We start from the raw sequence: 72,089 nt of genomic DNA, 5'->3' as shown, positions 1-72,089 counted from the left end.
TATATCACAGCAGAAGACTACTCCATATACACCTCAGCAAAATGGAGTTGCAGAAAGAATGAACAAGACGTTAATGCAAAGGGCAAGAAGCATGCTCAGTGGTGCCGGGCTAGGACAGGAATTCTAGGCAGAGGCGTTGGATACTGCATGTTACCTGGTCAACAAGTCACCTTCATCAGCGTTGGAGGATAAGACTCCACAGGAGGTATGGACTGGTAAGAAACCCTCTCTTTCACATCTAAGGGTATTTGGATGTGATGCATATGTACATGTTCCAAAGGAGAAACGAACCAAGTTGGATAGTAAATCTGAAAAGTGCATCTTTATTGGGTATAAGGATGGTTTAAAGGGTTATAAGCTTTGGAACCCAGTAACAAGGAAGGTTGTGTATAGCCGAGATGTGGTGTTCAGAGAGGTGAAATATGTTATTAAACATGAATTCCAACCAAAGGAACCTAAGAAGATAGAGTTTGAGCTAAAGGAGGAAGAATCAGACTCTACAGCAGGGGAGGAATCAGAAGATGAAGAGCCGCAAACTCTGGCTGTGAGAAGATCAGTTCGAGAAAGAAGGCAGCCAGAAAGGTATAGTCCATCTGCTTTCTGTTCAAATTTTGCTTTGTTTGTTACTGATGATGATCCCAGAACTGTGAAGGAAGCAGTGGATTCAGAGGATGGAAAACTCTGGAAAGAGGCCATGGTTGATTAAATGGCATCTTTGCACAAAAATGAGGCCTGGGATCTGGTGGTGGAGTTGCCAGCTGGAAGAAAACCCATTGGCAGCAAATTGGTGTTCAAAAAGAAGAAAAATGCAGAAGGAAAAGTGGAGAAATACAAAGCTCGGTTGGTAGCAAAAGGTTATTCCCAGGTGCCGGGAATTGATTTTGGCGATATTTTTTCTCCTGCTGCCAAGGTAACTTCTATTAGATTACTTTTATCTATTGTTGTTGATTTTGATTTTGAGGTAGAACATATGGATGTAAAGACAAAATTTCTTCATGGGGATCTGGAAGAGGAAATCTACATGAAGCAACCTGAAGGATTTGTGGTAAAGGGTAAGAAAGAACTGGTATGCAAGTTAAAGAAGTCTCTGTATGGGTTAAAACAGTCACCAAGGATGTGGTATCAGAAATTTGATACATTTATACAGGGACTTGGCTTCACCAGAAGCAAAGCAGATCACTGTGTGTATTTTAAATTAATTGGTGACCATGTTATTTATCTGGTCTTGTATTTGGATGATATGTTGCTGGTTGGAAATGAGAAAGAAATTATCCAGAATTTGAAGACCCAATTGTCCTCCAAATTCGACATGAAAGATCTTGGTGTTGCAAACTATATTTTGGGCATGGAAATTAAAAGAGATCGAGCAAAGAGGAAGCTTTGGTTAAACCAGAGGAAGTATGTCGAGACAATGTTGCAGAGGTTTAATATGCAATATAGTAAACCGGTGAAGGTTTCTATTCATGTAGGTGTGAGGTTATCTGCTGAAAAATGTCCCAAGACACAAGAAGAGGAAGAGGGCATGTCCCGTGTTCCATATGCAAGTGCAGTCAGTAGCCTAATGTATGCAATGGTCTGTACTAGACCAGACATTGCACATGCAGTGGGAGTATTGAGCAGGTTTATGTCAAAACCAGGAAAGGAGCATTAGACAGAAGTGAAGCGGGTTTTCAAGTATTTGCATGGCACTAGTGATTATGCTATGTGCTACCAAGGAAGACCAGGATTGGATAGAGTGTTGGATATTCATGGCTTTGCTGATGCAGACTGGGCTGGAGATCTAGATCAGAGAAGATCTACAAGTGGGTATGTGTTTAACCTATTTCTAGGTGCAGTCAGTTGGTTGAGTAAGAAACAATATGTAGTGGCACTATCAACTACAGAGGCAGAATACATGGTAGCCACTCATGCAAGCAAGGAAGCAGTTTGGTTGCAGAGATTGTGTTCAAGTATGGGGTTAGTACAGGAAGCTATAAGGATAGACTATGACAGCCAAAGTGCAATTTTCTTGGCAAAGAACCCTGCATATCATTCAAAGACAAAGAACATTGATGTTCAGTATCACTTTATGAGGGATATGATAGAAGACAAAAAGGTGTTGCTGGTAAAGGTGGACATTATGAAGAATACTGCAGATGCATTGACAAAATCTGTGAGATCTGAGAAGTTCTCTTGGTGTAGAGAGATAATGGGTGTTTCAGGGCTGGAAAAATTACTAAGCTCTCTTAGGGCTCCCTGTGGAAAGAAAACAACAAGTGGGAGAATGTTGGGTCCTATTATATTCTTTCCACAACTAGCCCACATAGTTAACCGGGGGGTTAGAGGGGGATTAGAGCCCCCCTTCGTTGCACCGATTGTGTAGCGGGGGGCGGGGTCACAGGGGTTTGAGGTATACCCGTAACCCCGCTTTATGGGGTCATATCAAAGAGGAGGAATCGCCCAACCTACAATGAAAATGATAGTTACCAGGTTTTACGACGCTAGAACACGTCTCTAGCCTAGACTTCTAGATGTGTTGCGTTAGGTTCCAAAGCGTTTTTATGTTCATTGACGTTTATTTTAGAGTTGATCTTGCTTAGAAGTTTGTCTTTCAAGGTTCACCGTGTGATGTAGATGTGAAATTCCTAAATATGCAATCTAAAATGATAAACAGTCGTTTATGTTCTTTTTGTTGGGTTGTGTTATATTCTTTCCATGACTAGCCCAAATAGTTAACTAAGGGCTTAGAGGGGGTTTGGAGCCCCCATTCATTACATCGATTGTGTAGCGAGGGGGGGTGTCACAAGGGGTTTGAGGTGTACCCATAACCCCACTTTACGGGGTCCGAGGCTACGCCCCGGAAAATTTTGGTTCTGGACCCCATGTTAGGATGGGCAGACCCACCTATGGTTTTGTGCATGATTTTCGCACATGGTATTGGACGTGATGGTTTTCGGTCCATGGTATTGGACACGATGGTTTTTCAATCCATGGTATTGGATGCTTCGGCATGTATAAATATGTATTATAACATTTAAAGGAACATAATGAAAAATCAAGCTGGTAGTCTCGGTTTTGGGATCCAGGGGAAAATCTCTGTGTATATGTGTTTTATGTGTTATGCTCTCGCATTGTTTATTTTTTGTACGGGGTTAAAACCTTATCTTTTAGCAATGAAAATCCTAGCTACAAAGGAAAGAAGATAACGATTTTTTCTTTCAACAGAGAGCATAGAGCACACACTAAATGCACTTTCCTAAATCAAATTTAGCAATCAGTCAAAATGCAGATGCACATGCGTGTATTTGTTTTCCGCTTTCTTAATGTGTGAATGGCAAAAAAGAAAGCTAAGTACAGATCTGAACTATTTCCTTTCAAAGCGACAGTACTAACAATTTTCTTTTCAAAATGAAAGGAAGACTAAGACGACACTTTTCGATTTTCGAATTGAAAACTGTTTTCAACACTTCAAATACTAATAATTTCAAATCAAATACAATGACAAAAGTACAATCAAATATCTAGAAGAGGAAGACTTTACGACATTCTTCTTTTGATTCAGAATGACAATTACGACACTTGCATCAAAAACGATAGTTTGATTAGGCTACTTTTGACAAAGGAAGACTGTAAATGATTGAAAAATACAAAAAAACATTTACAATTCCTAACTGATGGAGGCTAAAATAACGTGAAGGAAGATGGTTTCAGCAAGAAGGTACTGATCATGAACAGCAAAACTACTGAATAAAGCTAAAAACAAGGAGGAAAAACCAAATTTCAGAGAAGAAAAACAGTTCACTCAATCATCGCACCTGCAACACAGAGAAACAGGGATGCATCTCACCTGCAACACATGGGAGGTGCAATGCATCTAGTTTGCACAGTTACAGACAGTGCGATGGGCTAGGGGGCGAAACTAATATTGGTTTTTGCTCAAAATTTGCAGTTAAGTTCAGTGATTTAGGCTGAGTAATGATGGACAGTAAAAACAAAGCATAAGGGTAAGATCTGATGAGGTTCTGAGCTACCACAAGGGCACTTAGAATGCTTTGTAAGTTAGATGTTCAATTCATAAACCAACCCGGAGATTGACTGAAGCAACATTTATCTACTTCGCAATTGCATAGCAAAGGCGTTTCGAAGGCTCCTTCTATAGCTTATAAAGCAAATGATAAACAAACAAAACAAACTATTTGTTCCCTAACTCATATGTCCATAAACTAAGATCAAAGTAAGGGAAAACATTCATATGGAGCTATTGGCTCCATATGGTTACTCAAGACTTTTTTTATGCTGGGGGCATGCAAACCTTTTTATACAAGCAAAAACGACCAATTTCATTTTTTAGCATTTTCAACGTTTTTAGCTTTTTTGGTTGGCTAACTTCAGGCTCCTTTTGTAGCTTATAAAGCAAAAAATAAACAAACAAAACAAACTATTCGTTCCCTAACTCATATGTCCATAAACTAAGATCAAAGTAAGGGAAAAAATTTATATGGAGCTATTGGCTCCATATGGTTACTGAAGACTTTTTTTATGCTGGGGGCATGCAAACCTTTTTATACAAGAAAAAACAACCAATTTCATTTTTTATCTTTTTAGCGTTTTTAGCTTTTTAGCTTTATAAGTTTGGTCGTTCCTAGCTTACATAAAAAGGAAAAAGAGCAATGTTCCCGCAAGGTTCAAGCTCGTTAAAAAATCAACCTGCACTGAGCACATGTTGGCACAAGGTTGGAGTCGCCATTTTGTTTCAGGGAAAACTAGTGTTGATTCGAACTACTAGTCCCACTAAGACAGGTAGCTATCTTAGAAACAAACAATGAAAGCTTTTCAAGAGTTCCTTTAAGTGTGATAGATGGAAGAGAAGAAAAGAGGACCAACCTGGATCTTCTGTTTTGATCCTAGCTTGATTTCTCCTTTTGTTGATAGAATTTTGCACTCCTCTCCTACTTATCCCGCTTCAAAGAGTACCTGTAGAGTCAAAGTAACAACAAACTATCAAAGCATCTCTATCTAAAACATCATAAACAATGCAGAATCAGAAACACATTAACAATACAATTGCATTCATAAACAGTAAGATTCACAAATACAAGATTATATGGAGGAAAACTCAAAGAACTTTATTATTAGTAATGTAAGAGAGGATTACAACCCAGTTGTCTGATCCAGCATCATCCTCCCATTTGTACAAGCCCTCTTCACCTCATGAACAAGCAAATCACCCAACTGTTAGAGTCGGTCTAGTCATCCCTCCGTCAAAGATCATTTCTCTTATGCATTTCATTTTTAGGTGTCTCATTCAGCTCAATCTGCATTCCACTAGGAGCATGCCATAATCTGACGGAAGGGCCTTGTCACTCATTCCCCTCATGTTATCTGCCTGCTGGCTCTTCATTTAACAGTCTTTTCATCAAAGTTGCAAAAGTTGTCTTTAGGGTTTTAGTGTCAAGTAGGTCTAGGGTTTCATTAGGGTTTTGTCAACAAATGCTTCAGAGTGTCCGATGATCACCAGCAGGCCATGAGGATGTTCTATCGCCAATCAATTTTGTTAAAAAGTGTTCGAAATGTGTTTTTCCTAAAAACTCTGTTTTGAGGAAAAAACAGAGTATTCAGCATTTGTACAAACTCATGTAAATTTTGTTCTCTTCATTGTAAATTTCTTCACCTGCACCCTGGTTCTTTTCCTTAGCCTAAGAAGCTCCCTAACCTGCAAAATCAAGCCAAGCTCGGGTCATTTCGCTCATTACAAAGTGAAAAGAAGTGAAAAAGTCCAAAACAGAGGTTGAAATAAAGGTCATCTACAAAACATTATAAAAATGGGTTTTTGACAAAATTAATTTGAAAAGCCAATATATAAAGCATGTCTCCAAGTTTTAAAACATTCATTTGCATGCCAAGAACAAATAGGAGGCATCTCAAAGTGATTTTTGTGAAAGAGTGAGAAATTAGACAAAAAATCGTTGCAACTTGCCGGCGCGGCGAACTTGGCAGAAGGCACGGCGCACCGGGGAGGCACGGCGCACTGAGAGAAATCGCGAAGTGTATTTTTGAACGGGCGCGGTGCACTGGGAAGGCACAGCGCATTGGGCGAGCTGTCGCGACGCATACAGCTCAAAGGCCCGAAATTGCTAATCTTTGCTCCAAATCGCCTTGAAAACGCACGGAATTGCTAGGTAGGATCTTTATCACTACATTGCATTCAAATTTGTGCTATGATACGGTGATTGATGAATGGTGATGGTCTAAACTCATAATTAAAATCCACCATGTCAAAACCCTCACATAAGAATGGCTGCCTAGGGTTTTAAAAGCTATTTGCACCAAGTTCATCCTTTTCCCTCATTCTCTTTTCTCCTTTATTTCATTCTTTTTCCTTAATTTCAGTCTTCCCTATGCCCTAAAATCATCAACCCCTATCCCAAATTCTCTGTACCAAATTCTCAACTCCAAGAACTTCAAACCCTAACCCTACAAAAAATCTCCTAACCCTATACATAAACCCCTCAAAACCCTCCTACTTTCCCTAATTAAAATTTGTCCCAATAATCCCTAACCCCTTATTTCTTCCCCCTTCCTAACAGTCCCTTGTTTCATTTGTTTTCCCCTTGGTGGCAGAAATTAAACACTCACAAGAGCAGTCCTACACAGTTTTCCAACATAGCAGCATATTTTTCTCCAAGGTATTTTGTATAGCAGTCATGGCATCTGAGCATTCATCTGATTATGGAATGGAAACCCACAGTGACTCACCCATGGAGGAACATGCACCCCGGAGGGCTCGTAGAGGAGGCAGACATATCAGATAAGAACCAATCACCCTCACTGAATTATAGGCCTGCCCTCTAGCCATCTTCTATTTTTAGCATCAGTCATGCTATGAGTTTTGTGAGAAGGTGGCTAATGTTCAATTTCATCATGAGTTGACTCGTCTATTTGTACTGCATTTACATGGAGATTAGGTTACTTTGGTTGGTGTCACTTTCGCACTTACACCAAAATCTATCTCACTGGAAACCGGCATACCCAACATTGGAGAACCATGGAACAAGAGGAAGAAGATTTACTGGCAGCATTATGAACCATATATTAAAACGGTTTCTTGAGGCAGCTTAAGGGAGTGTTTCCATTCAAATATCTTAAAGATGAATATGCTCCACTAATGAAATTAATCATGAAGTATTTCAGCTATGAGGCACGGTTCTCTCGTTTATATGCTTATCACATCAGATTGCTCATGCATTTCACCAGGGTACGGATGATGAACATTCCATATTTCATTTGCCAGAACATAGAGAGGATGACCACCCTTGTGCAGCACAAAACCCCTCAGCAGCAACTTAACAGTGTTTATCATTTTGCTCTTATTAAGATTTTGGTGGTTCATCAGCTTGGATTACAGGGCATCACTTGGGATGATTTCATCTCCCGTGATTTCTTCAGAGCTTCACAGGGGCTTTCAGAGGTTGGGCATGACACAGGTGGACCTTCTCATCAGTATGAGTGCCATGAGACTGTTAGTGTGCCGGTGTTCATCACATATCAGAGGGGCACTAGACATTTGTTTGCAGCAGCGAAGCGAGTGTTATCTCCACCCGGTGTGGAAGGGGCCTCGCTTCCGACATCAGCACCATAGGTACAGGACAAAGGAAAGAGGCCAATGCAGGATGAGGGGCCTTCAGGTGAACAAGAGACCGACTTCATTCTCATTCATGATGATGATACAGATATGGGCCCGGAAAGTGCCAAACTTAGAGAGATCATCCAAGAGCAGCAGACAGAGATCAAAGCCTTATCCCTTAACTTGGAGAGGGCTAAGTGGACTATGAAATACTTGGAGCAGAGGAACAAATAGCTTGAGGATCAGCAAGCAATCATGGAGTTACAAAACATCCGTGAGAATTGCCAAGCTGCACAAAGGAGAAGGGTTGAGCTCACTTCATTGGAGCAAGAGATTAATGATGATCAGGAGTCTTGGCTCAAAAGAGTCAACATCCACTTAGAGGGACTACTGGACAAGGCTGATAGAGACAAAGCATTGTTGAGACACATGGCTTTCCACTACATGGCGCGGAATAAGGTTTGTAAAGCACGAATAAGGAATCTAAAGGCAAAATTAAAGAAGGCAATAAAGAAGCAAAAGAGGCAAAAGGAGCTTGATCGTCTTCAGATATTGGCCAAAGCATTTTTAGCCCAGCATGACACTTGATGGAGAAGCTCTAGCCCAAATTTCAAGAATTTTGGGGAATTTTTGGCATTTTGACAAATTTTGGCACAAAAAACAGGGTTTTTCTCCCTATGCGCCACGCCACGTGGCGCGCGCTTTTGCTAGGGAGCTCCAAATCACAAAAAGTTTACATTTCTGGATTTTTCATGATAAATTATGGTTTCTGGTGCATGGCCAAGAAATTTGGGCAAGTTTTGAGTCCTCAGGAGGCCAAAAACACTCAAACAATGACCTCACTGCCCCTATTTTGACACACAGGAAGCAGTCTTGGGAGATTGAAGTTTTGGAGGGAAACTGACATCCAAATTTAGAAATTCCACTTGGGTTGGAAAGTAGATAGGCAGACCTTTCCAACAAGCACACTTGGGCTCAATTTGGACTTCAGGAAGTGCCTCAAAATCAGCTCCAAAGTGGCGCGACGCATAGAGAATCAGGTGCGGCGCATAGAGGATTTTTGCCCATTTTTCACTGTTCAGCTCATAAATTCACCCAGTTTTGACCAGTTTTGCTTTTTGATGTTACTCTTGACCTTTCATGATGTAATTTGATAACCATGATGTAATATTGGCACATTTTTACTTGTTCTAGAGGATTCATTCACTAAAAGGTGAAAATTAAATGAATGAATCAGTTTCCTAGCATATAGGGGTAAGTTGTTTGACTACCTAGATTTCAGTTCCTTGTTTAGAATTAGTTCAAACAGCTCCTAGAATGATGAGCTCGACCCCTAGAGGCAAGGGAATAGGTTTGGATTGTCTATATTATGTAATTTCTAAGTCATTTTCAGGGTTGGACACTTGGGATTGCTTGGCACTTCATTGTACATTTCATTTCTGCAATTTTGGCAAAGGAAAGACCAGGGTTTTGCAGCACTTGTTGGGATCCATGTGGCTCTATGTTTTGATGGTGTGTTTCTCTATGTATTTTTAAGTTCACTGATTTTTATGTGTATCATTTTCCCTTCTCTTGTCTTCTGCAATTAAACAAATGAGTGATTAAGGTAGAATTCATTGGACTGTTATGCTCTGCCTTGATATATTGTTTAATTCTACATGTTTTCATCTGTTTGAGGAGGACTCTTGAGACCTTCTTGCCCTCCTTGGCTCCTCACCAGTATGGGCTTGTGCTTTCTCTAATTTCTTCTGCTCATCTTCAAAGCTGGAAAAATTATCATCTTTTGTTGCAGTAATTTCATCAAATTTCTTCTGCAACTCTTGATGTACCTGTGACGTTACTACTTCTTTCTTGCGTTGAGCCAACTCCTACTGGGCCTTTGTTAATTCATTCTGCAATTTAGGATAACAGTTTCTCTTACCAGAGGAACATAGTGAGGTTTCTCCTCTGTATTTCATTATCATGTGTTGTCATTGAACTAGTTTTAACAGCAACTTCGGTTGTTTCTTGGGACATACAGCAATCTGCCTGGGCATTCTCCTCAAAATCGATTTGAACAACAACTTCGGTTGTTTCTTGAGGCATACAACAATCTACCTGGGCATTATCCTCTGAATTTGTTTGGACAACAACATCTATGGTAGGAAAGTCCGTTTGGGTCTCCATTGAACAAACATAAGGACTTTCAGTCTGAGTCTCAATATCCTCCAAAGAACATTGTTCTGTTTGGGTCCCTATAGTTTCTAGTTCCACTTTTGGTTTTCGAGCCTTATCTACTTCTTTTAACCACTCTCTCAATTGTTTGATTGTTTTCTTCTCTTTCATGTATTTCTTAATCATATTCCTTAATCTGGCCTTGTACAATTTCTTCTTCATGGGGGTTTCCGATTGGAGATGGCACAGTTGTGTTTATTTTAGGTTCATGAGGAGCTGTGCCAATATCAGGGTTATGTTCCAATGGAACAGTATCTCCTGATTGATTTTCGTCTTCAAGGCCTTCTTCTACATGGGCTTCTTTCTCAGGGGATTCCAATGGAACAGTATCTCCTAATTGATTCTCATCCTCGAGGTCTTCTTCTACATGGGCTTCTTTCTCAGGGGATTCCAATGGAACAGTATCTCCTGATTGATTCTCGTCCTCAAGGGTTTCTTCTGCATGGGCTTCTTTCTCAGGGGACTCCATTGGAATAGTATCTCCTGGTTGATTTTTGTCCTCTAGGGTTTCTTCTGCATAGGCTTCCTTCTCAGGGGACTCCAACATAACAGTATCTCCTGGTTGATTTTTATCCTCAAGGGTTTCTTCTACATGGGCTTCCTTCTCAGGGGACTCATTCATAGAGGGAATTGATTCCCTTTGATCCTCCAAATTATCAATAGATGGAAAAGTTTCAATATCACCAGAATTGTCGGTAGAGGCAGAATGGTTAAGGGAATATTTGGTTCTACAGAGTTTCCATATGGATCCTGTTAGTGTCGGTCATGATGCCCTCCATCAGTGATCAAAAAACTCTTTGCATATGCATAAGTAGGTGTCTCATCGATGTCAGTTTTGCATTCCATTAGGCATGCCATAAAACTGATGGAGGAGCTGGTCCTTGTTCCCTTCTTGGCTTTGCTGGATCAGGTCATATCAGTTAATGAACTTGTGTCACGCTTGTTTTGTTTTGTCTTGAAGTCCAAAGTCTTAGGTCTAGGGTTTCGGTCAAATGTCATTGCAAGATCATGAGTCAGAGATCCATGGGTCCCCAGCAAGCCGGAAGGAGGTATGTAAATATGTTTCATTGATATTTTCATCAGGTACAGCTCATTTATACCTTGGATTTAAAAACCATGTTTTTAAAGCCAAGGTCATGTCAATTTTGTAAAAAATAAGGAAATTTCAAAAATTCTTCAAAATGCCGGAAATAACCCTGGTCTCCTCGCCAGAGTCCATCAGATGGTCAACCTACAAAAAGAACGGAGTTAAAGCACCCAAAATGTCAAATTCAGGACAAAGCAAACTCAAAACAGTGTTAAAGAGAATGTCAAAACAAAACATTAGAAAGTGGGTTTGGTAAGTAAATTTTTTCAAATTGGGCTTATAAAGAGTCAAATTCCCTCTAAAACACCCTCATTGTGCATCTAAGAGCTTGCAAAGAAGAGTGAGAGGGCGAAGAAGGCGAAAGGAGGCGAATTGCAGAGAATTTGGGTCATTTTCAGGTGCGCGACCACTCAGGAGCTGTGCGCGACCAATTGGGCAGTGCGCGACCAGTCAGCAGCTCCTCCGCAGTGTTAATTCCTAACGGGTGCGACCAGTCAGGCTGTGCGCGACCACTCAGGAGCTGTGCGCGACCAGTCAGAGCCCGTGCGCGACCAGTCAAACTGTCTTCCACAAAACCACTTCAAATTTGCTCAAACGCCCTCTTGCTTGCTAAATTGATCGAGGTCACTCTTGCAGGGGTGAATTTTGTGCTATCTCCGGAGGTGATTTCAGAGGCTACCGGGATACCAAATGTGGGTGAGGTGTGGCCCAAGCGCAAAATGCTGGATTATGTTTATTTTGAGCCATATGTCAGGCCAGCATTCATGAGCCACTTGTCGGGGTTCTTTCCTTTCAAATTCCTCCGAGGGGAGTATGCTCCGATTATGCGGCTTATCATGCATTACTTCACATGTGAGGGGAGATTTTCACAGGTCTTCTCTTATCACATTCGCCTGTTGATGCACTTTACCCGAGTGAGGATGATGAACATCCCGGTTTTCTTCTTCCAGGACATTCAGAGGATGGTGTCCGTGTTTCAGAGGCGGTCCCCAGCTCAGCAGTATAGGAGTTTGTGCCATCATGGTCTCATCCAGCTCATTGTTTCCCATCAGTTGAGTCAGTAGGGCATTCCATGGGCAGACTTCATTTCTCATGAGTTCTTTACAGTGCCACCACAGCCACACCCAGAGCCAGAGGTCATTTATGAGGAGGGAGGTCCATCTCACCAGCCCGAGATCATTGTTCCGAGACAGGTTGCTTCCTCACCTCAGGTCACCTAGCAGAGAGGTCACAGGACCTTGTTTGCAGCAGCTCGACGAGTACTTTCTCCACAGCAAGTGGAAGGGGTCTCGCCATCATCATCTACAGGTCAGCGAGTGTTATCTCCACACCAGGTGGAAGGGGCCTCGCGTTTTCCATCAGCAGTACGGGAGGGCAAACAGCCCATGACAGAGGAGGAGAGAGCCGGTGACACACAGGTTGACATCATTAATCTTGATGCTCGCTCCCCCACTTCAGATTTGCATGAGATCATCCGACAAAGAGAGGCGGAAAACCGCTTGTTACAGCAGAAGCTTGACATGGCCCAATGGACAATAAACTATCTTGAGCAGCGCAACAAGCAACTTGAGGATGAGAAAGAGTTGGATGAGCTGTGGAGGATTCGAAGTGACCGAGTCATCAACCGTAGGAGCCCCGGTGACTTGCTGCCCAAGGAGAGGGAATCCATGCTTATCCGTGTGAATGCACACTTGCAGAGGCTGTTAGAGAAGGCAAACGAGGACAAGAGGTTGCTACGGAACATGAAGAATCACTATTGGGCGAGGATGCATGTTTGCAAGGCGAAAATGAAGATGTTCCAAAGGAGGTTGTCCGAGGCCCGTAAGAGGAAGAAGAAGACCAACCCGCTCCGTATCTTGGCTGAGGCCTCTCTCACTCACCATGATACTCATTAGCATCCTCCTAGAAGCAAACCCAAGAAATTTTGAGAGTTTTGAAACATTTTTGGCATTTTTGGGAATTTTACAGGTTTTGGCCATTTGACTGGTCTCACCCCGCGCGCGACCATACATGGGGGCAACTCAGAACGGGGAAAACTTTGCATTTTTGGAATTTTCATGCAAAAATACACTTGCCTATGGATGGGTTTCAGATTTTATGGAGATTTGGGTTTCTAAAAGCTCAAAACACATGCAAATTTTGACTTTCTGCCCCTATTTTGAGTTGCAGAAATCTGTCTTGGGAGAAATGACTTTTGAGGGGTCAAATCAACTCCAAATTCAGAAATTCTAGTGGAGTTGGAAAGTAGACTCGCAGACCTTTCCAACGAGCTATCGTGCACCTGATTTGGACACCGGGAAGGCCCTCAAACAGAGCTGTGAATGTGTGCGACCAGTCAGAGTGATGTGCGCGACCAGTCAGGGAAATTTGCCTGTTTTGACCAGTTCGGCCAGCAAAACACTGTTTTCATCTTGGTTGACTTTTGAGGCATGTAAATGATGGATTTTTGTGTAATTTTCATGGCACTTAGATACTTTTACTCTCCTTGAACACTTCTAGAAGATTCTTTGATGTAAATGGTAAATATTTAATGCATGGATAGGTTTCCTAAGTTTTAGAGGCAAGTTGTTTTGACTGCCTATTATCTAGTGCTCAGTTTAGAATTAGTTGAAAAAGCTCCTAGGAAGCTGAGCTCGACCCCTAGAGGTGGGGAAAGGAGTTAGATCATCTATATTATGCCTTCTCTTGCTCATTTTCATGGTTGGACTCTTGAGGGAGAAGCTCCTATTGTATATTTTACTTGTATCTCTGCAATTTGAGGAAAAGGAAGACCAGGGTTTTGCAGACATCATTGGGATTCTTGTGGACTCTTGTGTTGATGGTGTGTTCTCTTATTGTAATTGTAAGTGTGTTTATGTGTTCCATCTCCTTCTTTACTGCAGCTTATTAAACAAATGAAGTGATAAAGTTTGAATTCATGCTTGCCATGCTCAGCTTTCAAATTTGTTTAATGTTTATGTTTTCCACTGTCTAGAGAGGATTCAAAGTCATTGTTTGCCCTCTTTAGCCTTCTTATCATTCTTCCTTGATCATCCATCTCAGCTAAAGGCATCAGCACAAACTCCTACCTTGCCCCAAAGACCCACCTGCAGAAACTGTGTCAAATCCCCGCACCCTAAAATTGCAGATCCTCAATTTGCCACCCAAAAACCCCAAAAACCCCCAAATCAACCTTTTAATCAGTTTACTAGCCTAATATCAGTGTTACCTTTGATTGGTCATCTCGCCCCATTGAAAATTTGCCGAGATAGACCGAGAGAGCCTTCTCCTGCCTCGTAGGGCTAGCTACGAGGCTGAATGGTTTGATGTAGCTTTGAGATTTGCCTTCTCAGCCTGAGGTGAAATTTCAAGTGCTAACAGATCCCTTTCTTCAAAGTATGTACCCATATTCTCCAATACTCGAGCCATTTCTTCCTCGTATTCCTGCAGAAAATCATCTTGCGGACTTAAAGAGGGCATATGAGATGGCCCTACTTTTTCTATTGGAATTCGGGTGCGCTATTATGAACTTATCCTTGTAGAATGCCTATGTTTCATTGGACCAGAGGCCGAAGAAGGATTCCTTCTTTTTCTTGCCCTTTTTGGATCTGTTACCTTTACGCTCTGTTGTTCAGTATCTGTGTTATCAATGCTTCTATCGTTTATCTCCGTCTGTGCATCTGGGTTTCCTTCTAGTGGGGTTAAGGCAAGATTTACAAGGTTATCCCAAGTTAATTGTTGTTGGGCCAGTCCATGAATAATAATTAACTTAATCAGACCATGATGGTTTATGACAAAATGTGGATCTTTAGCCTTCCTAACTCGACTAACAATGTCATGCAATAAGGAAATAAAAAAGAATGGAAAATTAACTGTAATTTTTTGCTTAAGAATGGCTAACAATTTGAGTTGTCAAGGTTTTACCACATCTTGATGTCTATCATAAGTGATGTACCTCTGAACAGAGGTTGCCAATTCCTGCCATGGTTCCTTTAAAGATGTGGGATGACTCCCTTTGCCTTTTCATACCAATTGTTCATATGGGTCTTGGAATACCGTAACTGCATCATGCAAGAGAACATGCTTATCAGTCCATTTTGTGCCTTTTGCTGGAATTCCAAAGACTTTAGCTATCACTACTTTAGAAACTATTATATTTTTTCCTTTCACTGTCGTGTGTCCATCCTGTAGATTTTGCAAGAATTCAATTGTTATTTCCTTATGGAATCCTTATAATTTGGCCAGGTACTGGAGCCAGCTGACACGCTCAAGAATTTTGTGAGCATGTTCTATTACTCGGAGTACTATGGGTTCAATGCAGATAGATTTTCCTCCCATGGTTGTTGTGTCTCAATATCCCAACTTCACACTTTTGCATGTGCTTTCTCACAATTTCTCAGTTTGGAATAGCACAATAAACTGTATTCAAATATTTAAAGTTGTTATTAAAAGAGCAATGATGTTTTTTTTAAGTTGTTATTAAAAGGAAATTATGTATGACGTTGTTTTAAAGTTGTTACTAAAAGGAAATTATGTTGTTTGTCACATTAGCAGTTTTTGGCGCAACTTGATAATTAGTATGCATGCTATCCGTAATGCATACCTTCCCCCCTACAATCAGAAAACGGCTTGATAATTATTACGCATGCTATCTATAATGCATACTTTCCCCCTCCAATCAAAAAAGGGAATCCATGACCATAAAGCATGGGAAAAATGGAAAGGACATTGGGAATTCATAAATGCGGAAGGACCATAGTCAGAGCGGCGTAAATACGACAAAAAATGGTCAGAGCAGTACAGGTCACAAAGATGGGAAATGACACAAAAGGAATAAAACAGAGAAGTGATCATTATGTGAAGAGATATTTCCTTAGGTGGAAAAATATGACGAAAGCATGATCAGCGATAGATGATGACGACTATTGGTATCAATTGATCGGACAGTATTGATATAATTCATATAAAAGTATAGTTTACATGCATATTGGTTAATATAGGCATAAATGTTGTTCAAATGTAAATTCACCTTTAGAAATGAATCAATAGGAAATAATGGGATAAAGAATAATTGGCAATGTAATATAGAACTTTAATACCACAAGAAGAGCCACTGTTATCATCGGGCATTCATAGCCTCAACGGGGTTGCATTTTAACCCAAAAATGATCTAGAATCCTCCATTTAGTATTTAGATGGTCATCTATTTTTTCTTTTTTTATATAAGGATATCACTATGCTGGGGTGGTAACCAGATAATCATAGTGCCATTCACCAGGATATAACAAAGTGATTAGGTCGACTCGTGATGAGACCTCTTGTCCTTTTGACAGTTTTGACTATCTAGAAGGCCATTACCCTGGTGTGGTGGCCATAATGGAATGTCACTTGTTACATCCTTATGATCATGGTAGGTTGGCTCGTAATGAGACCCCCTATCCTCTTTAAGAAGATTTGTATTGTATTTTCATATTTCCATATTTTTATTGTAAAGGGAGGGAGGCTCATTTACTCCTTAAGAGTTAGGGATGGCGTGAGAAGTAAAAAAATGCAATGAAAGTTAATGCTTTCATCCCTATATCATCATATCAAAGGGAATTATCAATTGAAAGTGTGAAAGATAAACCAGCATGGTATTAATATAGTGAATCATTTTATGATATGTCTAAAGAGAAGATATTGAGCCAGTCATTATATAGATGAACCAGGTCAGTTTCGGAATAAAGATAACCATCAAAAGGCTTTACAAGTCATAATGGTATTAATATTATTGTTTTTTCTTTATCTTAGATACAAATTCCCAATCCAAAAAGATTGTTTTGATAGGAAAGCATGGCAGAGAAAAAAATGGTTGCTTAATTAAAATTGAATAGCAATTGTTGATCACAAAAAAAGAAATCACAGTTGTTCGTTCTACTAAACATCAGCTCTTCAATTGATTGAACAGTAGTTGTTTAGTTGATTGAACAACAACACACCAAAAGGAAATCAGAGTTGTTCGTTATACCAAACAACAATGGCTCAATTAACTGAACAACAGATGTTCAATTGATTGAACAAAAAACATACCAAAAGGAAATCGGAGCTATTTGTTCTACCAAACAAACGCTGTTCAATTGATTGAACAACAGTTGTTCAATTGATTGAACAACAAACATACCAAAGGAAATCAGAGTTGTTCATTCCACCGAACACCAGTTGTTTAATTGACTAAATAGCAATTATTCAATTAATTGAACAGCAAACACACCAAAAAGAAATCAGAGTTGTTCGTTCTACCGAATAGTAGTTGTTTAATTGACGGAATAGCAGTTGTTCAATTGATTGAACAACAATTATTAAACACACCAAAAAATAAGAGAAATACCCGTATTTACATAGTGATGCCTATCTAAAATAAATTACAACCAACTATAAGAAAAATATATACATTATTTACTGCTGAAGAGAGATAAGTTTTCATGAGAGTAAACTTGTCGGGTCATTACTCCCTACAGCTAAAATTTGCATGGTGGGATCATCACGCACCTGTTGGAAAAAGACTCTTTGGTGAGTGGTTTATGATAAATTCATACCCTATGTCCATTCACCTAGAAAGAATGGCCAAACTCATCAATGTTGGTCAGAGTGAGAGTGTCATTGTTGTGCACCTCCTAAATTTCATATGGGCTAAGCCACCTTGACTCTAACCTACCCGGAAAGTCTTGAAATCTGAAATCATAGAGGAGCACCCAGTCTCCTTTCTGAAACGTCTTCTTTTTAATAAGATTGTCGTGCCACTTAGCCCTTTGCTGCTGAATAATTGCGGTGCATTGTAGAGCAAGTAGTCGAGCTTCATCCAATTCATTTATTTGTTGAAGTCGTTTAGTTTATGCCTCCGTCAAATCCAATCCCACTTCCTGGGCTATTCTGAGAGTCTTTGTTTCAAATTCAATAGGAAATATGGGTTCTTTTCCAAATACAAGTTGGCACAGAGAATATCCAGTAGTATTTTTCCAAGTTGTGCGATAAGCCCACAAGGCCTCTAGAATTCTAGCAGCCCAGTCCCGTCGATGTGTCAAAACTGTCTTGGTCAAAATTGCTTTTCAATGAACTTATTGGTGCTTTCAACCTGCCTGTTTGCCTGCAGGTGATACGGGGAAGTGACTTTGTGTGTGATGTGGTATTTCCGTAGAGTGCCTGTAATCTTATGTCCTACGAATTGTCCCCCTCCATCTGTTATCACTTCCCTCAGTAAACCATACCGCACAAATAACTTAAAAAGGAAATTAATTACAGCTTCTTACGTAACTCTTAGCAAAGCTACTATTTCTGCCCACTTTGTTACATATTCTATAGTACCTAGTATGTAGGCCTTTTGGTTTGATGGTGGATGAAATGGGCCAACAAAATCCAATCCCCATCATTCGAAAGGTTCTACTACCAATTGGGTCTGCAGTGACATTTCATCATATTGACTAGGATGGCCCATCCTATGGTAGTTATCACAAGCCTGGACATATTTCTTAGCGTCTTTAAAAATTGTGGGCCAATAATAGCCCATCTATAGTGCCTTGTGCCCATTTCTGCAATCTCCAAAGTGTCCTCTACAGGGCTTGTCATGGTAGGCCTTAAGGATGTCATAGATTTCATCTTCATGAATGCATCTGCATATGCACATATTAGACCCTATATGAAAAAGGTATCCACCAATCCAAGAAAATCGGGCATTGTGCTCGACAATCTGTTTCCTTTCCCTTGCTATCAAGTTCTGGGCAGCTTTCCTACTGTCAAATAGCTTGTTATGCATACCATGGAATTTTAACTATTATGGCAAACAAATGTTCATCTGGAAACCAATCATCCACTGCTAGCAGATCATTTATCTTTGGAACCCGAGATAGAAAATCTGTGACTGGGTTTTCCTTCCCTGGATGGTCTTTAATGGTGATATCAAACTCCTACAAAAGTAACAACCAACGAGTCACTCGTCCATTTGTAATTGGTTTGTTAGCTAAGTATCTAATGGCAGAATGATCAGTATACATAAAAACTTGATAGTCAGTTATATAATGTCTAAATTTATTTATGGCATAAACAACAGTTAAAAATTCCTTTTCTGTTACTGTATAATTAAGTTCAACAGCAATAAGATTTTTGCTGATATAGGAAATAGCATACGGATTTTTGTCCTTCTCTTGGTCGAGGATAGCACCTATTGTTGCATCTAACGTGTCCATAAAGATATGAAAGGATATCTCCCAATTGGGTCCACGCAATACTGGTGTCATCGAAACTAATTTCTTCAAATCTATAAAAACAGTGTCACATTTATCAGACCATTTAAATTCAACATTTCCTATTAAAGCATACAAAGGTGCAGCAATTTGTGAAAAAAAAAAATTATGAACCTGCGATAGTAACCTTCATATCCGAGGAAGCTACGTACCTCCGTCTGAGTACATGGTGTAGGTAGTAGGAGAATTCCCTCTATCTTTGTTGGATCTACATGTATCCCAGCCGCAAAAATGTAGTGTCCTAGGATTACGCCTTCTATCATCAACATGTGACACTTGATGTTACTTAAACACAGCCTGGTGGCAATGCATCGTTCCAACACCTTCTCTAATGTCTCTAGAACTTGGTCAAAGTCGTCTCCATACGGGGTAAATTCATCGATGTAAACTTCAAGTCTTTCATTTATCAGATCAGCAAAAACACTGAGTATGTCCCTCTGAAATGTAGTTGGGGCATTGCATAAACCAAATGGTAACACTTTATAAGCAAACGTACCCCATGGGCAGGTAAAGTTGGTTTTGTCTTGGTCTTAAGGGGTGATTTGGATTTGATTATAGCTATTGAAGCCATCAAGAAAGGAGAAGAATTGCATCCCTACCAGTGTATCAAGGACTTGATCAATAAATGGAAGAGGGAAGTGATATTTCTACATGCCTTTATTCAATTCCCTATAATCCACACGGATGTGCAACTTCCCATTTTTCTTGGGAACAACTACCAGCGAGAGACCCATTTACTATCCAAAATGGGATAAATAAAATTAACGTCCAACAACTTTTGTAGTTCTTCTTTTACAATATCTTGGAGATGTAGATTTAGTCTTCGTTGAGGTTGTTGGATAGGACGAGCATCCTTTTCGGTGTAGATATGATGTGTACATAATTGTGGGTCTATTCCCTTCATGTATGGGTAGTCCCAAGCAAAAGCCCATTTATATTTTTGCAGAACTTGAATGAGCTTTTGCTGTCGGTCACTGTCCACACTATCATTGATGTTTAAAATCTTTCCTATTTCAATTTCAATAGGTTTGATGTTAGGAACAACATTTGTTGGGATATTTTGATCATTAGTATCTTTCAAAGGGTCCTACAAGGCTTCATTGTCAAGAATTTCTTTTAACATTTGACATTTTACATTATTCACAGTGGTTGGCTGGTTAATAAATTTATTAATTACATTGTCTTCAATCTAATTCTTGAACTCAATCATCTCTGCTACTATAAGTGGTGAACGAATACTTTCTTCCAGGTATGTGGGTGGTTGTTTATGTATTTTCAAAATGGGTGAACTTGAATTGGCAGGAGGATATTAAATGAGATTCTTTACAGCGTCTCCCTTAGCAATGGTCATGCTACCCTCACGAAAACCTATATCGACTTTTTGGGTTTATAACTAGAAAATCCACTGGGTACTTCCATGAATCAACGAAACCCGTAATGTCCTCTAAAGTTCCCTCTGGTTTTACCACCGAACAATTAGCGAGTTCTAGCAGGGTGGTGGTTGGTTCCAAAGCTGTGATACCAAGTGTCTCACAAGTTTCTGCAGTTAAAATGTTAATGGTTGTGCCCAAGTCAACTAGTGTGTTTGGAAAGGAGCGGCCATGTATTTGGACTGTAACTATGGGATTCCCTGGATCTTCATATTTTATCGGTGTTTCCCTGCCCAAAAGTAAATCAGACAAGGTCCCTATGACATGGATAGTTGGTGAAGCTTTTATTTTCCTCACAGGATTTTTCACACATAGTTCTTTAGTCATTTTAGCATAAATAGGAATATCCTAGATGGCCTAGAGGAGATGAATTTTAATGCATAGGATTTTAAGTTCCCCTAAGAGATCAAAATCTGGATAAACAACTAGTTTAGGTATTGTTAATCTTTCAGGGAACAGGGGAGAAGTAATTATGTGATTTTCAGGATCTTTTTGTTCGCTGTGTCTTCTCCCTATTTTATTTATGTGTCAGTCACAGTCGAAGGTGTAGTTACAAGTGATGTTTCTAACTCATTTGGTGGGTGGTATTTGTCTTCCTCAAGAGTGATAATGTGTCCTAACCTCTGCCTATTTTCACTTCATTCTTTTTATTCGGCCTCAAGGTCTGAGTTTTCAACAATTTGTATTAGCTGAACTAGTCTGTTATTGGGCTTTCGATTTGGTTGAGCTAGTAGTTGTAGAGGCAGAAGGGGCTAAGGATTTTGTTGTAATGGATATGGGGCTGATAATGTAGGTTGAGGTTGAGGACTTGTCCCCAAAGAAGTATTGGTTATCCCTAGAGGTTGCTGCCAATTCAGAGACCAGTTCGAATTTTGTGAAGTAGAAGCAGGCCACTGGGATGGATATGGATTATTTTTCCAAAAAGGAGTAAAAGGAGAATCGGTCAACCATTACCTAGAAAGGACTGAGTTGGCCAAGGTGACATAGGAAATGGTTGGGACTACCAAGTCGAGAAAGGTGATTGACCTTGCCACGTTGTTCTGAAATTTTGTTGATTATTAAATGACGAAGAAGGAAAGAACTGAGATGGGTTTGGTGACATACCTGTAGGTCGGCCTTGCCACTGTGGACATTGGTTCATTAACTGGTTCTGTCTCTTCTTCTGCTTATTTAAAAACTTGTTTCAGCCCTAGAATTGATGGAGACTACTCAGTGGCATGGTCCTTATTGTAGATAACGCATGTTTGTACCATGTCCAATGGACACTCCCATTGATTGTTCTTCTTTTGGCAGCATGGGAAAAAAACGACCAAATTTGTTTTGCTAAGGCTTGTTTCTATTTGTCCTGTAGGACATCTAACTGTGTAGTCAACATGCCTAAGATGTCTGTCTTGAAGTCCTCCAGGAGGTTACCAATTTCCATTCTTGTCACGCCTCCACTAGGTGCTTTTTTTCCTCTAGTCATAGAATCTCGGCTCCCTGACCCGGTGCATGTGCTACCTCACGAACACCTGATACACAATCGAAAAATTTCATCATAATCCTCTTGAGAAATGTCTCCCTTCCCCATCAAATTTAAAGTTTCTATCCATTCTTCTTTCATTCCTTTTTTTAAGATGGCTCTCAGAACTACTTTTGGTAATGTGGAGTGAGGCGATATCTGCAAATTGTACTAAAATCATTCGACATATTCCTCTAGAGTTTCATTATCCTTCGCAGACATTTTAAATATTTCATCTTTTAATTCCCTAGTCCTACATTATTCTAATATTTCATGAGAAAAGAAGTTTTCATGTCATCCAAAGAGTTAATAGTGTGTCTACCCAAACCCACAAACCACCGCAAAGCTACTCCTTTAAGGGTAGAAGGGAACAACTTCAGTTTTTGAGGATCGCTAGTGTAATCATATCCTCTACACATAACATCAAATTCAAATAAGAAGGCATCCAGATCCTCTCTGGTCATCCCATGAAAGGTTGGGATGTTTTGCAAGGGAATAGCTTTCAGCGGGGTGTTGGCCACTAGGTTGACTATGGGATATTCCAAAGTCGAGGTCTGACCTTGAGGTCGTTGATTCTCCATTTGGTTGAAAATGTGCCAATATTTTTCAGGGACTTCAAGGGATGCTATCTGAGTAATTGGAGTATTTTCAATCCAAAGTGGTTTTGCGGCACTGACCGGATCTAGGATCACATGAGATCCTAGTTCAGACAATTGTGGCTCTACCTTAGTAGCTCCACTAGTTTCTCCCTCTCCTTCTCTTAAATTGCACGATTTCCATCTTGTGAAGGATCAAAATGTAAATTTTCGGTAACTTGAAAGCTCTGTTCAGATCCTCCGATTTGGCTATGAATCTCAGTGTAGGTTGCAGGTGGTGAGCCTGTTGCCTGAGGGATTACGGTAGGGTTTTTTCCAAATATAGTTTGGGGTCCTACTTATGCCTGAGATTCTACTTTTCTTGTGATCTCGTCTATAAAAGTTGATCATCCAAGGTTCACCGATCCCTTGGGTTATATGGATTTGGGTGGCCCAGGGTTTTGATCTTTTTCTACCTTTTTATTCTTAGTCATTCATAAAAACCCCTACTCCCATTTAACCTCTATATATTTGCTGAAAAGCGAGTTGTTGAGAAAGAACTTTATTTTTTGGTTACACAGGTTCTTACCTCCTGTTTTTAATACCCAATTCTTTTACCACAAGAAAAATAAAAAGAAATCACTTTGAACACTCTCCCCAACAACAGTGCCAAAATGTTGGTGCACTAAGATGACTATTAAAAGCAACCTTAATACCTACATTAATTATCAAACTAGGGTAATTCTGTTTATTTCAAGAGTATTCAACATTGTCTATGCAAGTGAATTCAGAGGCTAATTCAGAATGAAATGATTTCATATCGTTGCAATAATTAATATCTAATTCTCGAAGTTCAATCCAAAACAAATTTGAAGGCAAACCTTAAAAAAATTTTAAATTTGTTTTAATCTATTGTGCATAGAAATAAATCTGAATACAAGTATGCTAAAGAAATCAATCTTAGCATATTTACTAACTAGTATTAACAATAATTCATTCAGTAAAAAGGAAAGCTAAAACAAATAAACAATAAGCAACTATTCAAGCTTTTAACTAAATACAATCAACTATGAACTCAAGATCTCTGATAACACCACTTCAGAAGGAACAGCAATCAAATACTTAAATCAATATGATAAATTCATCAAAGACTAACACGCAGATGTAAACATAGCAAGACCTAGAATATACTTTGAATGGTAAAGGTAAATCATAAAGATCAATATTCACACAATCAGAATAATTCCAGTTTCATGAGATAACAGTAATAAACAATTACAAAAGTAAAAAGAAATAAGTATGACACAAGAAAAGCAATAAATCTCCTATTGACCAGGCCCAGAGTCTCTAGAAGTCACTGCCGAGAGACACTCAAAATGCGATTACAAGTAAAACGCGGTCTTTCTCATTAAATTCAATAATAAAGATATAGCATCATCGTAGTGAGAATACTCTATGTCAAAATGAGAGTTACAATCTCCAAATTCCTAGTTAGTTGTTCTATTTCACCTATCGGCTTTATATAACCTATGAGAGACAAACAGATAGGAGTGAATCCTCAAGATCAGGAGATCCTGAGGATTTCACAACCGACAATCAAATTTTATTACAAAATAAACTTGATTCCCCTAGTCTTCCGCTAGCCTTCGTGAGCGAAACATTGTCCTTTTCCTTTTCTTGGTCGTTGTTGTTCCATCATTTGAACAACAATCGTTCAATTCATATTCCTGCATATAAAAATAGTGAAAGTTAGCTTTCATGCCCAAAATTACACAATTCGTTAATGATTGATTTTATCCAGCTTCTACAATCGTTTCTTCTAAATTCTTTTCTAAAATGAAGATAAACATATAAAGATGAATGATTAATTAAGCTAATATGAGGATAAAACATACCTTTTCTATGGCCCAACAGCAGGTTTTTGGAGATAATGCTCAGATTGAAAACTTTTTGCAATCTAAAGACGAATTTGAAGATACTAATATAGATGTAGAATTTGATATAGAAGATATTGTACATACTAGTATAAATAAATTAGAATTGCGTGAAATATATGAAGAAAAACAAGAAACAAATATTTTACAACTGAAAGACAACATCCTACCTAGAGGGCTTGTTCCTTTAGAATATCTGTTTGATTTCAATGATGTAGCTAAGAAACCCAAAATTGAACCCACTGGAGCTGGTGTTGAGGAACATAACATTAGGACTGAACTTCAACCCAAAATCATCAAACTGTTTAAATCCTTACCCTTAGATGAAATATTGAAGTACATTAAATTGTTTAAAGAATACATTGACATTTTTGCTTGGAGTTATGAGGACCTAAAATCCTATGACACCAGTATCATACAACACAAAATTCCATTGAAATAAGATCATAAACCCTTTAAACAAAAATTAAGGAGAATTAATCCAATGCTTATGCCTCTGGTTTAAAAATAGGTAAAGAGAATGTATGATGCAAAAATTATAGTACCTACGAGATATTCCAAATGGGTGGCCAATTTGGTTCCCACTCAAAAGAAGACTGGTGAAATCAGACTCTGCATTGATTTCCAAAATTTAAATAAAGCCTCTCTAAAAGACAATTACCCTCTTCCTAAGATGGACCACATCCTGCAAAAGGTAGTTGGATCCATTAGGATTTCCTTATTGGATGTATTTCTGGTTATAACCAGGTCTTAGTACACCCAGACAAGCAAGAGAAAACAATGTTTACTACACCTTGGGGCACTTTCATTTATGTTAAAATGCATTTTGGTCTAATGAATGCTGGAGAAACATTTCGGAGAGCCATGGATTTCACTTTTGCTGATGAAATGGGTCATTTCATTGTTATATATCTGGATGATATCACTATTTTTTCGAAAACATATGAGGAACACTTAAATCACCTAAGAAGAGTTTTTGAAAAATATTGAAAATTTGGCATTTCCATCAACCCCAAGAAAACATTATTTGTCTTGCAAGAAGGAAAATTGTTGGGACACATAATTTCAAAAGAAGGAATCAATATGGATCTCAGTAGAATCGAAGCTATACTCAAAATTAATCCCCCTAGGAATATAAAGGAAGTTCAATCTTTTATTGGACAGATAAATTTTCTAAGGAGATTCATTCTGAATTTAGCTGAACTTTTAAAGAATATTACCAATATGCTAAAAAAGGATATTGAGGTGAAATGGAACATGGAAGCTAGACAATCATTTAACAATGTAAAACAAGCTTTAACTCAGGCACCTGTGTTAATTAGTCCAGATTTTACTAAAGATTTTCTAATTTTTTCATTTGCTTCAAAACACACCATTGTTGTAGTTCTCCTACAAAAGAATGATGAGGGCCATGAACAGCCCATTGCTTTTTTCAGCAAATCTTTGAGAGATGCAACATTGAAATATGACATTATGGAAAAACAAGATTTTTCCCTGGTAAAGGCAATAAAAGACTTTAGAGTGTATATTCTTCATTCACACATCATTGCTTTTGTTCCAAGTGCAATAGTTAAAGATTTAATGACTCAAAATTATTCAGATGGGAAAAGGAGTAAGTGGATTGTTGTTATATTAGAGTATGATATTGAAATATGACCCACTAAACTCATCAAAGGTCAAGGGTTAGCAAAATTAATGGCAGAATCTAACTTGCATGCTTTAAATATAATTTTTCTGGAAATATTTAATGAACTAGATGAGATGGCAACTCCAATGGTAGCAGAAGATTTTTCTACCTCTCCCTCGTATGCAAACATTATTTATGAGCTACACAATTTACAAGCTCCTCCTGGTTTAACTAAAACAAAGGATAGATTTATCAAGCTTAAAGTTGTTAAGTTTTGTATTTTGAATGAAAATTTGTACTGGAAAGATGATGATGGTATTTTACTAAACTGTTTATTGGAAAATGAAGCAGATAAAGTCATGCAAGGGTTTCATGAAGGATATTGTGGTGGACACCTGTATTGTATGACTACTGAAAATAAGATTTCGAGGGCAAGTTTTTACTGGCCCACCCTATTCACTTGTATCCAAAAGAAGGTTACTTCATGCCACAAGTGCCAAATATTCAAAGGTAAAATGAAGCTTTTTCCCTTACCCTTGAGGCCTATATCTACTGAAACCCCTTTCCAACAATGGGGTCTTAACTTCATAGGAGAAATCCACCCTACCTCATCTGCCCAACATAAGTGGATTCTGACAGCCATTGATTACTTTACAAAATAGATAGAAGCCATACCTACCAAACAAGCTTCTAATGCAATCATCATAAAGTTCCTAGAGAACAATATCCTTTCTAGTTTTTGTTTCCTTATGAAGATTATTACTGACAACGTTGCAGCTTTTAGGTCAAAAATGATGATAGATTTTTGCAACAAATATCAGATAAAATTGGGATATTCTACAGCCTATTACCCTCAGGGAAATGGATTGGTAGAATCCTCCAATAAAATCTTGGTTAACATTATCAAAAAGTTGTTGCATGACAATAAAAAAATCATGGCACATCAAGTTGGTTAATGCATTATGTGTAGACAAGCTTACTACCAAAAATTCAATAGGCATGTCTCCATATCAGCTAGTTTATGGGATAGATGTTGTTTTTCCAACCTCGTTGGGAATTCCTGTTTTAAAGATGATGCAAGAGTTGGAGGTGGAACCAAATGATTTACAAAGGAGAATAAACCAGACCATCCATTTGCATCAGACCAAAGAAGTAGTTCATAACAAAACTCAGTTGATCCAAGATAGCATCAAGAAAACATTTGATCGAAGGACAAAAGCTGATGACTTTCAGATTGGTAATCATGTTCTGAAATGGGATTCCAGAAGGGAAGAAAAAGGAAAGCATGGTAAGTTCGACAACTTGTGGATGGGACCTTACATTATTGATTCTTACTGAGGTAACAATGCCTTTTTTCTAAAGAACATAGATGGAATAGAAATACCTGGAGGACTTGTCAATGGCAGGATGCTCAAACATTATGTTTTTCAGGACTAACAAAGTGTTTTATCACAATCATTGTTGATACCATTTACTTTTGTACTATCATGAGTGGGTAGCTTATATCTCAAAGTTGAAGCCCGTGGAGAAGGCCCTAAGCTTTGAGACATTTTGCCACCATAACTATAGAAAATAGAAAAATCAAATGTAGTAAATACTAAAGATGAGGACTCAAGGCTACTGGTCTATGGTGTTCTTGACACTTCACCAGGAAGTGCCATCCCCAGCTAGAGCCACTGTTAGGGTCATATAATTTATAGGATCAATGATCATTGAGTATTTTCTTTCATTACTTTAGATTGTAAATAATATATCTTTCTACAAATGATTTCCAAAAAAATATAGGAATATGAGAAAAGGGTATAAATACCAAAAATACAAAAAAAGAGAAAAAGAAAAGAAACGATAAATGAACCCCACAAAAAATGAATAAACATGAAATTGATGCTAGCTTAAGTGCCACTACTATCCTTCTAGCTTTGTAAAAGAATAAATTTGTGAAATTGTGTGCAACTTGTTTAAAATGCCACAATCCTTTTCAGCTTAAGACATATAGTTTAATCATGCTCAATTTGTTTTCAGGTTAGAATGAAGAACTTAACCAAATAGTTTAATCTTGGTTAAGATTAGATAGGTATAAATAGGTGAATAATGTTAATCCAACTATTTAATATGGATTAATTTGGTTGATTAGATTAGTCTAGTGTTTGAAATAAATAGCTTTTATCTCTTAGAATAAAAATTGAAGGGGTTTGCATACTCAAGTGCACCCACATTTGTTTTCAGATAGCATTAGAATAGGAAAACGAAGATTTTTATGTAATAAGTCTGAAGTATTCCCTTATCCAAAGTTTTGGACCTTGGGTTATGTTTTATGCACCTAGAACATTTGGCGGGGCCCTCCGGTTTTAACATCCCCACATTTCACGACCACCCAAAACTTATCTATTTCGAACCCCCCCCCCCCCCCGAAGCAACAACATTTAACGATGGGGGGGGGGGGGGGGGGGTGTTCGAAAATCTGTTTACACCTCCAGATGTGTTGCCACCAGGTGATCTTAGACCCCCCTTCCACAAACCAAATACCTCCGCACCCCCCCTTCACAAATTGAATATCGCTACACCCCCCTACGAAAGTGGTATTCCCATTCTGTCTACCTCGATTTCCCACCATACGTCGTCTCCACGTCTTGTCGCAGCTGCCACTCCCGTTGCTCCACCTCACCCTACCCCTATCACTCCTGCCAATTGTCCCGCTCCACTCATCTGCCAACCCCCAACTGCCATGTCTGAGACCGTTGTAACCTACATAAATCTCCTATCTGTTTTCCCATGCCATTACAAGAGTTAATGCCCTAAAAAGACCGTTAATACAATAGTTAAAGCCAATTCATAGAAAATAAATATGAAATTCACCACTACGATTATACTTTTATTTCCTCACTCATTCAATAGTGCTCATGCCCCTTTGTGCTCTGATCTTTTGTTATAGACATTTTTGTGCCTTACAACATTGAGCATGAAATGTCCATAATCTAAGGGATCCAAAGTCCCTAAACATGTTGTTCCTACCCCTAGAGGAACAAGGCTAACAAACCACAGCAATTCACAGAAGTTCTCCACCAGAAACTGCTCAAAAATAAGTCAATTCAGGATCATTTCAGTGGCTACACTAGCTGTTTGCGCTGAATGTCAAAGCCAACACTGGCTACCTGTGTTGAATGTCAAATGGAACACTGGCTACCTACGCTGAACGACAGTGGACATGTGGCAGGCTCATTTCTCAAGGTGTCAAAACCCAGGAAGCTTCCAAAATGACACTTGCCTCAGGGAATTCGACTGGTGATGAGTAAGAGGTTCCAAATCTCCAAGTGGAAGCAAGAACCTCCAAGTGGACTCAAGAACTGACAGAGGGAGAGGAAACTAGTCAGATCTCAAGCTGACTCATCCTCTCTCCAAACATCTATATATGGATCTCTCCTCCATGAGATCTGGGGGCTGGAATTTTGTTATTGCAAAGAATTGTTGTTGGTTTGAGATTGGAATCATTGGGTGCTTAATGCTTTGAAGGGGGTGAAGATAGGAATTCCATTTGCTAGGAAGGAGATGCTGGATTGGAGCCCTCTGGGTTGTATCTCTTCCTGAACCTTGTTATTCATCAATAAAGCTATCTTGGTTTCTCCTATATGCTGATGTATTTTTTGATGTATGAATGCATTAGTATGTTTAGTTTATTTCTAGTCCTAAACTAGTTATGAAAGTGAATATCTGTCTTTGTGTAGTGTTCTTCTCTTGTCGCAAGTAGTTGTTCTCTTGTGATCTTGTAGGAACTCGTTGAAACTGGGCGAGTGAGAAGGCAAGTAGCTGTGAACTCCCAAAGAGAAGAGAGACCGGATCGAGGGACAAACGGAAGACACCGGTAAGTCTATTGATCTCTCTTCTTTCACTTTTCATAAAGGAAGAAACCAGAATAGCTATCTCTGTTTGTTGCTAAGGCACTGTCACATCTTAGGTGGATAGGATCGTCCTGCATAGGCATTTTTCCCCACAACAAATTGGTGACTCCGCTGGGGAGATCTGTTTAGTCATTTTATTTGTGTTTCTATCATTGTTTGTTTCATAGACTTGACAGCAACAATCGAACTGCATCCGCTTTTCCCGGATGCAAAGTAGACAGTTGCTGCTTTGATCCAATTGCTGGACTTGTCTATGATCTGAACAATGGACTCAAAAATGATTTGATGATCCTTTGTGATAGATCTTAGTACCCCCTCAAAGCATCCCTTTGATTGCACCTTGCTTGTTGCTTTTATTTGGCCTAAAACAGTGAATTAAATAGCAATCTGTGACCCAGAACCTGTGGGAAACGAGAGTTTCTCCTTCAGCGCAGACCCAGTGAAGGGATTCTGCATTTCAACGCAGTTCCCGTGAAGGCTACCTGCGCTGAATGTCAAAACCCCTGTGTTGAGGTTGCGCTGAACCAGTTTGTCCTTGTGCAGCTGGGGTTCTCTGCTCTGTTTTGCCTTGTTTTGATCTCTGATTTTTGCAGCCTGTAACCAGCATAGGTACCAGTCTGATAACTCCTTTTCTCTGCTTAGATTCCGCCTCCTTTTGTACAAAAAGACTGTGAGTGTTTTTATGTGTTTGTGGCGTCATTTACAGTTTTCCTTTGCATGAGTGAAATAGTCATCCTATAGCCCTTGACACAGATCTGTTGATTGTGATCTTAGAAGAGAGTTCATTGGCTGTTTGCAGATTGATTATACATTTACTTTTGCATTTGGTTTGAGTTTGTCTCTTTTAAGTGTCGAAACAAGTCTTCATTTCGAAAATCGTTAAGTGTTGTAATCTCTTCTACCCTCTCTGATTTCGAAAAAGTAAACTTGTTTGTATTGATAATTTAAAAGCAAATTCAAAGTTGTACAAAAAGCTTTCTTTGTAGGCATCAATACTAAGAAAGCGGAAAACAAACACCTGCATTGTGCATTTGCATCTTGATAGTTTGCATGTTGGATTTAGGAAAAGTGCATTAGAGTGTGCTGATTGCTCTTTGAGAAAAGATGGTGTCTTTCTTTTCCCTTAGTAGCTAGGATTTTCAAAGTTGAAAAGATATAAAGCTTGCTTATCATCTTTAGACTGCATTTAGGAATTGTATCATACATCTCGTGGTGAACCTTGAAAGGCAAACTTCTAAAAAGATCAACCTAAAATAAATTGAATGAGCTTAACAACGCTTTGCAACATAATGCACAACATAGAGGTCTAGGCTAGAGACGTGTTCCGGCGTCGTTAAGCCTGGTGACTGTCGATCTCGTGGATGGTGGGTGATTCCTCCTGAGGGACGATAGCGCCAGTACGGATTGTGCTCCCACGTACCGTCGCGTATATATTGGGAGACCCCTATAGGCATAAAACCTTTATCCTTAGGAAGCCGTGTCGGCCGCCCTACTGATCGCAATGCACTGAACACAGCATTCAGGAAGATCGACCGCCCGTACCCTAAAAAGTATTCTGCGGTTTTGCAAAAAGTTTGGCACACCCTCTGCCTAGAACTCCAGAGCAGTTCCTTTTGGCCTTTTTCAGACTCTATAACGGAAAAATTCCATCCGAGCATTCGTTAAAACATCGAAGGAGACTAGAGTCATCTTTAGCTTTTTCTCGACTCTTTAAAACTGAAAAAGAAAGTTGTGTCTAAGCGTCGTTAAAATTTATTTTAAACGGAACAATCACCCTTTATTCCTGCGTTGATCTTTAGGTTGAAAAAATGGAGCACACCAACTAAGGAATTCCCCTTGGTGGAAATCCTAGTCCCTTCTCCTCTTGGGGAGATGTTGGTGCGCCCCATAGGGCCACATTGTCGCTTCCAGGACTGACAATTGGCCTGCCGGTCTGGCTCTTTTCAACCAATGTCGTTCAGAACACCACCATTCCTGAACAGTCGAGTCAACAGTTAGACCAGACCAGAGTTTCCAACCAGCCTTCTACCTCATCTAACTCTTCCTCTCCTCCTTCCTCTTCGCTTGACGGAACTGGTAAAACAAAAAACCAAGTTCCTAAGGAGAAGAAGGAAAAGAAGAAGAAAGAGAAGAAGAAGAAGGAGCCAAAGGCGACTAGGGGTAAACAAGTGTCGTCTGACAAAAATCCACACACAGCACTGACCAGGCCTAAATCGCCATGTGTCATATGCAAGGGAGACCATTTCCACAGAGATTGTCCCTACATCCCTCGGATACTAAGGGACTGGTCTCCCCGTTTGCACAATTCGGTAGCATCAACCTCTGATAGCCATGTTGACTGCTCACCGTCAACTAGTGAAAGTGAAGTCCCAGGACAGAGAGGGAAATCTAGATTTCCCTGCAAACTGTGTGAAGGCGATCATGCCATCCACCGTTGTCCCTTCTTAGACGAGGCTAAAAGAGTTCTGGAAGATCGCCCGATTTTACGAGCGCAACTTCCTCCTGGATATCAAAAACTCCTGCCAAGTCCTTCACTAGTTGAGAACCCGGCTGGCCCGCCCAGGTGGTTAGCCGAAGCACCTATCATTGAAGATGAACCGTCTGGATCCATGCCTGACGAAAGTCAAAAGGTTGAGACGGAAGTTGACCCGGTTTTGCCTTCAGAGGCTCTATCTTCGAATGATACCATCACAGAGGAGAATAAAGACGACACCGTCCAAATTCTCTTCATCAACACTGACTCTGATGAACAAGGGGGCAATGCCCCCATTCCTTTATCGCAGGAAGGAAGTTCGTCAGAGCGATATCCGGCCGTTTATTCGGTCCCACCACCAAGCAACCTGGTTGTGTCCTTCGACTGGAACCAACTAGGCAGACCCCGGTTGCCAGCAAGCATACCATTCAGAATTATCGTTCAAATATACAGAATGGTAATGGCTGGCACTATTATTGATGAAGGGGCATCTGTGAGTATCCTTTCCTCTATTGCTTGGAAAGCGCTTGGTTCGCCAGCGCTTTTGCCTGAAATGAGAAATCTATCAGGCTTTGATAAAGGAACCAGTCGACCTTTAGGGATCCTCCCCAATGTGCCCATAACATTGAAAGGGAAGACCGTTCAAATGAACGTGATGGTCGTTCAAGGACCCTTGGATTATAACCTACTCCTTGGACGAGACTATATATATGGCATGGGAGCTATAGTCTCCTCACTCTTTAGAGTAATGTGTTTTCCGCATGAAGGAAGAATGGTCAAGCTTGTAGACCAACTTTCGTTTCCCGGATCACGCATCGCAAATAGTCATTTACCATCCCTAAATGGTCTATTCACGCAAGAAGTGTCTCAACCCACGGTCCGTCCTCCTGATGAGCGCGAGTAATCCGGGAGGATATGACTGGAACCCAGGGGGCATGCGTCCTGGTCTGCTTCGGCAGGAAAACTTTGGGTATAGGGTAGGTTTCCGCGGGAGAATATGACTAGTCTGTACCCCGTCCGTAGAAGAAGAGGGGTTGTTCTAGAATAAGATTCTCTTGTCAAAGTTATGTGTTTGGCACTCGTTGTCACTCACCTTTGTCTATTTCGGTAGACATTTCCGAGGAAGTGTTTTGTTTGAAAGATTAACGAGACAATCTTTGGGTAACCTGAAAGAGGTAAGCCTCTCTCGTTAAAACAATTGTTTTGACGGAAAAGAAGTAGAGGTAACCTTGAAATCGTACTTTATACCTGGGGGCATGCAAGCCTTTTGGAGCGCAAGCAAGGGGCGGCTATTTATTTTTTAAATGTTTAGGTCCTCCCTTTAAACCTGTAGGTCTAACCCTTTAAACTCGTAGGATTAGTCGTTTCCGAACTTGCATAACGAAAGGATGCGGGGCAAAGCTTCGTGAGATGAACCTCCATAAAAAATAGAATCTCAATGAGACACTCTTATCATATGACTGGGTAATCGAGCAGTTTTAGCACACAGTTCATGCTCGTTAAAAAAAAATAAACGCAAGATCCAAGCAGTTTTAGCACATAGTTCATGCTCGTTAAAAAATAAACATAAGACCGAGCAAATTTTTCCACCCGCGTTTAAGCTCATTAAAAAATGAAATATCCCGGAATGTAAATAAACCACCACTGTGAATGTAATATCATCAGCCATTAAAGCCTTGGTCGTGTTTGCACCGTCACCTCCACTTTTCATTTGGCCGATCGTTCACCTCCATATGATTGTTTACCCATTTTGAGGAACAGCTGCGAAGAGTGATTTCACCTAGCCATCCTTGTGACACTGCCGTGATTGGAAAATTCCAACCTGTACCTGGAATCAGCTGCTAACCCTGTTTATCACTCGTTCCTCAAAAGACGAGTCTTCTTTAAGCTCTTTTCATCTGACTCGTAAAATATGAAAAGATTGCTGAGTCCTTGGCCTTCCAGCTCGTTAAAGGGACAGGAAGTGCTATCCCTCCTCTAGATTTTAATCTTTTTGGACCTGAGGGATTATTGCACAAAAAGATCGAGCGCTTGTTTTATTCGGCTCGTTAAAACTATCGAAAACTCATCCCTTCTGTATTGTTTTATACTTTTTCGGACTTAAGGGATTAGATGACGAAAAAGGAATTTTGGAGTTAACTTTATGTACCTTTTCAGACTCTCTAAAAATGAAAAGGACCGAGTTATCCTTGTCATTAGACTCGTTAAAATCATTAAATAGCGACAAACTAGTCTTTAGACGAGAACGAGTTTCACTATCGCTAGGCTCGTTAAAACATAGCGATGGGCTTGCCTGAAGGGCAGGTTACAGAACAAGCATATGTTATCCTCCTCAAGCTTGACAAAAATAAAGAGGTACTGGTCAGCAATGACTGGGGAAAAATTGGGAGAAACTAAAGAAAACTTTGATGGTAGCAAATCGCTCTTGAACATGACACTTTTCCTCCGTACCACAATCGGGTTGGGTTGTTTCATTCACCGGTCACATCCATGGTCTCGCCATACCATCCATATTTTGGGTAATGCTACCGATCCATCGTATCAGTGTCGCCATATGTTCAAGAGAAGTCATTCAGAAAAGTCAACCGTGTCCCATCCACTGCCATACATTATCCTTCATCCTTTCATGACCGCCACCCTGAATCATATGTCACAGATCGTTTTCACCTCCATTAAAATCATTAGCTCCGTTCCATGTCACTGATGTGGGATTCATTAAGGCCCTCCTTTGACGGATCGCTTCTTGTCGACATCAGCTCATTATCCAAGAAGTTGATCTAGGAACAACCCCTTCAGTACTTTGAAGCTTGCATGCCTCAATGGCAAGTTTCTCACTTCCGGCGACAGGTATACATCAATGACCTTCGACCGAAAGATTTTGCGTGGTGTTCGACGCCAAGTCCTTTATTCACACCACGTGAATTGTACTGCAGTACCTTGAGGGTCATTATCATTATCGGTGATTCCTCTCGCGCTTGTTAACGGTTTACATCATTGACCGGTAATCAAGCGATGTCTTTCCATGTTCGACTTCAGAACATTTCTCACATGGATCGACTTGTACTTAGAGTGAAGATCGAACGAGTTTGAAGACCCCGGATCTAGTTTCATCCATCCGGGCTGCGATATATATTCAGGAAAGATAAAGACATTGACATGTACATCATTACAGCAGATAATCATCCTACTCAAAGGATGATAATTTCATCAAAATTATCAGTCTACCATCAGACGATTGTCTGTTCTATGTATAGAAAAATGAATTTATAAGGTTGAGCATGGGAATGCCCGCCTCAGCTAGATCATGAAAGCAGTATGAAAAATAATGTATTGTATTGTATCTTATTACAGGTCTCCTCCCAGCATTGGATGAACTTCGGATCCCCCTGATAAAGCATTTCACCTGATAAACAGCCTCATACTTTAGGGGGCAACTGTTATAGACATTTTTGTGCGTTACAGCATTGAGCATGAAATGTCCATAATCTAAGGGATCCAAAGTCCCTAAACATGTTGTTCCTACCCCTAGAGGAACAAGGCTAACAAACCACAGCAATTCACAGAAGTTCTCCACCAGAAACTGCTCAAAAACAAGTCAATTCAGGATCATTTCAGTGGCTACACTAGCTGTTTGCGCTGAATGTCAAAGCCAACAATGGCTACCTACGTTGAATGTCAAATGGAACACTGGCTACCTGCGTTGAACGAGAGTGGACATGTGGCAGGCTCATTTCTCAAGGTGTCAAAACCCAGGAAGCTTCCAAATCTCCAAGTGGAAGCAAGAACCTCCAAGTGGACTCAAGAACTGACAGAGGGAGAGGACACTAGTCAGATCTCAAGCTGACTCATCCTCTCTCCAAACATCTATATATGGATCTCTCCTCCATGAGATCTGGGGACTGGAATTTTGTTATTGCAAAGAATTGTTGTTGGTTTGAGATTGGAATCATTGGGTGCTTAATGCTTTGAAGGGGGTGAAGATAGGAATTCCATTTGCTGGGAAGGAGATGCTGGATTGGAGCCCTCTGGGTTGTATCTCTTCCTGAACCTTGTTATTCATCAATAAAGCTATCTTGGTTTCTCCTATATGGTGATGTATTTTTTGATGTATGAATGCATTAGTATGTTTAGTTTATTTCTAGTCCTAAACTAGTTATGAAAGTGAATATTTGTCTTTGTGTAGTGTTCTTCTCTTGTCGCAAGTAGCTGTTCTCTTGTGATCTTGCAGGAACCCATTGAAACTGGGCGAGTGAGAAGGCAAGTAGCTGTGAACTCCCAAAGAGAAGAGAGACCGGATCGAGGGACAAACGGAAGACACCGGTAAGTCTATTGATCTCTCTTCTTTCACTTTTCATAAAGGAAGAAACCAGAATAGCTGTCTCTGTTTGTTGCTAAGGCACTGTCACACCTTAGGTGGATAGGATCGTCCTGCATAGGCATTTTTCCCCACAACAGCTTTCCACAACATTTCCGTTGCCTATCATTCATAAATTGACGGAGGTATGCCACTCTGAATTCCCACCATTATTGGACACACAGTGATTTATTATTATTACAGTCTTCAATTCTCCATTCTGCAACCATCATGGCACCTAAACTTGCCCCTGTAATCAATCAAATGTTCAATCCCCCTATCGATTTAGACCATAGCCCACTTGCAAACCGAGATTACAAAATCATCAAACACAGTATGAATTCGACTTGTTTGAATTACATTGTTGGTTTCGGGATAATTTCCTTGACCAATCCGATGTGATACACCTCTAACAATCCAGACTCCCTCTGTTATCTATTCCCAAATCCTATCGTTTTCCTGAATTCTTCCCAAGATGCCAAGCCTCTTACCTTGCAAGCAAGAGGGAAATTATCTCCCTAAATGGTGAAATTATCTTCACCATCACAGCGAACAACATTAATCAAATGTTGTGGGGTCCCCACTGTGATTCCCTCTTTCCTTTCTCCATTGAAGCTCTCAAAGAAATTTACCATAAGTTAACTTTCCCCTAGAGAGCTGCCATCTTTGAATTCTTCCTCCCTAAAGACACTAAAATCCCTAAGAAAAATCCTCCATATCCCTCTTGTATGTTCCCTCAAAGGACAAGACAGACCATTTATGTTTTATCTTCCATTCTTGGTTACTATTCAGATGAGTGGGTCGATGAGCATATTCTAGGCTTTTTGTCCACTCGTTCTTCAAAAGAAGGACCATCAGTCACTTTTGACTATGATAACTTCTTATCAAATGTAATTCATGAAAAATTCCTTTAGTTTTTAACTGAATGAATGTTCAGATATTCATCAATTATTATGTATATGTTTGTGTTTTTCCAAACAGATAAGTTACCATTCTCAGTGCAGAAACTTGATCAGCAAGGAGAGCCATAGTCAGTTGTTTTATGGACTTCCTTAGTCAAAAAAAAATCACATGAATATAGCTTCTTAGAGTTCATAGACCAATTTGTATATCCAGCCACTTGTTTGTTAAGTGGCCAGTAGGTTCCAAGGATCAGTGAAGAAATTCAAAAGGTTCTGCAGCTCAATGAAGAGGTCAAAATAGGGGATTGGTACCTTTACCAATCATTCACAGAGATTAGAGTGTATGGTTCAATGAGAATATTTTCCTTGGAATACATCAGGCAAATAATTCATTTAGATAACATCCATTTTGTGGAAGCCAAGAAGAAATCATAGTTTTGGATCAAGACACAAGTAGGACCCTTCATCTACAACATTAGAGCAGTAGGAGAGCAAGAAAAATTCTTGCTAAAACACATGAACTTCCCTCTTAGTTTCACTTCGGGTAATTTCCAAGTTGAGAGTGGAAAAAAAAACCACACCATATGTGCACACTCAAAGGCCTGAAATAGAAAATTATATGAACCATCACACTTTGGTGGAAAATAAATTAAAGGAGGCTGAGGAGCAGGTACTTTCTAGGACAACTTCAGAGACTCCAATACCCAAAGAGAAAATAGATATGAGAGCAAGAGAGGATGATTCTGCAGTCACCAAAGTCTTAGCCAAGGAATTTAAAATACATACTAAGAATCTTAAAGTAGGCTCTGCTTCTAAAATGGAATTTCCATCACTGGAGGACACATAAAGCACTATTGTGCTCTCAAGTTTGAAGACTTTCAAGATGGAAAATTGTTATAGACATTTTTGTGCCTTATAGCTCTAAGCATGAAATGTCCATAAACCAAGGGATCCTAAGTCCCTAAAAGTGTTGTTCCGGCCCCTAAAGGAACAAGGTCAACAAATTACAGCTTCTCCCAGAAGTTCTCCACCAGAAACTGCTCAGAATCAGTCAAATCAGGATCATTTCAGCTGCTCCACTAGCTAGCTGCGTTGCATAGCACCCAAGTACACTAGCTAGGTGCATTGCAACGCACCTAAATGCACTACAAGGGTGCGTTGAGCGGGAAATGACAAATGGCAGTGTCATTCCGCGAGGTGGACAGACAATGGAAGCTTCCAGAATCTTCCCCAATGACACTTGCCTCACTGAGTTCGACCAAGGATGAGTAAGAGGCTCTCAGTCTCCAAGTGGAAACAAGAACTGAAAGAGAGAGGCCACTAGTCAAATCATAAGCTGACTCATCCTCTTTGCATACATCTATATATGGATCCCTCATCCCAGAGATCCGGAGGCTGGAATTTTTTACATTGCAGAGAATTGTTGTTGGTTTTGAGATAGAGATCAGTGTATTGGATGATTTATGCTTTGTTGGAGGTGAAGAGGGGATTCCTTTGCTGGGGGGTTGATGCTGGATCAGGAATCATCGGTTGTAACTCCTCCTGGACCTTCTTGTTATATCAATAAAACTATTTGAGTTTCTCCTACATGCTTGTGTATCAATGATGTTTTGTTATATTTGCATGTTTAGCTTAAATCTGATCCTAAGCTATTTATGAATATAAATCCATGTCTTTGTGTAGTTTTCTTCTTCTGTGATCTTGCAGGAACTCGGTGAATCTGGGCAAGTAAGGGAGCAGGTAGCTGGAAGCTGTCAAAGAGGAGAGAGATTGGATCAAAGGACTAGCGCAAGACACAGGTTGGTTCATCCTATGCCTCTTCGTTTATAGTCCATAAAGAAGAATACGAAAGTAGTTTTCTCTATTTGTTTCTAAGGTACTGTCACACCTTAGTGGGATAGGGGCATTCTGAGTAGACACTTTTCCCGTTAACAAAATGGCAACTCCGCTGGGGAACGTGTCTAGTTAGTTTGTTTGTGTTTCTCTTGTTGTTTGTTTCATAAACACAGAAGTAGCAATCGAACTGCATTTGCCATTATCAAATGCAAAGTAGACACCTGCTACTTCAATCCATTCACTGGATTTGTTCATGATTTGAACAGATGATTCACAAATGATCTGATTACCCTTTGTGATAGCTCTTAGACCTCCTTTAAATCCACCCTCTGATTGTGCATTACTGATTGCTTTTACTCGGCCAAAAACCATAGATTAAACTGCAAACCGTGACCCAGAACCCGGAAGGAATTCTCGTTTCTGCCCCAGCGCAGGCTCTGTGAAGAGATTCTGCATTTCAACGCAGTTCCCGAGAGGGCTACCTGCACTGCAATCCAGTTTCTCTGTGTAACAAGTGCGCTGATCATCCTAGCCCTGTGCAGCTGAGGTTCTTTGCTTCATTTTTTCAGTTTTGTCTCTGATTTTTGCAGCTTGTAATCAGTGTGTGTCTGTTTAAAAACCCCTTTTCTTTGCCTTAATTCTGCCTCCTTTGTACAAAAAGACTTTAGATGTTCTTTGTGTGTTTGTTACATCATTTACAGTTTTCCATTGAAAGAGTAGAATAGTCATACTGTCGTCCTTGGATTTAGATCTGTCGCAAGTGTCGATTTTGATCTTAGGAGAAAGTCTGTTTGCTGTTGACAGTTGATTATGCTTTTAATTTTGTCTTTGGTTTGAATTTGTCACTTTCTAGTGTCGAAACGAATGTTTATTTCAAAATCATAAAGTGTTGTAATCTTCTCTACCTTTTGATTTCGAAAAGAAGTTTGTTTGTGTTTATCACTTGAAAGCAAATTCAGATTTGTACATCAACTTTCTTTTTAGGCATCAATATTAAGAAAGTGAAAACAAATACATGCATATGTGCATTTGCATATTGATAGTCTGTTTGGCTTGATTTAGGAAAAGTGCATTTACAGTGTGCTCTTTTCTCTTTGAGAAAAGATTGTGTCTTTCTTTTCCCCTTGTAGCTAGGATTTTCATTGCTGAAAAGAGATAAAAGTTTTCTTATCATCTTTAGATTGCATTTTAGGAATTACATCTACATCTCGTGGTGATCCAAAAGGCAAACTTCTAAGAAAGATCAACTTAAAATAAATTGAATGAATCTAACAACGCTTTGGAACTTAACGCACAACATTTAGAGGTCTAGGCTAGAGATGTATTCCGGCGTCATAAAGCCTGGTAACTGTTGTCCTCACTGATGGTTGGGTGATTCCTCCACTTTGAGACGATAAGTGCCAGTACGGACTTGTGCTCCCATGTACCGTCGAGTATATATTGGGAGACCCCTATAGGCTTAAAACCTTTTATCCATAGGAAGCCGTGTCGGCCGCCCTACTAATCGCAATGCACCGAACACAGCATTCGAGAAGATTGACTGCCGTACCGTAAAAAGTATTCTGCAGTTTTGCGATTGGTTTGGTACTCCCTCTACCTAGATCTCCAGAGCAGTCCCTTTCGTTCCTTTTCAGACTCCTTAACGGAAAAGGTCCATCTGAGCACTTGTCACTTCAGGCTCATTAAAAATCGAAGGAGACTAGAGTCATCTTTTGTTTTTTCTTGACTCTTAAAAACTGAAAAAACAAGTTGTGTCAAAGCATCTTAAAATTTATTTTAAACGGAATATTCATACCCTTTTCCTACGTTGATCTTAGGTTGAGAAAATGGAGTCTACCAACCAAGGAATTCCCCTTGGTGGAAATCCTAGTCCCTTCTCCTCTTGGGGAGATGTTGGTGCACCCCATATGGCCACATTGTCGCTACCAGGACTGACAATTGGCTTGCCAATATGGCTCTTCTCAACCAATGTCGTTCAGAACACCACTATTCCTGAACAATCGAATCAGCAATTAGACGAGTCCAGAGTTTCCCACCAACCTTCTACTTCCTCTAATTCTTCCTCTCCTCCTTCCTCTTCGCTTGATGGGGCTAGAAAAGCAAAAAGTCAAGTTCCTAAGGAGAAGAAGAAGAAGGAGCCAAAGGCGAATGGGGGAAAACGAGTGTCGTCTAACGAAAATCCACACACTGCACCGACCAGGCCTAAATCGCCATGTGTCATTTGCAAAGGAGACCACTTTCACAGAGATTGTCCTTGCATCCCTCGGAGACTAAGAGACTGGTCTCCTCGTTTGCACAATCCGGTGTCATCAACCTCTGATGATCATGTTGAAAGCACACCGTCAACTAGCGAAAGTGAAGCCCCAAGACAAAGAGGGAAAGCTAGATTTCCCTGTAAACTGTGCGAAGGCAATCATGCCGTCCACCGTTGTCCCTTCTTAGACGAAGCGAAAAGAGTTTTGGATGATTGTCCGGTTTCACCGTTACGACTTCCTCCTGGATATAAAAAACTCTTGCCGATTCCGTCGCTAGTTGAGAATCCAGCTGGCCCGCTCAAGTGGTCGGCTGAAGCGCCTATCATCGAAGATAAACTATCTGAATCCATACCAGACAAAAGTCAAAAGGTCGAGGCGGTAGTTGACCCGGTCTTTCCTTTGACCCGGTCTTTCCTTCATAGGTCTTGTCTTCAGATGATACAGTCACTGAAGAGAACAAGGATGACACCGTCCAAATTCTCTTCATCAACACAGACTCCGACGAACATGGGGGCAATCTACCCATTCCCTTACCACAGGAGGGAATTTTGTCAGAGCCATACCCAGCCGTCTACTCGGTCCCACCTCCAAGCAACCTAGTTGTCTCCTTCGACTGGAATCAACTAGGCAGACCCCGTTTACCAGCAAACATACCATTCTGAATTATCGTTCAAATATATAGAATGGTCATGGCTGGTACCATCATTGATGAGGGGGCTTCTCTGAGTATCCTTTCCTCTACTGCTTGGAAAGCGCTTGGTTCGCCATCACTGTTGCCTGAGATGAGAAATCTGACAGGTTTTGATAAAGGAACCAGTCGACCTTTAGGGATCCTTCCCAATGTGCCCATAACATTGAGAGGGAAGACAGTTCAAATGAACGTAATGGTAGTTCAAGGACCCTTGGATTATAACCTACTCCTTGGACGAGACTATATTTATTGCATGGGAGCCATCGTCTCCTCACTCTTTAGAATAATGTGTTTTCCACACGAAGGAAGAGTGGTCAAGCTCGTGGACCAGCTTTCATTTCCCGGATCACGCATAGCAAATAGTCATATACCATCCCTAAATGATCTCTTCATGCAAGAAATGTCTCAATCCCCAGTCCGTCCTCCCGATGAGCGCGAGTAATTCGGAGGGATATGACTGAAACCCAGGGGGCATGCGTCCTGGTCTGCTTCGGCAGGAAAACTTCGGGTATAGGGTAGATTTCCGCGGGAGAATATGACTAGTCTGTACCCCGTCCGTGATTGGAAGAGGGGTTATTCTAGAACAATATTCTCTTGTCAAAGTTATGTGAGTTGACAAAACAGAGTCACTCGCCTTTGTTTATCTCGGTAGACATCGCCGAAGAAGTGTTTTGTTTGCACCGCGAATCGAGCAATCTTTGGGTAACCTGTAAGAGGTAGGCCTCTCCCGGTAAAACAAATGTTTTATTGGACTGAAGAAGGGGTAACCTTGAAACCATACTTTATACCTGGGGGCATGCAAACCTTTTGGAGTGCAAGCGAGGGGCGACTATTTATTTTTTAAATTTTTAGGACCTCTAACCCTTTAAACTCGTAGGATTAGTCGTCACCTAACTTGCATAAAGAAAGGATGTGGGGCAAAAATCTAAAAGTTGTCGTTTTATATGAGACATTCTTATCATATGACTGGATTAATCGAGCAGTTTTAGCACATAGTTCAAGCTCGTTAAAAAATAAACATAAGACATGAGCAAATGTTTCCACCCGCATTTAAGCTCGTTAAAAAATGAACTATTCCCCGGTAAATAACCACCGTGAATGAAGCATTTCAGCCATTAAAGCCTTGGTCATGTTTGCACCGTCACCTCCACTTTTCCATTGGCCGATCATTCACCTCCATTTGATTGTTTACCCATTTTGAGGAACAGCTGTGAAGAGTGATTTCACTAGCCATCCTTGTGACACTGTCGTGATTGGAAAATTCCAACCCTTACCTGGAATCAGCTGCTACCCATTTTATCACTCGTTCCTCAAAAGACGAGTCTTCTTTAAGCTCTTTTCAACTGACTCGTAAAATATGAAAAGATTGCCGAGTTTTGGCCTTCCAGCTCATTAAAGCGACCGGAAGTGCTATCCCTCCTCTAGATTTTAATCTTTTTGGACCTGAGGGATTATTGCACAAAAAGATCGAGCGCTTGTTTTGTTCGGCTCGTTAAAACTATCGAAAATTCATCCCTTCTCTATTGTTTTATACTTTTTCGGACTTAAGGGATTAAGTGACGAAAAGGAATTTTGGAGTTAACTTTACGTACCTTTTCAAACTCTCTAAAAATGAAAAGGACCGAGTTATCTTTGTCGTTAAACTCGTTAAAAAGATTAATAGCGACAAACTTGTCTTTAGACGAGAACGAGTTTCACTATCGCTAGGCTCGTTAAAACATAGCGATGGGTTTGCCCGAAGGGAAAATTATCGAACAAGCATATGTTATCCTCCTCAAGCTTGACAAAAATAAAGAGGTACTGGTCAGCAATGACTGGGGAAAAATTGGGAAGAAACTCAAAGAATCTTTATTGGTAGCAAGTCGCTCTTGAACATGACACTTCCACTCCGTGCCTAAGTCGGGTTGGGTTGTTTCATTCACCGGCCACATCACCATGGTCATGCCATACCATCCACATTTGGGGTAAATGCTACCAATCCATCACATAAGTGTCGCCGACATGTTCAAGAGAAGTCATCCAGAGAAGTCACCTGTGTCCCATCAACTACCATACACTATACTTCATTCTTTCATGACCGCCATCCTGAACCGTATATCATCAGATTGTTTTCACCTCCATCAAAATCATTTGCTCCGTTCCGTGTCATTGATGTGGGATTCATTAAGGCCCTCCTTTGACGGATCGCTTCTTGTTGACACCAGCTCATTATCCAAGAAGTTGATCTAGGAACACCCCATTCAGTACTTTGAAGCTTGCATGCCTCAATGGAAAGTTTCTCACTTCCGGCGACAGGTATACATCAATGACCTTCGACCGAAAGATTTTGCGTGGTGTTCGACGCCAAGTCCTTTATTCACACCACGTGAATTGTACTGCAGTACCTTGAGGGTCATCATCATTATTGGTGATTCATCTCGCGCTTGTTAACAGTTTACATCATTGACTGGTAATCAAGCGATGTCTTTCCATGTTCGACTTCAAAACATTTCTCACATGGATCAACTTGTACTTCGAGTGAAGATCAAACGAGATTGAAGACCCCGGATCTAGTCTCATCCATCCGGGCTGCGATATATATTCAGGAAAATAAAGACATTGAAATGTACAGCACTGCAGCACAGATAATCATCCTACCAAAAGGATGATGGCTCTATCATAATCATCAGTCTACCATCAGACGATTGTCTGTCCTATGTACATGAAAATGAATTTATAAAGCTGAGCATGGGAATGCCCGCCTCAGCTAGATCATGAAAACAGTATGAAGATAATGTATTGTATTGTATCTTATTACAGGTCTCCTCCCAGCATTGAAAGAACTTCGGATCCTCCTAATAAAGCATTTCACCCGATAAACGGCCTCATACTTTAGGGGGCAACTATTATAGACATTTTTGTGCCTTACAGCTCTAAGCATGAAATGTCCATAAACCAAGGGATCCTAAGTCCCTAAAAGTGTTGTTCCGGCCCCTAAAGGAACAAGGTCAACAAATTACAGCTTCTCCCAGAAGTTCTCCACCAGAAACTGCTCAGAATCAGTCAAATCAGGATCATTTCAGCTGCTCCACTAGCTAGCTGCGTTGCATAGCACCCAAGTACACTAGCTAGGTGCGTTGCAACGCACCTAAATGCACTACCAGGGTGCGTTGAGTGGGAAATGACAAATGGCAGTGTCATTCCGCGAGGTGGACAGACAATGGAAGCTTCCAAAATCTTCCCCAATGACACTTGCCTCACTGAGTTCGACCAAGGATGAGTAAGAGGCTCTCAGTCTCCAAGTGGAAACAAGAACTGAAAGAGAGAGGCCACTAGTCAAATCATAAGCTGACTCATCCTCTTTGCATACATCTATATATGGATCCCTCATCCCAGAGATCCGGAGGCTGGAATTTTGTACATTGCAGAGAATTACTGTTGGTTTTGAGATAGAGATCAGTGTATTGGGTGATTTATGCTTTGTTGGAGGTGAAGAGGGGATTCCTTTGCTGGGGGGTTGATGCTGGATCAGGAATCATCGGTTGTAACTCCTCCTGGACCTTCTTGTTATATCAATAAAACTATTTGAGTTTCTCCTACATGCTTGTGTATCAATGATGTTTTGTTATATTTGCATGTTTAGCTTAAATCTTATCCTAAGCTATTTATGAATATAAATCCATCTCTTTGTGTAGTTTTCTTCTTCTGTGATCTTGCAGGAACTTGGTGAAGCTGGGCAAGTAAGGGAGCAGGTAGCTGGAAGCTGTCAAAGAGGAGAGAGATTGGATCAAAGGACTAGCGCAAGACACAGGTTGGTTCATCCTATGCCTCTTCGTTTATAGTTCATAAAGAAGAATACGAAAGTAGTTTTCTTTGTTTGTTTCTAAGGTACTGTCACACCTTAGTGGGATAGGGGCGTTCTGAGTAGACACTTTTCCCGTTAACAAAAATGGTACTACAGAATCTCCATCATCTTCCTTAGTTACTAAATATATTCTAGCTATTGTCCCTCACACACCAAAAAAATCTATAAAGCAGAGGCAGTTCACCATTTTTCAGAGATACAAGGAAATCAAGCAGAGGAATGAGGCCATTCATGATAACATATCAGCTCAGTTCAGAAATCAATCCTCCTCCATTTAGCACGGACTCATCTCAGCATGTGATATAGAGAAGGGAAGAATGCATATGGAATTCTCATTGGCCCAAGTCTCTCAACCAAAGTCAACAGAAGATTTCAAACAAACCACTTTTGAATTTGAGGCAAAGGATGTCCATCCTTTGGGTCAGATAGATATGCACATGCAGGTAGGAGAGATGGTGTATTCTAATTTCACACAGACTGTCATCACTGCCTCAAAACTACAACTTACTTTAAATAATGTGCAGTCTCAACTCAAATTAGAGAAAATATCCTCACTATCCAAAGATACCATAATCAAATACTTGGAGGAAATGGTGGTCAAATCAGGCCTTGATCCAGACAATTCAAAATCTACAGAGGAGATAATCAGAAAGAAGAATGTTGACATTGCAACATTAAAGAAGCAATTGAAGCTGTCAGCAACAAAAGACCCCAAAGCCAAGGAACTTGGAGAGCCAGAGCTAAAAAAGGAAGAGATGTTAAAGCTTCTAGTGGAGAAATGTGCCCAGATTAAAGCAATGGAAGGAAAAATGGACAAGCTAATAAAGGAAAAGGAGCAGAATTGACAACTTGCAGTTGTTCCTCTTGATGCAGTTCCAATTGCATCTCTGCTACAAACATCTGCCCCTACAGCAACCACTACAGCAGGAACATCATCCTCAACAGTGCTTCCCATATCAATTGTGGATGAATCAGTGAATTTAGCTCAATATATGGAAAATACGTCATTACAGGAAGAAGAGCTAAAGAAACAGAAGTTGGAGATAAAGGTTTTACAGGACCAGAGTCTAAGGTTTGAAAATTTTTACTAGACAGAAACACATAAGTCCCCTAACTTGTCCCAAAGATTGCATAAAATGGAAAAATATTGTGCCATGGGAAATACATTGGCACAGGAAAAAGAAAATATCTCGAAAAGGATTAATGAAGACATGGGAGAAATTTGGCATTCAATCCAAATCAATTTTGAATAGCAAGAGCTTATTGAAAGGTCAAATGAAGTCACTAAGCAAGTTAGAAAACAACTAGGAGATAAACCAAATGAAGCCATTGAACTTATCAAATTTCTAAATTCCAAGAACAGTAAAGAACTGAAGAATTAGAAATTGAAGACAGGACTTAAACAATTTTTGAAGTCAAGAAATTTCTGACTAAAAGGAACCTGATGAGACAGCTTGAAGAGAAGGGTCAAAACACAAACACAGATATACAGAGATTATTTGCTAAGCTGGAACCTCTCTACAAGAAAGGACTTCCAAACCTGTTAGTGATTAATGGAAATCTCAACACGTGGCCAGATTACAGTGAGTAGATTATGAACAAGGCAAGAGATAACTCAAAGGTTACAGCTGGAATACTCGGCTTCACAGGAAAGGCGTTCCTGGAAGCACTATCATATGATCTTGACATTTAGTATGCAATTCCAAACTTGTTCATCACCCGACCGACATTTTCCAAGTATACTGAAGTTGACGAAGTATACAGGAAGTTAATGAAGATGAATATCCCAAGCGAACAACGTTGGGATAAACTCTGTGAATGACTAGAATAAAAGGTGATTTCAGTGGCATAGCTCAACATTACAGCACATACAATATTTCAGCGGTAGACGGCCAGTTGTTCCCTCATTTCAGTGCCACCACTTCAAATAGTTCGATTTTCCTAATATCATTGTAATAAGTTAGCTTTATTCAGTCCTATTATTTTGTAGATACATCCTCGTCATCCTGACAGGATATTTTTGTAAATTAGTTATAAATACTTCAATTGTTGAAGTAGTACATGTCGATTTTTCTACGAATAAACTCTATTGTATTTCTCTCTGAAGCATCAACAGATTTTCCAAGTAATACAGAAGCTCTTTCATAAGATTCATGTGTCAAGTTGTTGGTGAAGTACATATATATGTTTTATGTGTTTATACCTCTCTTGTCATAGGGAATATTTGCTTTCTAAATCTGAATTATTCAATAGATAAATAAAGGGCAGAATTTGTTTAAATCTTCACTCTGCACCTGGCTACGAATAATTTCTATGTTTTCTTATGATCTTTAAATATAGAATTCAGGTAACAATGATCTATATTTAAATTGAACCTTTAATCTATTATTCTTCTCCATTTCGTAGACCTTAAAGAATCCAGTCAGTTTGGCTACCTTGCCTTGTGAGATCTATCTATAGATACTATAGTTAATCTGTATTTTATGTAACAAACTCCATAACCCAATGGAAATCTAAGTTACCAACCAACCACTCAAATACAAATCAAACCCCCAAACTTAATAACTAGCCTAATATTCAATCAAACAAAGTTAAATCTTACAAAGAGAGCCCTCTCTGAAGCTGGCAGGGCTAGATCCTAGCTTCCAAAGTTGGTTTGTGGTTACCTTTGTGATTTTATTCTGCAACCTCAGAAAATTATAGAGTGCTAACAGTAGGGTCCATCAAAAGTATGCAACATGAGTACTCATTGGATGAGGAGTTCAATTTTGCATCCAATGGGTACTCCTGCTTGAAATTTGAGTAAAAACTTAGGGAGATCATTTGAAAATACGAGTTGAAAAAGTAGTTTTATTATTTTATTTTATTTTATTTGAATATTTGTACTTTTTTACTCCAAAAATGGTGAATCATCCCCCATGGTTGACATCATCATCTTGAATCGTATCGGTTCATAGAAAGTTTATTTTGGTTGTACATTTTTCTAAGGAGGCCCATTTTAGACCTCAAAATTCCCCTAATGGGGGGGGCCACCAACTCAACCCATGTTGCTCAACTTCTTTTCCTCTATAATGTAGTTTAGTGTAGCTCACTCTTTTGCACTTTGACTGTAGTTTACTTCTTTTGAATCCATAACCAAACTATAGTTTGTTTCCTTCAAGTACATAGTTTATTTATTTCTCTACTCATTGGTTGTTTTATTGCTTACTATAGAAATTAATGTTTAGATTCTAAATAGCTCACTCTTTTTCACTTTGACTGTAGTTTACTTCTTTTGAAACCATAACCAAACTATAGTTTGTTTCCTTCAAGTACATAGTTTATTTATTTCTCTACTCATTGGTTGTTTTATTGCTTACTGTAGAAATTAATGTTTAGAATCTAAATTGTTCATGAAATTTTCTAAATCACAAGACTAAAAGATACTCTACTGATCTATGAAAGTAAATTCATGATCAAGAACACAAATCATTAACATGCATCAATATTCAACACACATACATAGAGATTTATCTAGGGGAAAGCAATTGCTCAAAACCCCTTACTATTTGTATTGCATTAATCAAAGAATCTGGGTGAATACAATATGCTTTGCTCAAGCTTCAGCTCAACCTATACCTATATCTTCTATCCTCTGTCTGACTGAATAACTTTGGCTAATACTTAGCGAAACTTTTGAGCCTCCAAGATCCTATTTCCTTGCATTGTTTCCTTGGGAATTAGGCCCCTATTAATTAAGAAATTTTGTCATCTAGATTGTGAAATTCCTTCAAGTCAATTCTTTGACTGCATGCACCACTTTTACAACTTGGAATAGTTTACAATTGATAGTATACTACCCACAAAATCCAATCTCAACTGGGTAACTCGAATTCTCTGCATGCATGAGTTAATTTAGGCTGATTGAATAGTTATTAGGATTATGACTGAGTGTGAAAAAAGTTACACACCCTCTACTTGACCTCCATTAGTTCCTCCAACAACTAGAACTAGTTTAACTGACCATAACTCAATTTAACTGAATTAAATTGTTACAACTGAAATTAAATCAACCTAGACTCCTAAAATTTAGGAACCCACTGCACACAACTGAACTTCATGCCCGTAACTCAAATTAACTGAGAAAGAGTCATATTTTTTAAGGAATCATTACAAGTAAACTAAACCTCAACTCATTAACTAGAATTAAGTGTTCTTAACTGAGTGACAAGTGCCATGTCACCTCAATTAACTCCTCCAAGTTGTCTGTTGATATGGAATTTCAAATTTCCTCAATTTAATTAAGGCAAAAATCAAATTGATACTTTTCTTGCTGCATTTTCAACAATCACTCTGAGCAAGAAATGGATTCACATCTACCTCGATCTATCACCTTTGGAATATACTGCATGAAACACTTCTCTCTGTTGTTGATGCTATTGCAACATCTCCAACTGAGAAGGATCCAAAACAAAAATAATTGAATCAACTATCTGCAACTATCTACTCGGAAAGTTGTTGTTGTTGACTCTGCTACTGAGACTCTTGCTCTGTTGTCAACCCTCATTTGCACTCCTTAGTATCTAACTGATATTGACCCTCCTTCTACTGAATAATTTAGGCCCCTAGAGCAAGGGTAATGATCCATGAGACAAACACCCCTCAATGGACCCTGCCCAAATTTTTGCATTCTTAGACTAAGGGTCTACATCGCTCCACCTCACTCCTAGAGGTATAGCCGCATGTGCTCCCTCTACCCACTTGGCTCGAACTCTCCCCCTATTGGAGGTCTCTAGTTGAGTAGATTTCTCCACTCTACCTCCTGTCTGCTTCTCCATTTGTAGTTGATCCACAACTTCCTAAAGCTGCTTTTGAGGCTACATGTTGAGAGGTAGTAACATGCTCCATCCCAGCCACCATCCCTTGCTCCTCAAGGCTTTGCATGCATCTTCTACCTCAAGTGCATATAGGTTCTTGACTCTAACCCCAATATGCTTCACCTGTCCCATGATTATGTGTCTTAGGAATGCCTTTCCTTTGTTGAAGATAACATCGTAGCCACGGTCTTCCAAAATTGCAACAGAGGCAAGATTCTTCTTTAGACCTGGAATTAACATCACATATTTGAGTTTGAGAGGGGAGCCTGACTCCTCTGAAGGGTGATTGTACCAATAGAGGTTGCATTGTACCTTTCATCGTCTCCAAACTCAATGTTCATCTAGATTTATTTCTCCTCCAAGTCACTGAAAATTTCCCTGTTCCCCATGATGTGGAACGAGGCACCACTATCTAGATACCACATGCTCCCCATCACTGTGCTTTCCATGCATGCGATGAGAGTGAATTCAAGTTCGAACTGTGAAGCCAAATCTTCACATATTGATGCTACTATAGGCTCCTTATGATATTTAAGACGGGAAATCACTGGGGGGGTGAATTAGTAATTTAATTTTTTTTATTTTTGCTCAACTTAATCTTATTCTTATGCAGTTAATGATTTATGTTTTTGCTCAATATTTATTGAATTCCTTTTGCAGGTTTCAAGGAGAGATGTTTGTAGATTTGTTTACCAAGAATTCAAAGCATTCACACAACATGAAAGAATTAAACACATGAAGACACCAGATATAAGTGGAAACCCCGAAGGAATAAAATCATGAACTTTAGGTTGAAAGTGATGTGAAGGCAAGTTGCTACTCCTTTTTACATCAAATTTTTGTAGGCTCCAACCTACAAGAGGCTCCTACCTCAAAGGAAGCTCCAACTCCCACAAGTTTTCTGTAGGCTACAACCCACAGGAGGCTCCTACCTCAACATGCTACAACATGTTCTTTTTCAAGCTGCAACATAGAAAATAACAGAAATTTCTCAAGTCACAAATGTTGGTTACCTCATATCCAATTCTGTTGTCAAGTTTTCTGTTGAACTGCTTCTTCTTTTCACTCTTCTTCTCTTTTGCTACTGCTCATTCTTTCTCTGATGCAGACCACTTCCATTCAAAAAGAATATCATCAGTTTCATTCCACATTGTATGTTTTATAAGCAAGCCCTCTTGGTTGTTTGTATTCTTTGGAGGAATATGAAATGAAGCATAGTCTCTTGGACTTCCAAAACTGCTCACAAGCTTGTCTTTTCATTTTCAGTTCTAAAAATTATTTGTAATATAAAATAGAGCTGAACTAATAGCTCATTTAGTAATAATTACAAGAGACAAATAAGATTTGGATTATCTACATTTTTTGTTCAAAAAAATATATGTATTTTTGTTGACACCTAATCAGAGGGATTGGGTGTACAATTGTAATTAATGTAAATAAATAATAGAGAAGATAGAGAGTCATTGGGAGATGAACCGAATAGTCACTCCCTCTTGTATATAATAATGAACAACCTGAATGAATATATGAGTTTTTGATTTGAGGAGTTACCTCCTGGTCTAACATGGTATCAAAGAAGGCACCATTTTTTGGCTTCCTTTTAATTTGTAACTCCTATTCTGTTTTGCCTTTGTTTTGCATCTTTTGTAGGCTGACATTTCTGTCATAACCCTATGAAATCTCATCCATTATTGTTGCGTCGAATGGTGAATTTAAGCCAAAGGAGAGATTTCATTCATTTTTTGTTTAATACATTTGTCGAAGGTGCTGTAATGACTTGGATTTCCTCCTACTCTAAGTATGGTATATATACCCTTTCGCATTGAAAAACCATATATATTTTTTTGTATTCACATATATCCTTTTCCATTTTCCCTTGAGCCAGATCTTAAGTATTATAAACCCATATATAAATCATCAGGTCCGTTTTTTAATCACATATCGCAAATCTCTTTCCCCAATCAATACCACTACATGTTTGCGATGCAATCATATCCTTCATTAAACCCGCTCAGACACAGTTCCCAAGGTTTCACTTTATCTGGCTCATTCTCCACTGTTGATCTCAAACTCCAGATCCGACGGCTGACATTGATTTCGGAGGGGACCACTTGCACAGCGGTTACCCACCCGAAAAGTGCCTTTTAATCTCCACCGTTGATCGTACCCTCCAAATCCGACAGTTTATAGCAATTTTAGGTGTATTAGTTGCACAAGAGTTACCTGCCCGATACGAGTGGTTTTTCTCTCTCCCCTAGTCGCTACGTGTCAACCCCTCAGTGGAATCGGGCACTCCCCTTTCAATACCACTTACCATTTTTATCCGCCCAAAATCCCACTTGTAACCTGAAATCTGCCTTTAGCTGTGGTTATCGCCCCGACTTATTTTGCTTGCGATAACCATTAATCACTTACCATCGACGATCCTCATCCATTCATCATCTCCTCCACTCATCTCCGCTGCTCATCTCCACCGTTCATCTCTTAAACGTCAAACTCTAGTATACGGGTGAAAGAAGGTGATACCAGGTTGAACGTTGTTGGTATAACGATATGCATTCAATCATATCTATTGTGGGAATAATTCTCACTGGCAAGGAGAACTATCCTGAATGGTTGAGGAAAATCCAACGCACTCTCATTTTTAATGAGCAATGGAAAGGAGTGTGTATTGGAGAAGGAGACAAAGCGCTAGTCTAGCCTACCTCAGACAAGGAGCTCGCCATTTGGGAAAATAAGAATAGCAAAGCCTATGCATTGATTGTAGCATCTGTAAGTGAAGAGGTGAGTCGACACATTTCTTCATTTTCAAATGCATTCGAAGCCTTACAAAAGCTTAAGGAACTTTATGACTCACACTCTGCACTTGAAGTTGTTCAACTCATGATTAAACTCTTCACCCTTGAATTACAAAATAATGATCATCTTGGTCTTGCATCCGAAGTAAAATCTATAATGCATGATATCAAAGCCACTAAGGTTGAATTGGATATTCCTATGATCGCTTTTCTCAAAGCACTTTAGCCTACTTACTCCAATTATCTTAAGTCATTGCAAGCAAATGGAAATCTCAAAGATATTACCTTTGACTCTCTTGTGAAAAAATTTGTTGAAAGAGAGAAATATTTTGGAAAGAATACAGCCCCTGAATCTTCTGAAGAGGCTATGTGCCTTGCTCATAAAGAAAATAATCTTACCCAAGATTCTTCTAGAGGAAGAGGTGGTCAAAGAGGAAGAGGAAGATATTTCAGAGGTGGGGGGGCAGACACTCTCAAGGAGAAAAGTCAGATTTACACTGCATATGCAGCAAAAGAAATGGATCACATGATGCCTCCACATGCAATTTACCTTAGGACAAAATTGAGCAGCAAAGAAACCAACCCAAAGGTAAGACTAATGACACAGATGAAGGTAAAGCACCTGAATCTGCTCATTATGTTGTGGCACAATGTAATATTGGAGTAAATGAAGACTTATTTATTGCTTCACTTGCTTCTTCGAAAAATGATTGGTTGCTTGATTCAGGAGCAACTTGCCACATGACTCATAGAAAATATTTTTTTGAAGAATTTACTGACAATGTTGATGGAGCAGTATACTTTGTAGACCAATCAAAACTCAAGCCATTAGGGCTTGGCACAATCAGGCTTAAATTGCCTGGTCTTCCAGAGTTTCTTCTACATCATATTCTATATCTCCCACAGCTAAGGAGAAACTTGCTATCCTTGGTCCACATCCACGAGCAAGGTCACTCCATTCATATGTTTGATGGCAAGCTTAAGGTGATAAAATCATTTGACCACTCATTTTTCATGACAGGGATAGAAGAAGAAAGGCTTCTCAAGCTGCAGGGTACCTCTGCTCGTGCACAACATTTCTCATACAATTCTCATTATGAAGAAGGTACACTTCCATCAATTTTATTATGGCATGCTAGATTTGGACATTTGAACTATGATAGCCTTCGCTTGTTGAAGAAAAAAGGTGTTACTGGTTTGCATACAATTCCTCGGAAGCTTAAGCAATGTGATGCTTTCATTTTAGGAAAGCATAGCAAGCAGTCCTTTCATGATTCACACTCCAGAGCACATAGAAAACTTGAACTCATTCATTCAGATTTATGTGGTCCAATGCCTGTTCCTTCTGCAAATGGAAATAAATATATGATGGCATTTATTAATGACTACACCAGAATGTGTTGGGTTTATTTATTGAAAAACAAATCTGATGCTTTTCAAACATTCAAGAACTTTCATACATGGATTGAAAATGATGCATAATCTCATATTGGCTCTATTCACACTGATAATGGAAAATAATACACTTCAAATGAATTTGAAAACTATCTTCGCCAACATGGGATCAAACATCAAACAATTGTGCCTTATAATCCCCAACATAATGGTGTCGCTGAAATAATGAATAGGACAATCTTAAATATGGTACGCTCCATGCTATTCTTCAAAAATGTAAAAATGATGTTTTGGGTTGATGCAATTCTATGTGTTGTATATATAAAGAATATATGTCCATCTAATGCTATCAGAAACAAGACTCCCTATGAAATGTGGTATGGGCACATTCCTTCGATAAAGCATCTCAAGGTCTTTGGTTCCATCTGGTATGCCTTAATACCAAAGGTACATAGAAACAAACTTGGTGCAAGAAGTCGTAAGTGTATCTTCCTAGGGTATTCAAACACCTCCAAAGCATATCGTCTCTATGATGAAGTCAACAAAAAGTTTGTTTTATCTAGAGATGCAATATTTCTTGAATCATCCAAAACTGGCAATGTTGTTGAAAGGAAAATTGATCACTTGGATAGACTCACAAGTGCAAAATCATTTCAAGAATTTGATAATTAGATTCCACATCTTGAAGGGGGGATTCCTATACTAGATCAATCTATGGAATATTCTTCTGAAACACTCTCTCCCCTACATGAAACTCCAACAACGGATGATACTTTGAGTGATGTGATTGACAGAATTGGGAGACTGAATCTTGATTCAGTCCCAACTCAATCAACGGAGCAGCCTGGACCATCTGAGAAAGGTCCCCCAAAGTGGCTAACAAAGACACTTGAAAGTGTTCATCTTGATGAGGTTGGAAAGATAGGAACTAGAAATTCAAACCAAACAAATGGAGGTAATGTAGATGACTTTGATTCACCTGTTGATATGGATGTTTCTTATAATTTTGAATTCAATTTGTCTATAGATTTTAAACCAACTTCCTTCAAAGAAGTTGCTTCTCATGAGGAATGGAGAGAAACAATGCAAAAGGAGTATGATGCCCTGATAAAGAATGGCACTTGGAAGCTGGTTGATCCTCCATTGGGAACTAAACCAATTCGCTGCAAGTGGGTCTATAAGAACAAGTATATAGTTGATTGCTCACTTGACAAGCACAAAGCCAGGCTTGTGGAAAAATGTTTTGCAAAGAAGGAAGGGGTCGATTATGAGGAAACTTTTCCCCCATAGAAAAATGGGCTACCATCCGGACACTCTTTGCATTAGCAGCTCAGAACGGTTGGAAGGTCCATCAAATGGATGTAAAAACTACTTTCTTGAATGGAGATATAAAATAAAATGTTTTTATGTCCCAGCTTGAAGGATTTGCTATGAAAGGGAATGAACATAAAGTTTGCAAACTTGTGAAATCCTTGTATGGCCTCAAACAAGCACCACGAGCCTGGTATGAAAAACTGACTGGGCATCTTCTAAAACTCAATTTCAAACATTATGATCTTGATGATGCAACTTTGTTTGTCAAGAAAGTTGGCAAAACAGTTGTATATCTTGTGGTATATGTAGATGATCTTTTGATGACAGGGAACAATGAAAGCTACATTGCATCCATAAAGAAGGAATTGAAGAAAGGTTTTGAAATGACTGATTTGGTCTATGTTCATTACTATCTTGGTATTGAAGTAACTCAACATTCGAAGTCCATATTCCTTTCTCAAAAAAAGTACATTGCAGATCTGTTGAACAGATTTGGCATGACTGAATGCAATCCTCTAACTACTCTAATGGAAAAAAACTTAAAGCTCACTTTCATTGAAGGAAAATAATTTTAGGATGCAACAAAGTATAGACAGCTTGTAGGAAGTCTCAACTACCTAACTACTACCAGACCAAACATTTCGTTTGATGTTGGAATCCTCTCCAGATTTATGCAAAAGCCTTGTGAGGGACATTGGTCTATTGCAAAAATAGTTCTAAAGTACTTGAAGGGAACTCAAGACTTTGGAATCAAGTATAGATAGGTGGGCGACTTCAACTTGATTGGATACTCTGATTTAGACTTCGATGGAGACAAAGAAACTGGGGTTTATACTTCATGTTATGCTATGAGTCTTGGATCAGGATTTGTCTCTTGGGTATCACGCAAAAAATCAGTTCCATTAGATTCCACAACAAAGGTAGAATATGTGGCAGCAGCTGAGGCAACAAAAGAAATTGTGTGGCTCAGGAAAATTCTTGAAGATTTGCAGGTAAAACAAATACAATCGACTCCACTCATGATTGATAATACCTCTGCAATAAAGTTGGCCAAGAACCCAAAGTTCCATGATCGAACAAAGCACATCAATACTAAATATCATCTAATTTGACATCATGTTGAGGCCAAAACAATCCATCTCCGCCATTGTTCCACTAATGAGCAAATTGTAGACATCTTCACCAAAGCACTTGGAAGAGAAAAGCTTGAAAAATTCAAAACGATGCTTTGACTCACCAACATCCCTTCAGATTAAGGGGGGGAATGTTGACACCTAATCAGAGGGATTGTGTGTACAGCTGTAATTAATGTAAATAAATAATAGAGAAGATAGAGATTCATCAAGAGATGAACCGAATAGTCGCTCCCTCTTGTATATAATAATGAACAACCTGAATGAATATATGAGTTTTTGATTTGAGGAGTTACCTCTTCGTCTGACAATTTCATCTTTTCTCTCAATGTTTAGCCTTCACATTGATTAGCATAACCTTTGCACTTCACATCACTTTCAGCGTTTTATATTCAACATTCAACATTTACGTACACTTTTCATTCAACATAAATTATCACCAATGTGCTTAGTGACATTAATAACATTGATTGGCATTAATCAATCAACTTAATCTTGACATCAATGTCGATATTCCCAACAACCTTCCCCTTTGGCATTGATGGCAACTCATTCGTCTTCCTCCTTTTGTCCTAAAAGACATTTCTCCTTGCTGGCCATAACCTCTACTTGTTTCTCATTATTGCCCATAACCTCTGCTTACCTCCCCCTTTGACATCAATGACAGGGGTTATAGATGTCTTGTACCTTGTAAAAGCATCCTTAGTGTAGCTGTCATCATTTCATTAATGATCTATAACCTGCAATGTCTTGTTCTACATAAACAATGTTGACACTATCATTGAATGGATGCCATTGCAAATGGCTTATTATAGCTCCTCCTTATTAAATGAATGTTTCTCTATATGACATTTAAACATAGTATGAGCGGTGAAAAATATTGTTGTGAGAACACTGTAAAATATTGCGAAAACACTAGTGAGAGAACACTTTGTGTAAACATCCTCAATTATATATTCTGCAAATGTGGATTCCAATATTCTATTGTCATTTGTTTCAAATGAGTCTCAAGCCTGAGTAAAATAGTAGTCCTTTCAAAGACTTGTTTAGCGTGAGTAGGCTCAATGAAATTAGCTTCAAGTAAACTTCTATAAGAATACATCACAAGGTCTTCAACAATGTTTCTTCTATAAGACTTTAAGGGTCTTTAAGAACATGATTTTCCAATCATTTTCAACAAGCATATGCCAAAGGACTGCTCCAAGATCTCCAATGACTTCTTAAAAAAAAATCCTCAACATATGCTTTAGGTTGGTCTCATGAGGTTGCTTCAGTGGTTTCCAATCTTATTTCAAGGCTCCAAAGATGTCTTCAAGGAATTCTCTAAAAGTGTCTTCAAAGATGTCTTCAACAATGTTTTGAGTCTAAAAGGTGTTCAAAAAGAAACTCTAACAAAGATTTAAGTCTGCACAAGTGTTCAAAGGGCAGCTCCAACAAAACTTTAAATCTCCACAACCAGTCTGCTCCTATTATAATTTCTAGTCAGGTCTACCACAATTGAGCCTTCAGCTCTTCTCAGACAGGTATCTTTGTTAGTTCATGAAGGAAACTTTGGGCAGCCATAAAAGCAGGCAACAAACTATGTCAGAAGTGTTTTAAGAAATCCAAACAAATTCCTCAAATGACAGCTTCAGGAGGTATGAAACCTCTCCTCACTTCTTACCTGGTCGAGTTTCTTTTGCGGAAAATTTCTTCATGAAATCATCCACCAAATGCTTTAACTACTCAACAAATGGTTTTGAGTTGTATGTCAACAATGTTGGAAACCATATCTTTTCCAAAGCGAATATAACCAATGAAATCATGACATACAACATGTGGTGGCATTTATTAAAGAATGTTGGTGACTTGAACTTGGTCCAATGGTGGCATAAATCTATTATATCATAAATAACTACAAACAGTGTGCCATGTTTACCTTTTGGATGAGCAATTGAAACCAAAGCGAAAATAACCAACCGGCCAAAAAAAAAAAAAAAAATTGACATCTAAATTCTATGTGAATCATTGAAACCCATGTCAAGAGAACAAAAAAAGGAATTATTCGCTTTGTTATCTTGAGAAAACCCTTGGTGCTGGAAATGATGTTGTTGGCAGTCAACATCTATTGGTGGGCACCTTCATTCATTAGGCCGCACCAACCAGAAAATAAGTAGAAGTACCAAAGGCAGTTCACAAGGTTGAAGAATACAGGTAGTTCTTAGGTTCGATAGTAAGCATCAGAAGGAGCTATATCAACGTCCCCTTCAATGTCACCATCAATGTGCCTACTAGGGATTGGTAGAAATTGAAACTCTCTTAAATGAGGAGACAAATTGCAATATAGAGTGTCAGTATTCTATATGAGTGCAAGTATCCTGAGAACAGGCTGGTAATAACTATTTCCTTTGCTCGCATGCAGTGTTCTTTCATCGAGACCGGTTAAAATATTTTGTGTTACATAAGGTATCATATCGTTGTTACGTTATGTTTGATGGAGGAAAGAGTAACATATAAGATGATACCATAACATAGATTTCATATAAGCGTAACAGAAGATATCATATCGTTGATACCAAACTGGCTCCAACGAAATATATATAATGATGTAAATAAGGCATGAAATAATAAGGTTGATCCAAAGGAAATGATAATGCTACTCAAAAATAATAAAGTTTCTCCGAAATAATAACGTTTCTCCACAATAATAACGTTGCTTCATAAACTGGCCACTGTAACGTATCACGCATGAGTTTGCCACTGTATCGCACATGAGTTGTATCACTATATCACGCATGAGCTGGGCACTGTATCACTATATCACGCATGAGTTGTATCATTGTGTCATGCATGAGTTGTATCATTGTATCACGCATGAGATGGAGGTAACATCTATAATTCTCGACAGATAACCCATTGATATTTAAATTGTCCATCAATTACGAATTCTTCTCATTCAATAAATATCGCATATTCCTTGTTGTTAATATTATATAAGGGACCATCAGCACTTATTATTAGGTTTTTTGACTCTTGAATTTTCTACTCCATTCAGGTTTCTGACTCCTGACATTTATGCTCCATTTTTCTTTTTCTTTTGTTACATATCTTGGAGTTGTTCATAGAATTAGTTTTGAGTGAACAATTCTCTTATGATTCCCATTTCCTTCTTGTTATGAGGAGTACTAATAACAGAGAAAATATTATACCACTGACGTGCCATGCAAGAGCTTCGAAATAGTTGGCAACCGGTGAAGAGTTCCACCATGATAGCACCCATCACCCACATATCGATGCCAAGGAGGAGTTTCGGTGCTTGATAGGGATGTGTCACAACATACGGTTCTTATGGCCACCCTAAATTATGTAGTGTGATTCTTGTGGCCTCAAAAAATCAGAAATTGTAATCATCTATCCACTCACCAATATGTTCTATGGCTTCAAATCGCGGTGACAATATCTGTGATTATGCATGCAAGCCAACCCTTGAAAAATCTAAAAGCAAATGTTGCGCAACTCTGATTTGACAATATCTTTGATTGTGTAGGCGCGTCAACGCTTGCAAAATCTGAAAGAAAATGTTGTGCACGTTGTTCTCTAAGAAAGGACGGTCTCTACCTCTTTTGATGATGAGATTTGACAAATTACAGTCCATATGGTCAAATGCCAGAAACACTTTGTTGTTGTCTCAAATAACCTGCTGCAGCCCAATTATTGTGCAAGATTTCTTGAATATATTTTTTTTCTTTCAATAGCATGCAGTAATAGCCTTTTGTTCAACATTTTGTTGTTCTACAAATTTTCTTAGTTTTTTTTTAATGCCAAAGAATTGCATGTTCTATTTGAATTTGAATGTTATGGTTTAGAATAGCTATAAGCTTTTGAAGTATTGATTTTTCATTTGAAACCTCATGAGATGGTGAATCCTTATCTGATCTTCATTGGTGTTTTTCAAGAGGTTTATTTTATTGAGGATATATACACTTTAACTCTTCTTGCATCCAAATCTTTGTGTTCACAATAACAGAGCTGAAGGATTTAAAGAAATCCTAGTGATGCAGTGAAATTGGTACAATATTTGATTAGTTGCTGGAATAGAAGTCTTCACATGGAGATTGACAATGATTAGGTTCTAATGTAGATCTCATGATGCTTCATGATGAATGCATCTATAAACCAAACATAAACATATATAGAGTCTGCTCCTCTGCTTTGATGGAAATATCTTGGATGGCTCTCAGGATTTTATACACCATATGTTTAACCAGGATCATCATAATGTACATTGATGCATTCGGAGAATGAAGAATTTTGAGAAAAATTGATGATGCAATTATGCAATAAGTTATGCTTAACTTTCAACATGATTTGAATAGATATGCAATTGTCTTAGCAACACTAATATTGTGTCTACTTATAGAAATGTATTTACATGTTTATGCATTGGATATACACATGTTAGAAAAAAAATACATTAAAGAAAGGACTTTTGAATGGTGAACCTGATTGATGTTGTTACCTCCTGGAGAATGTGACTTGACTTCTCAATTTGATGATTCTTTTGTTCTTGTTTCTTCTATAACTACTTCAATTTCTTGACATGTTCATAAGCTTTGTGTTCCTCTTCATTTCTCCTTCTTACTCCCCCTTAGATGGTGCTCAATTTCATATAATCTACAGTATTTTAGGTTCTCCTTTTGAAGTCACATTAGTGAAGAGAGTTTGTAAGCACTATCCCTAGCTTGTTTCTCAGATACTCAAATCACTCTTTAGCATGTGGTTTTGTAACTATGTCTGTTATTTGTTCCCTTATGGTTATGTACTCCATCTTCATTGTTTGCTCAGCCACTTGTTCTCTGAGAAAGTGGAATTTTATAGGGATATGTTTAGTCTTTGAATGGAGCACAGGATTTTTTGAAATGCTTATTGCACTTGTATTGTCACACTTGACAGATATAGGTTCATTAATATTTACTTTCAGGTCCTGTAATGTTTGTTTCATATACAATAGTTGTGTGCAAAAGGATACAGTTTCTATGTATTCAGCTTCTGCAGTAGATAAAGAGACTGATGTTTGTTTTTTTCTTAGTCATGCCACCTAAAATTCTCCTAGGTAGAATGCCCCACTACTTGTACTTTTTCTATCATGCACACAGCTCGCCCAATCCGCATATGTGTATGTTGTCAATGCAAAATTCTTACCTTTTGGATGCCCTAGACCATAGCCTGTAGTCCATTTCAAGTGCCTGAATATTCTTTTTGTTGCTAACAAATGGCTTTGTTTGGGTGTTGATTGGTGCCTTGTGTTGAAAATGGCAACAAGAAATTGGTAAAAATAGAAGTGCTAAAAATAGCAGTTTGGGTACCAGTGCTGGATTGGGCAATAGGGAATGAAAAATGGAAGTGTTAAAAATAGAAGTTCTATTTTTAGCAGTTCAGTGTGGATTCCTATTTTAGTCAGTCACTAGACTAAAATAGGAAGCAAAATTCGAATTTGATATTAATAGCAGTTTGAAAATTAATTAATTAATTCATCTTGAGTTAATTAGTTAAGGAAAATCAAACTTGAAGTCTATGTGAGGACATGCAACAATTTATCTATTAATTGAGGAATTTATCCATCAGTTAAAGAGATAAGGATGAGTTGTAATATTGATTTGTAATTAGTTGGCTCAGTTAACTGAATCAAGTCCAGTTAGATTAATTTAACAGTTTGTTAAATTAATGAAAGTTTAGTTAGTTAATGCTTGCATGCATGTAACTATTGTATTTCAGATAACTGAGTATTCACTCATGGATAACTCATGCATGTCAGTTCAGAGAAAGACCCAATTGAGATCAAAGGAGGGACAGTGTACTATTAGTTGGATGGATGTTTCCTATAAAGGAAAATCATCCAAGTAAAAGGATTAAGGTTCCTTGAGGATTGTACAGTTTTACAGGGTGTGAGATCAGTGTTACACTTGGTAACATGAGGATCACCCAGGAAAAACTGTGCAAGGAAATAGGATGCTTGGAGGGTAGAGGAGAAGGCTTAGGAGAAGTCTTGATTGCCTGTGAGCATCCAGGAGGATTGCACTGAGAGCTGGCTAGTTGTGAGAGCTAAGGCTTTGTGTAATCCTTATGTATTTCCACCTTCATCTGTGAGGATTGTACTGAGAGCTGGCTAGCTGTGTGAGAGCTAAGACTTTGTATAAATCCTATGTATGATAATACAGAGAATGCGGTTTTAGGCCAAGGCTTTCCCTGGGTAAATTCTTTTGTGTTATGTGTGATTGATTTCTCCATATCAGTTATATGTGTTCTTATTGATGTTGCTCATGTTTGTTTAAGCTTCCGCTAAATTGGTTGTAGAAGTAGATCAAGTATTTTGCTTTAGTATATTGCATTATCAGGTGACCTATAGGTGGGAATTTCTACATGGTATCGGAGCTAGCCGATTTGTAGAAAAATTCTACATGGTATCAGAGCACAGGTGATCAAGGAAGAACAGTATACTGAGAGGAGATTTCAAAGTTTTGAGTTTTGGGCCGAGAGTTTTCAGAGCAGATCTGAAAATTTCTGTACAAAATTTTCAAAAAAAAAATAGCAGATTTGGATTCCTTGCGGAAAAATGCCCAAAATCAAAAAAAAAATCGGTTGAATCGGAGTTCGGATGAGGGAGATATCGCTGATTTAAAATCAACTCTTTCTCTAGAAAATTTCATGACAGTGGGAAAGTGGAAGTAGATTGGTGTGCTAGCCAAGAACCTATATGCACTTGAGGTACAAGATGCATGAAAATCCTTGAGGAGCAAGGCAAAGGTTAGATACTTGGTGGTGGAGAGGGAGAGTATATTACCTCTCAACATGCAGCACCAGAAGAAGTCTCAGACGATTGTGGAGGAGCCACGATTGGTGAAGCAGCTTCAGGAGGTTGTGGATCAACCACAACAAGGGAAGCTGAGTGGAGATTGAGTAGAGACATCTACTCATGTAGAGACCTCCAGTAGGGGGAAACATCGACCCAGATGGGCAGAGGGATCACATGCAACCATACCTCTAGGTAGGAGGTGGGGTGATGTGGAGTGATCATTCCAAGGAGGAGGGGCAGGATCCTTGAGGTACCCAACCTCTTTGATTCGAATTTGCTACAAGAGCCCCGATGTGGAATAGAAGGAACTCACTGATTGGGTAGAGACAGATGCAGATGGAGCGGCAGAGAGAGCTATAGTGCAGAGCATGCAGGCTGCAGCAATGCGAGAAGCACAAGTGTGTTGCACAGTGCAGGGTAGCACAGAGAAGGGTACAACGGTGCGAGATGCATGGAGATGTTGTAGTACTGTAGAGGTCAAAGAGGGAGCACTTGTCAGTAGCAGGTAGAGCTTCAACATCAGAGTATGTTTCTAGCCCAACAGAGAGGTCAGTTGGGAGTTTTTTTTGTTCCGAGAGTTGTTGCAGCAACCACACTTGGTTGAAGTGTTTCATGTAGAACATTTCGAAGGTACAGGATCAAGTTCGAGAGGAAGCCTTTCTTGTTGAGAGGGAGTGTTGAAAATGGCAACAAGAAATTGCTAAAAATAGAAGTGCTAAAAATAGCAGTTTGGGTACCAGTGCTAGATTGGGCAACAGGGAATGAAAAATGGAAGTGCTAAAGATAGAAGTTCTATTTTTAGCAATTCAGTGTGGATTCCTGTTTTAGTTAGTCCCTGGACTAAAAATAGGAAGTAAAATTTGAATTTGATATTAACATCAGTTTGAAAATTAATTAATTAATTCATCTTGAGTTAATTAGTTAAGGAAAATCAAACCTGCAGTCTATGTGAGGACATGCAATAATTTATCTATTAATTGAGGAATTTATCCATCAGTTAAAGAGATAAGGATGAGTTGTAATATTGAGTTGTAATTAGTTGGCGCAGTTAATTGAGTTAAGTCCAGTTAGATTAATTTAACAGTTTGTTAAATTAATGAGAGTTCAGTTAGTTAATGCTTGCATGCATGTAACTATTGTATTTCAGATAGCTGAGTATTCACTCATGGATAACTCATGCATGTCAGTTCAGAGAAAGACCCAGTTGAGATCAAAGGAGGGACAGTGTACTATTAGTTGGAAGGATTTTTCCTATAAAGGAAAATCATCCAAGCAAAAGGATTAAGGTTCCTTGAGGATTGTGCAGTTTTTCAGGGTGTGAGATTAGTGTGAGAGATCAGTGTTACACTTGGTAACAGGAGGATCACCCAAGAAAAGTTGTGCAAGGAAATAGGATGCTTGGAGGGCATAGGAGAAGGCTTAGGAGAAGTCTTGATTGCCTGTGAGCATCCAGGAGGATTGCACTGAGAGCTGGCTAGTTGTGAGAGCTAAGGCTTTGTGTAATCCTTATGTATTTCCACCTTCATCTGTGAGGATTGTACTGAGAGCTGGCTAGTTGTGTGAGAGCTAAGGCTTTGTATAAATCCTATGTATGATAATACAGAGACTGGGGTTTTAGGCTGAGGCTTTTCCCGGGTAAATTATTATGTGTTATGTGTGATTGATTTCTCCATATTAGTTATATGTGTTCTTATTAATGTTGCTTATGTTCGATTAAGCTTCCGCTAAATTGGTTGTAGAAGTAGATCAAGTAGTTGCTTTAGTATACTGCATTATCAGGTAATCTATAGGTGGGAATTTCTACATGGTATCAGAGCTAGCTGATTTGTAGAAAAATTCTACTAATCTGACTTCCAAAATTATATCTAGTCGAGAAGTTGTTAGGTATAACAAACTTTCTATCATATATCTATATAGCTTTTGATCCACATTATGTGATTCATCCTATGCACATAGATTACATCCTGTAGTCATGGGGGTTAAGATGGGTTTACAATATTCCATTTGGAATCTTTTCAACATATCTTTTAGATATTTCTCTTGAGAAATGAATATTCCTCTAGGTTTTTGTAGGATTTGGAGCACTATGTAGAACGTAAGTTCTCCAATCATAGACATTTCGAAATCGGTCTTCATCTATTCAAAAAACAATTCTACTAGATGATGTTTATTGCTACCATACATAATATCATCCATGTATACAACTATAATTAGTAATTCATCTCCATCCGCCTTAATGTATAGATTACTACCATCTCCTCCTCTCTTGAACCCCGGATTTTTTAAGGTACTTGTCCAATCTAGAGTACCACGCCTATGGTGCTTGTTTAAGGCCATATAGTGCTTTCTTTAACCTGCAGACATAATTAGACTTATCTGTCAATGAGAACCCTTCAGGTTGTGTTGTAACATTATTTGGTTTTGATAAGTTAGTATATTAGCCAAAAATAATTTTAAAATGTTAAGTTAGGATATGGATGCAAAAGAAAGAAAAGTTAAAATGTTAGGCCAATTTAATGTTTTATAGGCACCCATATCAATAAAATGATAGGTGTTAGCAGCCCTAAAAAAATAAGGCAAAAGGAAAACTAAATGTTAGGGAATCAAAAAGAAAAGGATGGCTTCATTTCATATTTTTATAAATGCACAAGCTGCTAGTCAAAATGCGCCACATTGGGAAAAGTCAAGTATTGTTTTCATGTGCAGAAGAAAAAGGCAAAGGAGTAAAGGTTTTTCTCTAAGGTTTTATATCTCAATTAATTTTGGTATTAATCCCTATTCCTAAATTTTAAATCCCAAAATCACCCCTCCGCTCATATTACCCTCCACCCACTTATTCCTAAGTTTTAACACCCCTCTCATACATTGAAAATAATTCCTACTACGTAGTAAATTAACTCCCGCCTACCCCACCAAGTGTCCCATCATGTCATGTTAAATCTCCACCACCTCTCACTCCATCTCCACCCATCTCCCAAGATCTGACATCCAGCATGGTGTTTCGTCTGCCCTTCACCATCCAAACTTTACCATCGGTGGGGGGGGGGGGGGGGGTCCGAAATGGATGGTATTCGAAACTGCGCCAGCCCTTGCGTGTCAGCACCATAACTTTTCGGACCCCCCTTAGGTGAAAACACTAATCGCTCTCCCCCCTCCCCACCCCCCCCCCAAAAAAAAGTTGTTCCCCTTACTCCTGATACCACTCTCCTACCCGTGGTGCTCCTGCCATTCACCTTCTGCCACATCATTTGCCCGTTAACTCCACCAATTGCATCCACTCCCTCCACAATTAAGTCGTTAAGTAGTAAATGGTTTAGCCATTAATCCAACAAACCCGTGCCACCTTCAATTGAAAATCCACACTATTATATAAACTTCCCTTCCACTTGTTAACAAGTTACTGAATTCATGCACTGTCACTATCATTGCTTTGTTACAGGTTTAATGGGCTAAACTTCGACATTTTCACCCACCAGCGACACCTTCTACTAACTTGTTGTCAACCTACTACCTCTGTTTTTCCCCCAAAACTTGAGTCCTCTCTTTGTATTGAAACCTCCAATCCAATTTTCACTAATGTCCTTAGCCTTATCCAAAGATGCCTCCAAAGGAAAAAGGATCAAAAGAACCTATCAATCCCCTAATATATCCTCCCATTGATTTTCAACACATTCCTTTAACTGACAGAGACCTCAAAATCCATGAAACTCTCTGCGAATTTGACCTCTTTGAGATGTATTGCTAGCTCGAGGACAAATACATTGACAAATCTGATGACATTCAACTATGGGAGTCTAATTTACCCCACTGTATTTGTTACACTAAAATTTGTCACCATGACTATTTGCAGTTAGTATGGCCCCATCAACTGTCATACTGTCCTCCTTGGCAAGTCTTATACCTCTGCTCCTCATGTCAAACTCCAAGAAAGAGAGAAAGTCCTTAAAAAGTCAATTAACTCTGGTTACGCAGTTTCTCTTAACCTTACCTGCGTGTACGCACCTCAAGTTCACAATACCTGCGTACTTGTACGCTCTGTCTGTAAAGGGGTGGGTGCGTACTCCTGTAAAGGTCAAAAGGCATGAGTTTTACTTCAAAAAATTTACTTGTGGTCAAATCTAGAGCATTCTAGAAGATGGTTTGACGTGTATTGAGCGCCTCCAGATGGTTCATGCATCCCTATGAAGGAGGAACTTATCCCATCAAGAGGGGAGCTATCCCATTGAAAGAGGGGCTTATCCCATTGATGGTGGACCTGATTAACTTCCTCAAAAGCATTATAAATACAAACATTGGGTCAGAGGGAGAGGAGGTTGAAAGCTGAACATTCCTAAGGGTAGATGCTGCTAAAATTAGGACTCCCTTATAGAGCTTGAGAGGAGAGATTCCCATCCTTTCTTAGCTTCATTTGGAAGTGGGTGAGCTGATCAAAGTAAAGGAGAACTCTTGCTGGACCCTGGGAGGGACCTGCACAACACCAAGGCACTGGTTGTAATGGTTTCTTTTGTTTCCAATTAATGCAATTAAGTTCATTTTTCTCAACAAGTTGTTATATATAATTTGTTTCATATACTCCTTGGTCTTTATGATGAATATGTTTTATTTTATGAGTTATCCAGGTGCTATGTAATCGTTTTCTTGTTAGTGAATGCAGGTTTCAAAGAGAAGGAGGAGCTCATCTGGATCAGAGAGGTTGGACTGCTACAAACAGCGTTGGACTAAAGGTATGCTTTAAACACTTGGTTGCTTGTATTTTAAATGCATATTTAGGGAAAGATAGTGCTTGATTGTCTTGTTTGTCACTAGAAAGCCTTAGCTTATAGGGAGGTCAGTTTTGTCCGCAAAATTGACTCTTTCCGCATGACAAAATGGCGACCATACTGGGGAATCCATGGATTTGATTGATTTCTCTTTTGATTGATACTTTGATTTGAGAAAAGTCGATTTCTTTCTGGTTTTTGACTGATTGACTGTGAATTTGGGTGGAATAGCGTAGGGTTAATTTAGATTTTATTTTTCTTGGTTTTGAGAGCAGTACGCACCCTCTGCATTAAGCACAGTGCGTACTTGTACGCACTGCAGCTTTGTACACAGAGCGTGGCCGCACCTGTGCAAACAGGCTGCCTGCGTACCCTGTCAAAAGTTGAGAAAATTCCATTTTTTCCTTTTTGCCTCTTAGATTTTGTTTATAATTTGTTTTTTGCTGCCCAGATCCACTGGTTACCTGTCAGAAGTCTTCATCTAAGCTTGTTTCATTAGTATCAAGAGTTTTAGTGAAGTTCATAGAAGTTCTAGCCCTAGGTTTGATTTTTGCATCGGTCCTGTAGTGACTTTGGCTTTAGAAGTTGTAAAACCTTGGATATCCCTGGTCTTTTCAATCTTCTTAGGAGTTGGACCTTTCGTAAAATCCACCTTTGTGAGAAACCTACCTTTGTGTTGTCTCTTTGCGGAATTTCGAGAGAGCTTGTTTGTTAAAGCTGTGAATTTCATTCTTAAGAAAAAGAACAAAAGATTTTGATTTTTGTTTTTGACTGGTTTATGATTCTGCATGAACTAGTCCTTGGTTGAATTGTAACTGAGTAAAACATCCTGGAATTATACTTTGTAGGCTTTTACATCATTAGGTTTGCTTTTAGGTGAATTTCTCTTAGATTTGCTTTTAGGTAAAATTGATTTGATTGTCTTAGATTTTTTAAAATTGATTTTTGTTAAGTAGTTTTACATGCTTTGTTAATATAGGAAAAAATACAAAAATCTCTTTGGAAAAAGTTTGTTTTAGTAGTATTTGAAGTCTTTGAAAAGAGAAAGGAAGTTTTCGTGAAATAATTAGTGGTCATGTGTTGTATGCTTTGGAAAAGATAAAGAGATTGTTTCTTTGATTTTCATTGCCAAGAAAGTTGTCTTTATATAAATTTTGCATTCTCCAACTCTCTTAGCTAGGGAATTCATTGAAAAGGAAAGATAGTATAAATCATCTTAGGTGCATCTTTTTAGTGGATTTGAGTCGAGTCTACACACCATCAGTTTCATCTCCACTACCTTTTGTCCTAAAGAAAAACCATAAAAATTAACGCTTAAAGTAAAATTTACTTAGTAACTTTTTATTTGCTAGGGCTCTGAAACACCAATATAGATCAGGCTAGTGTCTTGGAGTAGGAGAGTAATTAACTCTCCAAGACAGAAAAACCAAACAAGTAGCTCATCTTGTGGTAGGATAAATCCAATAGTTACATTTATGCTCTGGGAAAGCTCCTCTTAAAGGAGAAGCACGAGATCGTGTCCGAACCAGTGAGGGGATCAATCCTCCTTCATTGGGAACGACGCTAGATACGCACGTACTACAAACGGTAAACCTCGGATCGACCATTGTTGAGGAGCCTGGGGTCACTTGTCGGTAAACCTTGGATTATTGTCAAGGAGCCGGCAAGGGGATTGAGCTTGATACTCTGCCCTTGCGTGCTATCGGATCGTAGACTGTTCCCCCAGGTATATTTGTTGCTGTTGGTGACCTTAGTGACCATTATCTTTAGGGTTCTACCCAAGGTGACGGTGGAGGGAAGATCCCACTGTACCTGGAGCAGACGTCGGCTAGACTCACTTGGATTTTCCGGGGGGTTCACTTCACTCGAGACGGTTAAAGTGGAGGAACTTGTGCCGGTCTATTCATTAAGCAGGTTTTCGGGGTAACTATTCCACCCGCCACTTCTGTACTGAATTCGGCGATGTTGGATTTCATCACCAACTAGTGTTTTCGGTCTGGAAGGCTACTGTTTATGTATGGTTTGACGCCCTAGATTCTTTAGGCGTGTGATTCGAATTTGTTTGGTTCTTTAGAGACTTTAGGCGGTTTGCTTTGAGATTTTACTTTGTTTGCATGTGCAGTAGTTAAAAGTTTTTAACTGTGGCTGAATTACCGAGACAGTCCTGTAGACTTCGGGGCCAGTCTCCTGATATTGTAACCATGGCTGATTTGTTGAGGAAGTCCCGTAGACTTCGGGGCCAACCTCCTAAAGACATCCCGGGTCATTACGAAGGTTTGAAAGTCCTCGTAACTCCTAGTAGCAGTAAAGTAGGCTCACCTGAAGAAGGAGAGTCTTCGTTGGTAGTTCATCCTGATTACCAAAGTCTAGAAACAGGTTATAATCCTGAAGCTATTGCAGTTTCTGAGCTTGCTGGTAGTTTTTCATCTACTAGTGATATAGGCGAAGAACCTGAGATATCTGAACCTGTTACTCCAACTTCTAGTGCTCCTGATTCACCTAGGGTAGAAAGAGTCATCACCGA

The sequence above is a fragment of the Pinus tabuliformis genome, chromosome X, assembly GCF_031772625.1.
Source record: "Pinus tabuliformis cultivar Carrire ecotype Pingquan chromosome X, CPIR1, whole genome shotgun sequence".
Lineage (NCBI taxonomy): Eukaryota > Viridiplantae > Streptophyta > Pinopsida > Pinales > Pinaceae > Pinus > Pinus tabuliformis.
The sequence above is the reverse complement of the archived record's forward strand: the minus strand, read 5'-3'. Positions refer to the sequence as shown.